The sequence below is a fragment of the Diceros bicornis genome, chromosome 14 (genome assembly GCF_020826845.1).
Source record: "Diceros bicornis minor isolate mBicDic1 chromosome 14, mDicBic1.mat.cur, whole genome shotgun sequence".
In the NCBI taxonomy this organism is placed as follows: domain Eukaryota; kingdom Metazoa; phylum Chordata; class Mammalia; order Perissodactyla; family Rhinocerotidae; genus Diceros; species Diceros bicornis.
The window spans coordinates 40,724,347-40,796,435 of NC_080753.1; the positions used below are offsets into that span (position 1 = coordinate 40,724,347).

The 72,089-nt window shown below is 35.5% G+C and overlaps 2 protein-coding genes, 1 non-coding gene and 1 pseudogene across 3 annotated transcripts; 3 read left to right on the top strand and 1 right to left on the bottom strand.

Moving 5' to 3' along the window:
• Nucleotides 1-6,824: 6,824 nt before the first annotated feature.
• Nucleotides 6,825-9,348, bottom strand: LOC131413351 (olfactory receptor 14C36-like; annotated as a pseudogene).
• Nucleotides 9,349-23,499: 14,151 nt separating this feature from the next.
• Nucleotides 23,500-24,469, top strand: LOC131414018 (olfactory receptor 2M3-like). Its single transcript, XM_058555056.1, has one exon. It carries the CDS (start codon nucleotides 23,507-23,509, stop codon nucleotides 24,461-24,463), a length of 957 nt encoding a protein of 318 aa, XP_058411039.1. The 5' UTR covers nucleotides 23,500-23,506; the 3' UTR covers nucleotides 24,464-24,469.
• A 10,728-nt stretch (nucleotides 24,470-35,197) lies between these two features.
• On the top strand, nucleotides 35,198-35,303 carry LOC131414272 (U6 spliceosomal RNA). Its single transcript, XR_009222165.1, has one exon. It is a non-coding gene; the product is annotated as a U6 spliceosomal RNA (small nuclear RNA).
• A 25,935-nt stretch (nucleotides 35,304-61,238) lies between these two features.
• LOC131414019 (olfactory receptor 2M3-like) lies at nucleotides 61,239-62,226 on the top strand. The gene has a single exon (XM_058555057.1). The coding sequence runs from the start codon at nucleotides 61,288-61,290 to the stop codon at nucleotides 62,224-62,226; it is 939 nt and encodes a 312-aa protein (XP_058411040.1). The 5' UTR covers nucleotides 61,239-61,287.
• Nucleotides 62,227-72,089: the final 9,863 nt, after the last annotated feature.

A 72,089-nucleotide genomic window follows, 5' to 3' on the forward strand; every position in this document is an offset into this window, starting at 1 on the left:
ACTTAAGTCATCATCGTGAGATGTTTGCAGCTGCTTCTTCCATAGAGCTGTTGAGCTATAGACAAAAGAGAGTAAGATATACTCTGCACCAAGTTGTATATCAAATCAATTGCCTGCGCATTGACCTGTAATAAAGCCTCCAGGAAGCAACTAGCTACAAAGTCCACTCACATGAATATGCCTTTTATTGAAAGGTTAAGGAGAGTTCATTATTTCAGTCCTAGTACAATGGCAGTCTGTGAAATCAGCTGTTATCAGAAACCCACAAAATTTGGAATCACAAACATCCCTTCCTGCAGGTGCACAAATAAGAAGTTGGTCAGGTCTTCAAAACAGATCTGCACATACAAAGTACAACTATTAGAGATCTGCAGGAGACAAGGGAGGCCTGTCTGGTTAGTCGGAAGAAACCAACCTCCGTGCTATCCATATCAAACACGTGACAGTAGTGCTGAAGCAGATCCAGCCAGCATGTGCATACGTGTAAAACATGACTAAGATCCACTTTGCTTGGGAACATTCCATACTAAACAAACAAACAAACACCAAAAAACCCTATTTTTTCTGTTACTGGTACTTCTAAACATTACATTATTTTCTCCGAAGAGTCAAACATCATCTAAGTGTATGACTGCAAATGGGAAATTAGGGGCCAGAGTTAGCTTTTGGAAAATTACTTTCTGTATCCATTTGTGTGTGATTTTAAAATACAAACACAGAGACATAAAACATTAATGTAAGTCAAAGTATTTTAGTGGACAAGTTCTGATAATTCAACTCTAAATAACCGTTAAATTTGGGGGATCAATGAAAGTATTTGGATATTTTTAACCTAAATAAATGTCTCACTGACAACTAAATTGTCTTTGTAGCATTTCATCATACAGTAGATTCTATCCATTTACTGCACTTTTCTAACCGAAGTGTTCTTCATGCAAGTACATGTTTTTACATTGTCAGTTTTCTCTGGTGTTTTTATGTTTGCTATTAAAATGCATTAGACAGGGCCAGCCCTGTGGCGCAGTGGTTAAGTTCGCGTGCTCTGCTTCGGCAGCCCAGGGTTCGCATGTTCGGATCCCACATGCGGACTGACGCACCGCTTGTCAAGCCATGCTGTGGTGATATCCCATATAAAGTGGAGGAAAATGGGCATGGATGTTAGCCCAGGGCAAATCTTCCTCAGCAAAAAAGAGGAGGATTGGCATTGGATGTTAGCTCAGGGCTGATCTCCCCCCCCAAAAAAAATGCATTAGACAAGTAAACAAAAATTATGTATGGCCATCTGTAATGGTAAACAAAATGGCTGCTGCAATAGAACACTATAATGAGAATGGGAAAAACAAGGACTATAGGTAAACTCTCTTGTGTAGCTACATGGCTAATACAGGTAAAATTCAGACACAGTTTAATCTTGCTGATTGATTAATTGTTATATAATTTGAAGTCTCACATACACAAAGTGCTATTATTCAAATTTAAGATATTGGTTGACAGAATAGGAATCTAAAAATTGCCTTTTCAATTGGAGACTTTTGGGTATATTCAGAGGAAAGTTAATACTCTGAATCACCAAATGGCACAGGGTCTTTATATCTTTTTTGGTAAGATAAGGGATGGAAATTATTTATTATTTTATTATAATTTATTCATTGTATTGACAACAAAGAGGCCACTGGTAACCTTGGTGAGAGCAACATTTGGACTAAAACATTTTTAATGGTTCTTCACTGCCTACACAGGTACTATCTGAACCTATCTCAAACTCTCTCTTAAGGAAACTGTCTTCCAACCTCCAACTGGCAAACATATGTTAGGTCCTAGGTATTCTCATCTTGACATTTTGGTCAAAAATTTCCTTAAAATCCATACCTATCTTTATACTTACCTTAAATCGCATTTCTGCTGTGAAGCTTTAGGGGACCTCGTCAGTCAAAAGTTCTTGATACTTCCTTTAACCTCAAAAATTATTAATATTTGACACTTGGCATATATCACCATAGCCATGTTCATTCAGCACCTGTGCAGTGGCTTGGAATCTACTTTTTGAACAGACTCTTTCTTGACAGCCGAATATAGATAGACAGCTCATCTCCTGGGTGAATAGTGTGGTTTGCCTTACTTGGAAAACTTGTAATGACCTCTCATAAGCCAGTTAGTTTACAATTGGAAACTACATCCTCTCAAAAACCATCACCACTATACCTCACTGACTCCAGACATATAATTATAGGCAGTTCTCAGCATGTCCCAGAAGGAGAAGTAAAATATCTAGTCCCAGAGAAGATAGCTTATAAACAAAAGGAATTGCAAAATTTTGCTAAACTATAATGGCAAAAATCTGAAGAATATGTGTAAATGGATTCTAAGGATGCTAGGTTATGGAAAAATTGGCAAAACTTCAGCTTGATATGTTATTGATATAGATGCACTTTTCAGAGATTCTAGACTCAAGGCACAAACTTGAATTGTTTGCTCAGTTGGTTGACTGAAATTTGTTCTCAATAACATCCTACAGTAAATGAAGTTTAGATGCCAAAAATTCCTTGCTATGAAGTGAGAAAGTATCCAACATTGTATATAGGAATTTTGAGGTAGATTAATCATGTCTGACTCACTTGTCCTTCCAAATTATGTCTCCAAAGAGAGCCCAGGGGATATTGTCATTATCAGGGCATTGCAAAATCTGTAGTAAGGGAAGTACAGCCATTATCAAAAAGCATTTTATTTGCTACCTGCATGGATAAGGGCTGAGAGTAAACTGTGTTATATGTAAAAGTTAAATAGATTTTAATGGAGGTAATCGTATCCTAGAGTGGCAAAAACTGAGAGGTGGCTTTTAACCATCAGAGACAAAGTGGATGTGGTTATTACTATAATCTTCATGGCTAGTTCTGTAATCAGAAATGTTTTAGTTACAGGGATCTTTGAGAGTAGCAAATTGATCATTGAGACTCATTAAGAATAAATAGAAAGCTTGTCTTCAGTCATCAAAATGGAGAGTTACATCCCGTTACCCAGTTTCGTGACTTGATCCAGTTTGTAAACCCAGAATCCATTAAATGATGGATAGACAAAATACACTTGAGGAAAAACTCACATTGTGTGTTGTACTCTTCTTAATGTAGCCATTTTCCACAGTTCCTGGGGAAAAAACCCACATATTTGGGGGGTTAGTTGATTTTGGCTTTAAGATTGACACCATCTTTGTGAGTCACAGACATTCACTGTGGTTATCAGTCAGAATAGGGGCTTATGGGAATCAAATAATAAATGTTTTGGTCCAATGTTTCTGCAAACACTCCCTGATCACTCTATAGTTGTTACCCCATTTTCTGAATGCATGATATTTCAGATATAAAAGAAGAACAATGGAATTAGTAAATATCTTGATAAATACACTAGATGATTATCCTCATGAGTTCTTTAAAATATGTTTGGCAGTTGAAAGCAAAAAGTATAACATTCTATGATGGTTTTTCAATGTATGTAGATATAATATGTAAGACAAATATAGGACAATAAAAAGAGGATAAGTGGACTCATATGGTGGTAAAGTTCCTACATTCCAATTGAAGCAATAAAATATCTATCCTAAGTATGCTTTGAAAAGTTGTCTGTAATTTATAATCCCTAGAGTAGCCACTTAAAAACTTATAAAAAGGGAAATGAAATACTACAAATTGTTCAAATAACTTAAAAGAAGCTAGTAAAAAGTAAAGAGAGGAATGAAAAACAGAGAAAACAGAAACAAATAAAATTCAAACATATCAACAATTACATTAAATGAAAATGATCTAAACATGTCAATTAAGCAAAAAATGACAGAACTAAAAGGAAATATAGAAAAATCCACAATTATGTTTCGTTTTTCAGCATTAGATAGAATTGACTGATAGAAAATAAGGATTGACGTAGAAGAACAGAACAAGACCATCAGTCAACTGTGTCTAATTGACATTTATAGACCATTTCACCCAACAACAGCATTAATAGACATTCTTTTCAAGTGCACATAGATGAAGACAGACCATATCCTGGGTCATAAAGCAAACTTTAACAAATTTGAAATAATTGAAATCATATAGTGTGTTCTCTGACTATAATAGAATTAAATTAGCAACCAATAATAGAATGATAAATGGAAAATCTCCAAATACTTGGAAATTAAAACACACTTCTAAATGTTCAGTTGGCCAAAGAAGAAGTCCTGGAGCAATTAGAAAATATTTTTAACTGACTGCAACAGAAAATACAACCTATTAAAATTTTTAGGATGCAGCTAAAGTAGCGCTTAGAGGGAATTCTTTTATAGCATTAAATGCTTACATTAGAAAACAAGGATATTAAAAAATAAGTTTGGATTATATTAGAAATAAATAATCTGTTTCCACCTGTTATAAAAACTGGAAAAAGAAGAGCAAAATAAATCCAAATCAAGCAGTAGGAAGTAAATAGTAAAGATAAGAGCAAAAATCAATGAAAATGAAAACAGAAAACACAGAGAATCAATGAAACTCAATGCTGATTTGTTGAAAAGATCAGTAAAATTGATAACTATAACAAGAATGACAGAGAAACAGAAAAGACACAAATGACCAATATCATACATGAAAGAGTGAAAGTAACTCTAGACTCTACAGATTCTAAAACAATAAGGCAATACTATGAACAATTCTATGTGTATAAATTTGACAAGTTAGATGAAATGGATCAATTCTTTAAAAATCTATCCAAACTCACCCAAGATGAAATAATAGCTTGAATAGGCCTATAACTATTAAATAAATTGTATAAATAGTTAAAAACTTGTTGAAAGAGAAATCTCTTGATCCAAATAGATTCATTGGTGAGTTCTACCAAACATTTAAATAGGAATACCAATTCTACACAATCTCCTCTAGAACATAGGAAAACAGGGAACAATTCCTAACTCATTTTACAAGGCCAGAATAACCCTGATACCAAAGCCTGAAAAAGACAGTACAAGATAAGAAAACTATAAAACAATATTTTCATGAATGTAGACACAAAAGTCCTCTACAAAATATCAGCAAATTGAATCCAGTAATATATAAAAAGAATAATACGTACCACAAACAAGTGCAGATTATCCAGAGAATGAAAAGGTGGTTCAATATTTGTAAATCATTCTACATATTTCACCATATTATTAGTCTAAAGAAAAAAATGTAATCTTAACCATTCAAGATAAAACCCTCAGCAAACTAAGAATAGAAGGGAAATAGCCCTAAAAAATATTTTTAAAAAGCCAGAGCTGACATTATATTTAATGGTGAATTCTGAATACTTTCTGCCTAAGCTTAGGAACAAAGCAAGGATCTACACTCTTATCACTCCTATTCACATTGTACTGAAAGTCTTAGGGCTATAACTCAAGAAAAAGAAATAAAACCATACAGGTTAGAAAGAAAGAAAGAAAATGGTTCCTATTTTCAGATGACGTGCTTATCTATGTAGAAAATTCCAAAGAATCTACAAAGTACTCCTAGAAATAATGTGTTCTTAACAAGGTCACAAGATATAAGGTAAACAAACAAAAATCAATCATATATCTGACATTGTACAATTGGAAAGTGAATTTTAACAACAACAGAAGTACCATTTACAGTAGCTTAGGTATAAATCTAATAGAACTGCATGCTGAAAACTACAAAATGCTAATGACAGTCAAAGAAAATCTAAATAAATGGAGAGGTACACCATGAAAGACTCAATATAGTAAAAATGTCAGTTCTCCCCAAAATGATTTATAGATTTAATGCAATCTCAATCAATATTTTTTGTAGAAATGAAGGATCTAATTCTAATATTTATATGGAAGGGCAGAGGAACTAGAACAGCTCAATCAGTTTTGAAAAAGAAGAATAAAATTGGAAGAAGGTCTGTACTTTAAGACTTGCTATAAAGCTATAGTAATCAAGACAGTATACTGTCTTGGGTGTGTCAGGTGGTGTGCATCTTCCAGCTCTGTTCTTATTCAAAATTGTTTTGATTATTCTAGATCTCTTGCATTTTCATATAAATTTTAAGATTGGCTTATCCATTTCTACTAAAAAAAAGGCTGCTGGGATTTTTATTGTTTGAATTAAATTTTAGATTAATTTGGGAAGAATTGAAATTTTAACATTGCCATTAATTTCAGAGTAACATCCTCTTCAAATAACATCATGGTTCGCAATGGCAAGAGTTCTTATTTAAAGACTTCTGCTAAATTATGAAAATCAAGATACGACATTATTGACTCATTGTACTTAGCCCCATCCCATCACTGATTTATGATTCTCTTTGGCAGCACACTCTGTCTCTTCAATGGTGGTTTTATTACCTGTCATCAGCTGTTATTACATTCAAATTCAGAAACAGACCATGAATACTTCTTTCTTTCATAAGAATGTGATCTGAGAAATCTAATTAGTTTACTTTCCCTTCTAGGATTATCTACAACTTGAAGAAGGAAAAATAAAAAATATAATGATTAATACAACCTAATCATTTTTTAAATGATGTTGCAGACATATATACATAAAAGTTTATGTATAGTTTGGAGCGGACTACTATCAAATTAAAAAACATAGTTGTCTTACAATATGCTTATGCTTAATGAATTTATTTATTTATTTATTTATTCAAGCCATCTGTAGTTCTCAGTAGAAAACACTAAGGTAAATGATTTGTTGCATTAATTTATTCTTGACGTATAATCATATCCATTAATATCAGTCCCAGAAAAATGTCTGAGAAAATGAATTCTTAAATTTAAATTTCTTGAGACTTAACAACCTAGAAAAGCCTGGACATACTCTTTATAATCTTCCCAAATAAAGCCTTCTCCTCGTCAGTTTCCTTACAGCATCCTTTATCTGCTTGTTTCCTATAGATGATAGGATTAGAGAGTGGAGGAACCAAGGAATAGAACTTGGAAAGGATCATGTCTTCAATGATTGCAGAGATTGAAGATAGCCTTAGGTACACATAAGAGCCTGAGGTGAGAAAGACTGACGCCATGGTGATATGTGGGACACAGGTAGAAAAGGCCTTGGCCCAGTCTCTTCCCTTTGGTAGTTTTAGCACAGTAGAAAATATGCCAATGTAAGACATGGTGATAAAGGCAAAGCAGCCACCACCAATCATAAGACCAACAGCAATAATTATTAGTTCATTGCTGAAAGTCTCAGTGCAAGAGAGGTTAAGCAGAGAGGGAAAGTCACAGAACTGAGGTGTCACATTGGATTTGCAGAAAGACAACCTGAGTGTGATGGCAGCTTGAAAATTTGCATAGGCAAGACCACTAAAGAGGTCAATGTCATTTGGAAGCAGACCTGAAGGTTCATGACCAGAGGATAGTGGAGTGGCTGGCAGATGGCAACAAAGCAGTCACAGGGTCATAATGGTGAGGACCATCAACTCTACATACACACAGAAGAGCAGAAGGAAGATCTGAGATACACATCCAGGAGATACACATCTTGGATCTGAGATACACATTCAATTGAAATGGCCATGTTGTCCAGCAAGGAGTTGACACATGCTTTGGGGATAGTGACTGAAATGTAGCAAACATCCAAGATGGAGAGATTCCTAAGCAAGATATACACGAGACTGTGAAGCTTGTGGTCTAGGATGGTGACAGGGACAAGGAGAAGATTCCCAATCAGGGTTGCCAGGCACATCAGTAAAAATAGCATTGCATCCAAAATCTGTTATTCCTGCACATCAGAAAAGCTCATGAGGAAGAATCCAGTCACCATGGTGTAGTGTGGTATCTTTGGGAAATACTGTATTGATCTGGAAACAAAAGAAGTAGAATCCTACAGAACTGTGGAGAATCAGATAAGGAAAATAGTTAGTCAATTAATTTAATTTGGACTTTGCCTAATTGTATATGTACTTTTCTTTTGAAGCTGTAATTATCCCACTGCCAGGGGCAAAATAGAAAATACTAATCCATCCCATTAAATGGCATTATAGCAGTTAAATTGTCACCTATAATCACCTTGAGTCAAGCGTAATAGAAGGCAAGACTTTGGGTGACTAAGTACCTGATGTAATAGATTATTATAGTGGGAATAAAGAGTACAAAGACTGTGGGATGATTGGCTCCTTAAAACTGTGCTAAAGAATTTTGAGAAAGAATATGATGAACTCAGAACATTTAATTCCCATCTTAAGGCCCATGGAAGGAACTAGGAAGATTTTCTTATTGCCCTGAAAGAATCCCTTATCTCCTATTGCTCCTTGGTTCTGTAAGGTTGAGATTTTGAAGACTGAACACAAAATCTGATCCTGTGGCTGACTGAATTTAAATGAAAATTGAATTCACATCCTTGAAGTTTCTCTTATTTCAAAGTTTAGACATTAATCAGAAAAGAATGGGAACCTGAAAACTGGGATGAAGCGTTAGGGCTGATACCCAAAATTCCAAAACCCTTGAACTGTAAATTTCTGCAGAGCTTTTCTTGCTAGCCAAAGCTGACTTCCATATCCTGTTTACTCACTCACTCACTTACTTTCACTCAGTTTTACTCTTTCCTTCCTTCTACTATTTTGGTTTGAATTTACTCTTTTTTTTCTATTTTATTAATGTGGAAATAACTGATTTTCAAACTTCCCTTTTTTTAAAATGTAAGCATTTAGAGCTCTATATTTTCCTTTACATATTGCTATAGGTGCATTTTATTTTGTGAATTTTATTATGTTATGTTTCCACTATTGTACAGTTCAAAATATTTTCATTCCCATTGATTTCTTCTTTCACTCATGGGTTATTTTTTTGTTTCTAAATGTTTGTGGATTTTCTTGGTATACATTATTGTTGATTTTTAATTTAATTTTCTGTGAAATTTCCATTTTAAATTTACTGACCTTTATTTGATGGCTCAGCATATGGTCTGTTTTGGTGACTATTTCATTTGCACTTGGCAAGAACGTATATTCTTCATTTGTTGGGTGTAATGTTCTACAAATGTTGGTTATGTCAAGTCCGTAGACAGTATTTTTCAAATGTTCTACATACTTGCTGTCTTTTTTTCTACTTTTTTTATTACTTATTTAAGGAGGTTGTGCTGTCTGGCACCGAATGCCTGAAAGCAGTTGCTTTGTATATTATATTAGTTTCTTATTGCTGCTGTAACAAAATACCACAAACATAGTGGTTTGAAACAACTCAAATTTATTATCTTACAGTTCTAGACGTCAGAAATGCAAAATTAGTTCACTGGGCTAAAATCAAGGAGTCAGCAGGGCTGAGTCCTTCTGAAGTCCAAAGGGGGAAATCGGTTTCCTTGCCTTTTCCTAGCATCTTCTCTCCTCTCTGACCTCAGCTTCCATCCTTGCATATTCTCTTTTACTCTCATCATTCTACTATCTTCTTATAATAACCCTTGTCATTACATTGGTCCCACCTGGGTAATCTAGGCTACTCTCAAGAGCCTTAACTTAATCACACCTGCAAAGACCTCTTACCGTGTACGATAACGTGCTCACAGGTTCCAGGGATTAGGATGTGGACATATTTGAGGAGCCATTATTCAGCCTACCACATATATTTTATCCAGTTTATTACTTTTTATACTGTGAGGCTATGCTTTATCCAATTATTCTATCATGACTGCAAAGAGTTGTATCTTTTTTAAATCTTTACAGAGAACAAATTTTTTTTTACTTTGTCTATTATCTTTTACTGTATGTTTGTTTTCTCAATTCATCCTTTTTTGTCTACCTTGTACTTTCTTTGGGTTTGATTTCCTCACCTTTTCCCACTTTTTTTTTTTTTTTGCTGAGGAAGATTGGCCCTAAGCTAACATCTGTAGCCAATCTTTCTCTTTCTGCATGAGGAAGAATGTCCCTGAGCTAACATCTGTGCCAATCTTCCTCTATTTTATATATGGGCCACTGCCACAGCATGGCTTGATGAGCAGTGTGTAGGTCTGTGCCCAGGACCCGAACCTGCAAACCCTGGGCCGCCAAAGGGGAGCATGCAAACTTAACCACCAGGCCGGCCCATTTTTCTTACTTTTTTGAGATGGAAGTTTAGATTATGTATTTTCAGACATTCTTATATTCTATACTTCATTCACATCTATAAAATTCCCTTTTCCTTTAGATGCATGCACAAGTTTTAATATGGTGTGTCTTTATAATTATTATGTAGTAAAATATTTATATATCCATTGTGATTTCTTCCCAATGTATGTGTTATTTAGAAGTATTTTGCATAATTTCCAAGTAGGTGGACATTATCTGATTACCTTTTATTATCAATTTCTAGTGTAATCCACTGTAATCTAGAACAAACTTTGAATGATTCTAGTCCTTTGAAATGAGGCCTGCATTATGATTCAAGATATTGTCTATTTTAGTCTGTTTTCAAGGAACTCATTTTATTTTAGTTACTGTGTTGTACATTACATCCTCAGCTCTTATGTATCTTATTTTTGACCACCTTTACCCATTCAGCCCACCCCCACCCCCTGAATCTGGCAGCATTGTTTGTTCTCTGTATCTATAAGTTTGCTTTTTGTTGTTTTTTTTTTTCTTTTAGATTCAACATGTAAGTGATATAATACAGTATTTGTCTTTCTTTGTCTGGCTTATTTCACTTAGTCTAATGCCCTCAAGGTACATCTATTTTGTTGCAAATGTCGTGATTTCCTTCTTTTTAATGGCTGAATAATATTTTCTTTATCTATTCATCTGTTATGGACACTTATGTTGTTTCCATGTCTTGGTTATTGTAAATGGTATTGCAATGCGGGTGGAGATATCTCTTTGAAATAGTGATTTTGTTTCCATCAGATAAATACCCAGAAGTGAAATTGCTGGATCATATAGTAGCTCTATTTTTAATTTTTTTCAGGAACCTCCACACTGTTTTCCATAGTGGCTGCACTAATTTACAATCCCACCAACAGTGCACAACAGTTCCCTTTTTTTCCACATCCCCACCAACACTTTTTATTTCTTCTCTTTTTCATAATTGCCATTCTAACAGGTGTGAGGTGATATCTCATTGTGGTTTCAGTTTGCATTTCCCTGATTAGCGATGTTGAGCACCTTTTCATGTGCCTATTGACCATTTGTATGTCTTCTCTGGAAAAATGTCTATTCAGATCCTCTGCACATTTTTAAATCAGATTTTTTGTTTTTGTTTTTGCTGTTGAGTTGTATGAGTTCTTTATATATTTTGGATATTATTTCCTTATCAGATGTATGATTTACAAATATTTTCTCCCATTTGGTAGTCTTTTCATTTTGTTGATGGTTTCCTTTGCTATGTAGAAGCTTTTTAGTTTGATGTAGTCCCACATGTTTATTTTTGCTTTTGTTCCCTTGCTTTTGGCATCAAATCCAAAAAATCATTGCCAAGACAGATGTCAAAGGGCTTACTCCCTAAGTTTTCTGCTAGGAGTTTTATAGTTTCAGGTCTTATGTTCCAGTCTCTAATCCATTTTGAGTTGATTTTTATGTATGGTGTAAGATAGAGGTCCAGTTTCACTCTTTTGCATGTGGCTGTCCAGTTTTCCCAGCACCATTTATTGAAGAAACTATCCTGTATCCATTGTATATTCTTGGCTCCTTTGTCATAAATTAGTTGACAATATATACATGGGTTTATTTGGGGGCTCTCTATTCTGTTCCGTCAATCTATGTATCTATTTTTATGCCAATATCATACTGTTTTGATTACTATATTTTTGTAATATAGTTTGAAATCAGGAAATGTGATGATTCCAGCTTTGTTCTTTTTTCTCCAGATTGCTTTGCCTATTCAGGGTCTTTTGTGGTTCCATACAAATTTCAAGATTGTTTGTTCTATTTCTGTGAAAATCACCATGAGAATTTTAATAGGGATTGCATTGAATTTGTAGATCACTTTGGGTAGTATGAACATTTTAACAATGTTAATTCTTCCAATCCATGAGCACAAAATATCTTTCCATTTATTTGCGTCTTCTTCAATTTTGTTCTTCAATGTCTTATAGTTTTTAGTGTGATCTTTCACTTCCTTGGTTAAATTTATTCCTAAGTATGCTATTCTTTTTTAATGTAATTGTAAATGATATTGTTTTCTTAATTTCTATTTCTGGTAGTTCATTGTTACTGTATAGAAATGCAAATGATTTTTGTACATTAATTTTGTGTTCTGCAACTTTACTAAAATCATTTACATATTCTAACAGGTTTTTGAGGAGTCTTTAGGGTTTTTTATATACAATATCATGTAATTTAAAAACAGAGACAGTGTTACTTCTCCTGTTCCAATTTGGATGGCTTTTATTTCTTTGTTTTTGCTTAATTGCTCTGCCTAGTACATCCAGTACCATGTTGAATAAAAGTGGCGAGAATGGACATCTTTGTCTTGTTCCTGATCTTAGAGGAAAAGCTTTCATCTCTTCACCATTGAGTATGACGTTAGCTGTGGGCTTGTCATACACAGCCTTTATTTTGTTGTAGTATGTTATCTCAAAGATATCATCAAACATGTCAAATATATCATCAAAGTTGATGATACCAGTTTGTTGAGAGTTTTTATCATAAAACAATGTTGAATTTTGTCAAATCTTTTTTTACATCTGTTTATATAATCACATGATTTTTTTTTTAAATTTTTTGTTTATTGCAGTAACATTGGTTTATAACATTGTAAAAATTTCAGGTGTACATCATTATACTTCTATTTCTGCATAGATTACATCATGTTCACCACCAAAAGACTAATTACAACCCATCACCACACACATGTACCGAATTATCCCTTTCACCCTCCTCCCTCCCCCCTTCCCCTCTGGTAACCACCAATCCAATCTCTGTCCCTATGTGTTTGTTTATTGTTGTTATTATCTACTACTTTAATGGAAAACAGTATGGAGATTCCTCAAAAAATCAAGGATAGAACTACCATATGATCCAGCTATTCCACTGTTGGGTATTTTTCCAAAGAACTTGAAAACACCAATTTGTAAAGGTACATGCACCCCTGTGTTTGTTGCAGCGTTATTCACAATAGCCAAGACTTGGAAGCAACCTAAGTGCCCATCAAGGGACGAACGGATAAAGAAGATGTGGTATATATACACAATGGAATACCACTCAGCCATAAGAAACGATGAAATCCAGCCATTTGTGACAATATAGTCACATGATTTTTGTTCTTCATTTTGGTAACGTGCTATATCATATTGACTGATTGCAGATATTGAACCTTCCTTGCATTCCTGGAATAAATCTCACTAGATCATGATGTATGATTCTTTTAATGTATCATTGAATTCTATTCACTAATATTTTGTTGAGGATTTTTGTATCTATATTCATCAGGAATATTGGCTTGTAATTTTATTTTCCTGTACTGTGTTTGTCTGGTTTGGGTATTAGTGTAATGCTGGCCTTGTAAAATGAGTTTGGAAGTGTTCTCTCCTCCTCAATTTTTGGAAAAGTCTAAGAAGGATTGGTAGTAATTCTTCTTTGAACGTTTGATAAAATCCAGCAGTGAAACCATCTGGTCCTGGACTTTTGTTTGTTTGAAAGTTTTTGATCACTGATTTAATCTCCTTACTGGTAATTGGTCTGTTCAGATTTTCAACTTCTTCATGATTCAGTCTTGGTAAGTTTTATGTTTTTATGAATTCATCCATTTCTTCTAGGTTGTTCAGTTTGTTGAATCTATAATTTTTCATAGTTGTCTCTTATGATCCTTTGTATTTCTGTGGTATCTATTGTAAAGCCTTCACTTTCATTTCTGATTTTATTTGCTTGTGCTCTGTCTCTTCTTTTCTTGATGAGTCTGGCTAAAAATGTGTCTATTTTGTTTATTTTTTCACAAAACTATCTTGTAGTTTCATTGATCTTTTCTATTGTCTTTTTATCTCTATTTCATTTATCTCCACTCTTCATTTTTTTCTTTTTTCTTCTAGTTCCTTGAACTGTAAAGTTAGGTTGATTGCTTGAGATGTTTTTGTTTCACTATGACGTTCCCTCTTAGAACTCTGTTCACTGCACCCTATAAGTTTTGGTCTGTTGTATTTCCATTTTTATTTGTCTGAAGATATTTTTAAATTCTCTTTTGATTTCTTCTTTGACCAATTGGTTGTTCAGTCAAGGTACTCTTTAAAAGAATACTACTCTTGTTATTGCTTGTCAATATTTTCTAAATATATAAGTATGTCATGTCTATCAATTATATTATTCATATAATACCCAAACAGCTGTGCTTAAGAAATAGTTACCTACTCTAAATCCTGAGGCTTTTATCCTATGTTTTCTTCTTAAAAATTTATTTCTTTATCTTTCACATTTATATCTTCAATCCTTATGTAATTTCTTTTTGTGTACTGTGAGTTAGTAAGTTAATATTTGTTTATTATTTTCCATATAAATATATACTTGTATCAGCATGATTTTTTGAACACCAAGCTTTCCTCATTGCATGTAATTGTCATCTTTGTCATTAATCAGGGAGTTTTCATTATTAGATATTTTCACTGTGTATAAAATTCTAGCTTAGCAGTTGTTTATACTGAGACTTTCTAAGATATTATTATATTTTCTTCTGGCTTCCATCCTTTCTGTTTACGATCAGGTCTCAAATAAGGTTGCTCTTTTGAAAGCAATATATGCTATCTCCGGCTGATTTTCTTATTGCATTTGTGTTTTTTTAGTAGTTTGACTATGCTGTTCCTAAGTTCTGTCTTTACTCTAGCATGAGCTTTACAGACATCTTCAACTTGTGGATTTGTATCTTTCATCAGTTTTGGAAAATTCTCTACTATTATCTCTTCAAATATTTATTTTTTTCTATTCAGTCTCCTCTCCTTCTGGTATTGCAGTTACATGTATATTGGAAATTTTAACTATGCCCTATAGGTTTCTAACGCTCTTTTATTTCATTGTTTTTTTTCTCTGAACTACAATTTGAATAGTTACTATCAACCTTATTTTCAGTACACTAATCATCTCTTGTGCTATCAAATCCATTTATTGAGATATTAAGATTGGTCATTATATTTTCCATTCTTAGAGTGTTGTTTGATTTTTTTATTATGAATTCCATGTCAGTGGTGAAATGCTACACACTTTCATCTAATTTTTCTGTTCTGTCTCTTTTTTCTTCAACATGTTTAAAATAATTTGATTAATGTCCTTGACTCCTAATTCTATTCTACTGGATTACCAGAAAGTCTATTCCCATTTTCCTTTCATCATCTCTTTGTATTCAATTATTTGATCCTGTCTCTTTCCATGCCTATTTATTTTGATTGAATTGCAGACATTTTGTGTAAAAAATATGGAGCCTCCTATTGATGTTATTCTGCGAGAGAAAGTTCCATCTTTTCTCTGCTAACCCAATAAACTGGTGATATAATACCTTTATCTACTCTGAGACTGAGATGAAACAAGGTAAGCACAATTTTGGTAACACTCCACCTATCCCTCATTTCCCACTTATAAGGAGTAGCCCTCCAGCTCTTTTGACTCATAGAGCTACTGGGACTTCTGAGCACTTACTGGGACTTGTAATCCATGGGTCCTTCTCATGGACATGATAAGACTCCACATTTCCCAGTGATCAGAGGAACTAACACATCATCTCTCAAAACTGTCCAATTGATGATAAGTATCAGGCATTTGAATATGAGCTTTTAAAGACTCCTAACTAGGGTAGGTAGGATTTTGGAGGGGAAGTCACTCAGAGAGAGAACTCAGAACACAATGACTATTGAGTGAAGGCCTGATATTTGAAACACTGATGTCATAAGAAAAAAGAGACTAATAATGACTGGTGATCTCTATTTTAAGACAGTGTGTGACCAACCTTGAACATTGGAAATATTCCCCCAGAAATGGTAAAAAAAAAAAAAATTACAAAAAGAAAAATCCCTCATTATTTCAGTAATCATCTCAGGTTCAACGTTGATGAGGTAGCATATAATTCTGCTTCTTTTCTCAGCCATGGTAAAGTGTCTCTGGTAGCAAGTCTATGCCTTATATGGAAACTGTTTAATGAATAATGAGCATGTTTTGGGCTTATTAGTGGCTTAATCTAAAAGTGTCAACTGAGTGGAACATATAAAGGACAAAAATAGCTTATTGAACAAGTTTTGCCGTGGAACAGAGAATAACAGAATCCAAGGACTAAGATGGCATTCTTAACTTTGGAAAGAATAGAGACTACACAAAAGAATCAACTGGGAAGCTTTTAAAAATAGCAATGCCTGGTCTCTTCCCAAGAGATTCCAATTCAATGGGTCTCAGAAGGGTCTGGTCCTGAAAAACATTTTTTCATCTCTTTAAGAGATTCTAATGTGTATCGAAGTTTGAGAACAGTTGGGATAGGAAGCATGAGAAATTGTTAAGAATTTAAAAGCCAGACATTAGACAGGTGTATATTTCAAGTAGTTTATATTTTAATGATGAAAGAAACAGATCATTCTCTACTATCTGGTATGATAAATAAAGCTTATGCTGGAAACAGGAATAATTACCTTGGTGACCAAGGAAAAAATTAGATGATAACTTCACCACTATAATTAAAGGCAAGAGACTGAATCCCTGTGGACTAAGAAATTTAACTAGAACAAAACCTTAGGAATTTAAACTCTTTTATTTACTCAGTCAGTATTATTGTATCTTCTTGGGAAACACCAGCAGGTAAAATTGGAAAAAGAAGTTTAGATTACAAAATTTCTAGGACTTTCTTGGTTTCAATGAGGCAAAAATAGGTGAAAACCTATACTATTTTAGATACTTCCAAAACAATAGATATATTTTCATCTTAACTTGGTATGGATTAGTTCATCCATATTTAAAACTTGAGTAATGTTAATCTTGTTGAGGTCTTGGGGTTTTTAAAAGGATACTATGTGAATATAAGGCAATATTATGATTTGATTGTTCTCTAACGTATAGTACTTTAAAAATCATTAAGAGAATCTCTTTGTGGATCTCATCCATTAGTTGAAGACTTTTTTTTCCTGGGAAGCATGTGTTCAACTTTGTGTAAAGCATACTTTTGTTGGCTTAAAATAGTGCTTTAAAAATGTAAGCCATATACTTTACCACTCAGGGGACTATACTCGTTGAGAGAATAAGTCGTTGCACAAAATAATAGGTGGTAAGTAAAGACAGAAATCAATATATGTGTTATGGATTGAATTGTGTCCCGCCAAAACTTATATGTTGAAATCCTAACCCCCAAGTACTCAAAATGTGACCTTATTTGGAGATCTGGTCTTTAAAGAGGTAGTCAACTTAAAATGAGGTCATTAAAGTGGGCCCTAATCCAAACGACTAGTGACCATATAAAAAGAGGAAATTTGGAGACAGACACGAACACAGGGAGAATGCCATGTGAAGATGAAGGAAGAGATCAGGGTTATGTTTTTACAACCCAAGGAATACCACGATTGCCAGTAACCCACCAGAAGCTAGGTGAGAGGCATGGAATTCGTTCTTTCTCTCAGCCCTCGGACGGAACCAACCCTGCTGACACCTTGATCTGAGTTTTCTAGCCTCCAGAACTGTGAGACAATAAGTTTCTGTTATTTAGTCCACCCAGTTTGTGGTACCTTTTAATGGCAGCCTAACAAACTAATACAATAGGATTAAATGTAAAAATTGTGATAATGATGATGAAGATGATTGAAGCTCTTATTTTCTCAGTTCATATTTTGGATTAAGCTTTACACTGAGTGATTTGTAAAAGTTATCTTTTGTAATTTTTACGACAATCCTGAGAGATACATATTAGTCTCACTATAGAAGTTAAAAATAAAAGAGGAGGCCCAATGATACCACTGTTTGCAGTGGAGTGGTGATTGAAACCCAGACATGTTTGATCTCAAACTCCGTGTCCCTGTTCAACACTCTGCACCACTTTTTGCGAAGAGCAGTAGAAGAGGCCACATGACTGAGTTTAGTGAATGGGGAGAATATTATCTATTAAAATGAACAGAGCTCATGAGGATGATGAACTTGTTCTAGAGCTTAAAGAAAGGAATGAACTGAAAATATTGGGGTGGCTTGAAGAACACAGTATATTCTTCAGGAGGGAAGTAACCTGAGCCAAGACATCCCATCACAAAAGATGGTGGAGTGTTTGGGATGAAGGAGTAGGATTGTCAGGGTTTGTGTTGAAAAACGATGAGGAGATACTGCTTGAAATGGGTAGTGAAACCTCTTGGGCAGTATCCTGAACCTCAAAATTAGTAGTTTCCATTTGCTTTTCTGACAGTTTGGAACCCGTGGGAGGCTTTTGAGAAGAGTGACATGACTCAGTGACACTAAAAAACATAATCAGGGAATATAGATTATTGTATCTAGACAATAATAAGTAAAAGATTTACTTGGAAATTGAATGAGGTTACCAGGGAAGGCAGTGGAAATTTTTAAAAGTAGCAGTGTGTCTTTCCAAAAGGTACTAGCTTTTCTCTTATGGGATACCGTGAGAAAGTCCTCTTTGAAGGCAGGAAAATGGACTACATCAGTGGTTCTCAGACATTAGCCAGCATCCAAATCACCTGGAAGCTTGTGAAAACATATTTCTGGGCCTGACCTTCACAGTTTCTGATTCAGCAGGTCTGGGGTGGTGCCTGGGAATTCACATTTCCAACAAGTTTCCAGGTGTTGATGTTGCCTGGTTGGAGGATCACACTGTGAGAACCACTGGACTAAATGAGTACTTTCTAACCATCTTAGGAGACATTTTTGTGTGCCACAGTAATCCACCTGACCTGATTCAGGCTTTTTATTGTGTACCACCAGAGGACAGTGTTGCTGAGTTTATACCTGAGGGAGAATGCAAGTTAGGAGGCACTATGACATCCACACATGAATTGACATTTTCATGCTTGATATGCCCTGACCATGTCCAAATTCTTATCTGTCCTCTCCATACGGTCTCTCTTCTATTTATTTTTGCTCTCAAGTCTCTACTTTTCCTCAAAATTTATATTAATTCAGCCATCTTTCTCAGCACAAGTTTTTCTCCTTTCTCCCATTTTCCTTTTACATATATATATTTAATATATATTTGGAATATTCTTCCTTCTTGTAAGTAGGGATAAAACTCAGTATAATCTTGTACTCTAATTAAGTAATTAGGTATAGCTCTACAGTGTTTTATGATTCAGTGTTTGTAATGACCAATGACACTAGGGCCCTTAATTCAGGATTATATAACATTGAAGAATTTTGTGAGAATTTGAACGTAAGTTTTCTTTTGTAAGAAAGAATTTACAATATTTTACAAAATACTGAACAAACACAATTTAAGATTTTGAGTGTATTACTGTATATGAGCACTTTTTATTATTATTTATGTAACTAAAGACAGTCTATGGTGTTTTTGAAAATTATTTGACCATAATCTTATTGGGTACAAATATTCTGTAGGATATAGTTTTGCAGGTGGGATAGGAGTGAGATTTTTTAATCAGTTTTTTCTTTAAACTCTCTAGCAAACTTAAAAGATAAGTTTTTGATCACAAATTCTTAATATAATTGTAAGGGATGAAGAAACACTACTTATTCCCAGAGATAGAGACACAGACACAGACACACACACACATACTCACGCAAACACAGGTACATTCCCTGAACTAAATAATCCTTGGGAGAGTCTGTTAAGCAATGCCCTTGTATGATATTAAAAAGACATGCCTTTTTTTCCGTTATTTCAATGTTTTCAAAATGTTACTTAACATATTCCATGGACAGTAAATATGCTGGCTTGAGTGAGGTGCAAGTTGCCCATGGAAAATTAAACCTTGTTTAGTAAGTAGAGTACATCCTTGAACACTTTGAACATTGAATTGAAGTTTCTGGAGTTTGTGAAGCACAATAATGGTCACTAATGTATGTGTAAGGATGAAGTGGATTTGAGAACTGTCAGAAATCAAGATTAATTATCTGGTATAATAATTATCAGTATATGAGGATTAGGTTGTTTTTATGGAAATAAGAAGATGTGCTTGTATGAATGAGAGAGTTAGTTTTAAGAGCAAATTTGTATGACCAGGTGACTGAGTCTTTGGGAATAATAAAAAGGAGTAAAGAATATAAAGTTGTGATATATGATTACTGAAATGTACAGCTAAAGAATTAAAGAAGACTGTAGTCATAAATATTTTGAAAAGACAGAATAAAGAAATAGATAAGAACACTGGCAACAAAGTAGTTATGTCTCATGAAGGTGAGAGCATATATGTTCATATACCTATGCATAACATATATACATATATAATAATTATTACAGTACAGTTTGACAAGTGCTATGGTAAAGGTATGTTTAGAAAGTTATGGGAGGGTTTCAGGCTCAAGAATGCTGAGGAGTATATGTAGCAATTAACAAGGACAATGACTATGGGGGAAGAGATGATCAGCAAACTAAGTATTACGAGGGATATGTGGAAAGATCAAAACACACAGATATCTGATGAATAAAACAAACCAGAGATTGGTGTAGTCGTGAATTACACAAAGGGCCCATGCAAAAAACATTAACTGAAGATGTGCTAAAATAATGCTGTTCTTATAAGCCCACCACCATTCTCTCTGACCCTCACTCCTCATACAGAGCAATTGGCAGCAAGGTGCATACCTGGAAGCAGAAGAAACAAAACAGAGTACTGCTCTCTAGGGACAGCAATCAGTTTGACTGAGAACATGAAGGTTTATCCTGGAGTGTTGGTCCCCCTACATAAACCTCTTATTTTCACATTCAGTGAGTCCCTAAGAGTTAGCTCTCCACTTAAAACACCCAAATATAAGTCTGTAATTCACAGGCTCTTCCAGTGTTCACAATTCAGCTATCCCTTCAAGGTCAAGGCCTGTAGAGGAATCAGGTTTATCTCTACAAAAACAGAGTGATTTGGGATTGTAATATTTCCATGGTCTTAAAATTACAAAATGGTATTGGCATTAGCAGTATTTAAATTGATAGACAATCATGATATGATCTTCCAAAAAGAAATTTTAAAAAATGTTATCAACATAGACAATACTTGGTTATAGAGGGATGGTGAAGTAACACAGTGAGAGAGATGGGTACTCATATTTCTTTCTTATAAATCCAGTAAAAAGGGCAATGGAGTGTTAAGGATGTTGCATAAATTTAGAGAAATAATAGAAGAAACAGATATCAAAAATACCGTGATTATCAAAATGTTTGAAGAAAATGGGAAAGGAGATGAAAATCTGTTTAAAAGACATGAATTTCTAACTTCCATGTCAGGTGTGGTCAATCATAAAATAGAGTAAAAAACATATTATTATGACTGTGACCAGCAGGTGAAATAATAAATTATGAAAAACTGGTTGCCTCTGGGGAACAAGATATGAGTGATAAGTTCACATTTTAATATGTGCATTTTATTTTAATTGTAGACCTTTTAAAATTTAAATAAATAATATGGGAGAACAGCATAAAACTCTACAAGATTATTGAAATAGCCTGATTAAAAAAACCAAGAATATGAAATTTGTATTCTCACTGATTGTACTAGGGTCAGAAGTTTTTCTATTTTTGTTAACATTCTTCCCATGTAATCTTGCCTATTTCTCTAACCATTTATTTAGAAAATAATTTTTCACAGATATCAGAAAACAAAATTCTTGTTAGCTAATGCTGTCATTAGTAAATAGGGATATTGATTATATATATTATATATATAGTATTCTATAGTAAAATTGAGGTGTTATTAGATGAGAGGTAAATGTATCATTACATTACTATTATGGAGGTTCTGGCTCTAAAACCCAGTGTAGTATGGGAAAAAAAAAAGGCTAAATGTGGATTTGATCAGTCTTCTAAATTAGTTTTGTCTAAATAGACTAGACCAAAGCACATTATTAGTCTTCTCTTGCAAACCACACACCCAAATCACTAATTTCATTAGGACTTTTTGAGGCAAGGGCAATCTAGAGTGGACAAGAAATCTCCAGAGCAGAAAAAATGAGAGTAGGAAAAAACAGGAAAGATACTGTTTGCAAAAAATATCTAGAGTGCAATGATGGGTCACCTGCCACAGCCCACCTTCACAGCAGGAGAAGCAGACAGCCTCTGGAATGATAGAATTGCATAGGCCTTCCACCAAGGGAGGGATGGGAGCTACGGCAGGCCCAATTCTGGTTTGCCTTGAAACTTATACAACTTTGAGGGCCCTGTTTTAGAAAAAAAGAATACACAGTTTTGAATACAGAACTTTTAGGTTTTTGTAATAGACTTAAGCTTCAGGTAAATCCTCCTCTGGGTAGGGATGAAAAAAGATAAAGAGATATGAGAATAAGGAGATTCAAAAATGTGCTACCTCTTTGCCTGAAAAATTTATCTTATTGGGGCTGCAGTATAGAAGCCAAAGACCTTTAGATCAGGAGCAGTGGAAGTGGCTTCAACAGCATTTGAGAGTAAAAGCATGAAACCTGTTCAATCTTTAAACACAGTTGGGTTGAGTCAGTGGTGGGCAGCATGAGAGAACACCCTTTTCTTAATGACAAAATAAATCATGTCATGTGCTCTGCTGGTTTCCTCTTCCTTGATGTTTCAACAACATAAAATGTGTCTGTTCAGTTTGCTTTTGTCTAATCCTTTGTAAAACAATTCCAATTTTCCTGAGCACCAAAAGCTGGCCTTGGCTCATTCTTACACTGATAGATATACCCAGACACTCATTTGTTTGTTTTGCCCCATTTAGTGCTGATTAATGGAATTCAGCAGAGGCACAGGGTATGGAATTTGAGTACCTTCCTCCACCTTCCTTAAGTTTCTTCATTTTTGTGTGTGAGAAAAGAAATCTCAAGATACTGCCCTTCTCAAACTGAAACACAAATGGTAATTTTGATTTTTTACTGCCTAATCCACAATTAAATCACCTTTCATGATGTAGTTATTTTGTGATGTAGTTATGTACCAATTATTTTGAACTGGAGGTTCATTATCTATATTATTGTATAAGTAGTAGCCCTGTTTGTTCTCTAAATTTGGTGCACAAATGAAATTATATAAATACATATGTTAATATCACTTGGAAAAAACAGATTATTAGTTATAGTTGTTTTACTCTACTATGTTGGCAATGACATTCAAAATACTCTAGTCCTTTGTTGTAGAATTGGTTACATACTGGGATATGTTAAATTTATGGATGTACTCCTATCTAATACTAGGTTACATGGTCCCTGAAGAATCAGATGCTCTGTCCAGATGCTGTGGTTTGCATTTGATATCTTGTTTAACAACCACAACAACTCAATTAAAAAGTCATTTCTGCTTTGTAAAGGAAGTAAAATGAAGCACTTAGAAATAACTTGTCAGAGGATGTGCAAGTTTGTAAGTGGTGGAGCTTGAGTGTGATTAATGCTACCTGACTGCAAAGTCTCTGCTCATCCTTTCCACAGTCTTGTCCATATCATGTATGTTGATACCAGAGTACAAACATCAAGTAGATAGGGAATAAATAGCTACCCGTATGTTTAACTTTTATAACTTCTTATGGTTCTAGATAAAGTATGCATCATGGAGAATCAGACATTTAGCTCTGACTTCATCCTGATGGGAATCTTCAGTCACACTCCCACTCATATCTTCCTCTTCTCTCTGGTCCTGGGCATCTTCACAGTGGCACTCTTGGCAAACACTCTCATGGTTCTCCTCATCTACCTGGATACCCGGCTCCACACCCCCATGTACTTCCTCCTCAGCCAACTCTCCCTCATGGACCTCATGCTCATCTGCACCACTGTACCCAAAATGGCCTGCAACTACTTATCTGGAAGGCGGTCCATTTCTGTCGCAGGATGTGAAGCCCAGATTTTCTTCTCTGTGTCCCTCTTTGGTGCCGAATCCTTCCTGTTGGCTGTCATGGCCTATGACCGCTATGTTGCCATTTGCTACCCTCTGCAGTGCCCCAATCTGATGAACTGGAAAATTTCTGGACTTCTGGTTGCCTCTTCATGGATCCTTGGTTCCTTTGATGGGATTGTTGATGTAGCTGCTACTTTGTCCTTCTCCTATTGTGGCTCCCGAGAAATAGCCCAGTTCTTCTGTGATGTGTCTGCACTCCTAAGTCTATCGTGCACTGATAGATCCACATTTGAAACACTTGTTTTTGTCTGTTGTGTATTAATGCTTCTGTTCCCTTTATTACTCATCGTTATCTCCTACACGCGTGTAATTGTGGCTGTCCTTCGCATGAGTTCTGGGGAGGGTCGGCACAAGGCTTTCACGACCTGTACTTCACACCTTCTTGTTGTCGGGATGTATTATGGAGCAGCTATGTTCATATATATGCGGCCCACTTCTAACCGCTCCCCAACCCAAGACAAGATGGTGTCATCCTTCTACACCATTCTCACCCCCATGCTGAATCCCCTTATCTACAGCTTCCGCAACAAAGACGTGGCCAAAGCATTCAGTAAGGTACTAGAGAAGGGGAAATCTAGAGAATAAATTGGATAATGGTCAACAGGGGTTTTTTTTGTATTTTTTTTTCCCATAACTCCTCTCTCTATATGACATGTTCATTTATTAAAATAAAAACAAACATGATTTAGCAGTAAATGTATAGACCATTTTCCCAAGGTATTTATAGACATTAGAATTGACAGACTCTGGGTACACAAGCAGTTGATTGTTATACTTTGCATTCATTTTATATTCATTTGGCTTTAAGCATAAATCAATTAAAGTTCTTGAAAATTGAAAAAGTAAGTTAATAAACAGATACACCTTGGTTTATAGAACTAAATAATAAATAAAACTACGTTAATTACTTTTTCTTATTTTCAAAGCCCAGAGTCTTATTAAACTGCTTATCTTATGACTTATGTTCTGAGTTAAATACTACTCTTGGCTAACTTACTTTGTTATTAGTTCATTATAAATAAACAGCCAAACCAGAGAGTCACAGATATTTTTTCATTTACCAAAAAGCTGATCCTATAATTAATGTGTCTTATATTAGCTGAGGAAGGACTTTTTTTCCTAAATGTTTGGCTTCTTGATACACAGACCATTTGTATATTTGAAGATTGTCTCATGGAGGAACCACTTATATTCCAGAATTTTGTTAGACACTGCACTAGCATCATCCTATATTTTATATTTATTATTTTTTTGGTATTATGCAAATCTGAAGTGGTGTAATGAAACCCTAGTGCTGTGCTTCCTACCTAGAAGTCATTATCTTTATCATATCCATGCAATGAATCATGATGAGAATACTCCTATTGTTCATGTCAAAATAATCCCAGTTGAATGAGCATTGAAAAGTTTTCATGAATTTGGCAGTAAAAGCATAATAATATTGTTATGACAGATGTTGCCTACATTTTCCTGTGTTTTCCTGATGAACATTGGGTGGTAACTGTGTGAGAATGTTCACTGGTCTCCGATGGCTTTTGTGCAAACCCCCATCTCCCATCCAGAGACAAGCTACACAGTCTTCTCAATGGAATACACTCAAATACAGTAGGAATACTTAATCATGCTGTGGGTAGGAGCATGCAAAGTTAAAGCATTTTTGTACCCTTCAATGATCAAATTTCTATAAATTGTCTAGTTCTGTCTGGCAAATTGGGTAAACAGTAAAAGGATTGGGATTAAGTTTGTGGAACTGGCATGTACTTCTTTAATTTGTTTCTGATATTTGGAGTTACTATAAAAGGATATATCTAAAATAGAACATTAAAGGTGGTTTTAATTTATTTAAAATATCCCTTATAAGAAATATTGTTGCCCTGTTTGCAAAAAGGTAGGGGCATGAGATTTGTGATAAGATTTTTGATACTCAATATCTCATTGAGAACCTTAAGACACAGTAACCTAGAAGTAAATGGAAAAGGGGAATGTCGAGTTTTATACGTACGTGATTAAAACCACTGAGGAGATGGATCCTTGCAGAAATCATAGAGACCACATATTATTACATATTTCGTATAGAAATATTATTACATATTTCTAAATTTTGCAAGATAGAAATATTTTACAGTAGTTTTTCTAATTTTTGAGGAGGTGTAGAAGTCTTCTCTGACATATAAAAAAACAGCCAAAATATAATTCTTGACGAGAGAGTTTTCCTAAGTGAGTTTGTAAGTTCACAAAGGATCAAATTAAGTCTTTTAAAACTTTCTTCCTACTTTCTTCTGTTTTTCTATTTTTTTGATTCATCTTTCTGACATATAATATGCTATTAATGAAAAATATAGCATAGTTTTGATTGTTATACTGAGTTCATAGAAGTTTGCTTTGCTTCAGAAAAAAGTATTGTAGAGAATTAATCATGGGCATATCTCGGAGTTACTGTGGTTTCAGTTCCAGACCACCACAACAAAGTGAATATCACAATAAAGCAAATCACATGAATTTATTGATTTACCAGTGCATATAGAAGTTATGTTTACACTATGCTGTAGTCTATTATGTGTGCAATAGCATTATATATAAAAAAATGATGCACGTACTTGAATTAAAAAGCACTTTATTGCTAAAAAATGCTAACCATCACCTGAGCCCTCAGTGAGTCGTAATCTTTTTGCTGGTAGAGGGTCTTGCCTTGATGTGGATGGCTGCTGACTGATCAGGGTGGTGGTTGCTGAAGGCTGTGGAAATGTCCTAAAATAAGACAACAATGAAATTTGCACATTGATTGACTCTTCCTTTCATGAATGATTTATCTGTAGCATGTGATGCTGTTTAATAGCATTTTACCCACAGTAGAACTTCTTTCAGTCTTGAAATCAATCCTCTCAAACTCTGCTGCTGCTTCATCAACTGAGTTTATGCAGTATTCTAAATCCTTTGTTGTTGTTTCAACAATCTTCACAGCATCTTCACCAGGAGTAGATTCCATCTCTAGAAACCATTTTCTTTGCTCATTCATAAGAAGCAACTCCTCATCTGTTCAAGTTTTACCATGAGATTGCAGCAATTCAGTCACATCTTCAGACTCCACTTCTGATTCCAGTTCTCTTGCTATTTCCACCACATGTTCAGTTATTTCCTCCACTGAAGTCTTGAATCACTCAAAGTCATTCATGAGGATTGTTATCTCCAAACTCGTGTTAATGTTGCTATTTTGACCTCTTCTCATGAATCATGAATGTTCTTAATGGCATCTACAATGGTAAATCCTTTACAGAAGGTTCTCAATTTACTTTACCCAGATCCATCAGAGGAATCACACTATCTAGGCAGCTATAGGTTTACGAAAAGTATTTCTTAAATAATAAGACTTGAAAGTTGAAATTACTCCTTGATCCATGGAATGCAGAATGGGTGTTGCATTAGCAAGCGTGAAAACAACATTAATCTTCTTGTACATCTCCATCAGAGCTCTTGGGAGACCAAGTGCATTGTCAATAGGTAGTAACATTTTGAAAGGAATCTTTCTTTCTGAGGAGTAGATCTCAACAGTGGTCTTAAAATGTATGGTAAACCATGTTGTAAACAGATGCACTGTCATCCAGGCTTTGTTGTTACATTTATAGAGTACAGAGTAGATTTAGCATAATTCCTATGGGCCACAGGATTTTCAGAATGGTAAATGAGCATTGGCTTCAACTTAAGGTCATCAGATGCATTAGTCCCTAACAAGAGTGTCAGCCTATCCTTTGAAGCTTTGAAAGCAGGCATTGACTTCTCCTCTCTAGCTGTGAAAGTCCTAGATGTCATCATCTTCCAATATAAGACTGTTTCATCTGCATTGAATGTCTGTTGTTTAGTGTAGCCACCTTCATTAATTATCTTAGCTAGATCTCCTGGATAAGTTGCTGCAGCTTCTACATTTTCTGCTTCACTTTGCAGTTTTATGTTATGGAGATGGCTTCTTTCCTTAAACCTCATGGATCAACCTCTGCTAGCTTCAAACTTTCTTCTGCAGCTTCCTCACCATTATGAGCCTTTATAGAATTAAAGAGGGTTGGGTCAGGGGCCGCCCCGTGGCTTAGTGGTTAAGTGCGCTGCTCCACTGCTGGTGGCCCGGTTCAGATCCGGGCGTGCACCAACGCACCACTTGTCCGGCCATGTTGAGGCGGCATCCCACATACAGCAACTAGCAGGATGTGCAACTACTACGTACAACTATCTACTGGGGCTTTGGGGAAAAAAAAGAGGAGGATTGGCAATAGATGTTAGCACAGGACCGGTCTTCCTCAGCAAAAAGAGGAGGATGGTCATGGATTTTAGCTCAGGGCTGATCTTCCTCACACACACACAAAAAAATTGTTTAACCAGCTCTTGCAAAAAAAAAAAAAAAAAAAAAGAGGGTTAGATCCTTGCTCTGGATTAGGCTATGGTTTAAGATAATGTGGCTGGTTTGATCTTCTTTCCAAACCACTGAAACTTTCTCCAAGTCAGCAACAAGGCTGTTTTGCTTCCTTACCGTTCATGTGTTCACTGGAGTAGCACTTTTAATTTCCTTCAAGAACTTTTCCTTTGCATTCACATCTTGGCCAACTGGTGTAAGGGGCCTAGCTTTTGGGCTATCTCAGATCTTGACATATCTTCCTCACTAAGTTTAATTATTTCTAGCTTTTGATTTAAAGTGAAAGTTCCTTTCACTTGAACACTTAGAGGCCAAGTAAGGTTATTAATTGGCCTAATTTCAATATAGTTGTATCTCATGGAATAGGGAGGCCTAAAGAGAGGGAGAAAGACAGGGGAACTGCCGGCTGGTGGAGCAGTCAGGCCACACATAACATTTATCAATTAAATTCACTGTCTTTTATGGGCGTGGTTCGTTGCACTCCAAAACAGTTACAATAGTAACATCAATGATCACTGATCACCATAACAAATGTAATAATATTGAGAAAGTTTGAAATGTTGAAAGAATTATCAAAATGTGACACAGAGACATGAAGTGAGCAAATGCTGTTAGAAAAATGGCCTTGATAGACTTGCTCGAGGTAGGGCTGCAACAAATCTTCAATTTATAAAACATGCAATATCTGCGAAGCACAATAAAGTGAAGTGCAATAAAATGAGGTATGTCTGACCTGCTTAGATGTTAAGTGGCTATCACAGCCTGCAGATTTTGTTGGTGTGAGCTTGGTGTCATCATATTCTTAGGTTCTGAAGACCATAGGAATATTTGGAACTTTGGATACGTGTAAACAAGGATTTAAATTACTTACTTCTGAAGTGCTGAAGCCGTTAGTTGTGTATGAATGGAAGATGGCATGGCTGCATATGCTGAAGGAACCCAATACTCTAAAAGAGCTATTGAATTCCATTCCTTAAGAAGGATGAGACAAGTGGGGGAAGAAGATGATGGCACTATTCATCTCACATCTAATCTGATATCATAGTAACTCACTATGTTTGAGTGAAACTGTATTTGGTACATATTACGATGGGGAGCGATGAGCTGAATTGTGCAAACTCACTGAGCACACTTCATGATGAGAAAATGCAGTGGGCCTCAGGGAAACTTCATTAAGTGTGTCCTCATCAGTTTCAAGACTTACTGCTTCATCCTTATCAAAGAAATACTCTTAAGGACACTGGATGTCCTAACTGCACATTTTGTTTGTCTTACAACTTGTGGATACTCTGCCAAGTGTGGGCAATGGAACCTAGAAGGAATAATCTGAGGGTCACCATTGTCCACTAATAACCTATGTGGAGTCCAGTACCTTTGCTGATCACAGACACAAATGTTAAACACGTCCAGGTTTACAAGAGAAAGGAAGTAACGTGGGAGAATATTGGCGTCTAGAGTAGCTCAATCTCTGCTCAGCTGTGCTTTTCGCTGTTCCACTCCTTGGGCAGGAGCACTAGTACCAATGGATCAAGAATAAGAACATGAAAAGACTATGGTGAGAGGATAGAAATCTTTAGGTATAAATGAGGAAAGTGTTAAATATCTCCTTTTCAATATAATTAGTGACGGACAATAGGCCATGCCAAGAATAGTTCCTTCTAGAGAAGATGTTAGGTGGACAGGTTAGTCCGGGCATGGCTCTAAATTCTCAGGGAACACTTTCTCTTTCCTCCCATTCTGATTTATCAGGTTTGCTTGCCATGAGAGGTAAATGTATAGGGTTGAGGTTTGTGTGTGAACATAGGCAGGAAAGAGTAGAGAGAGACCCCTCAGCCAACTGTTGTGTTATATGACAGTTATACAATCATAAGAAGTTAGTTTAGCCATCTCTACAAGAATTAAATTGAGATGGGGGAGGTGGCCAGGATTATAAAAATCATAAATGTTTATTTACTGGAGGTTGGCTTGCAAATAATTTCTTCCAGGCCTCTCTGGTCTGAGGAAGAGATGGTGGTAGGCCCTGTTCCACTTATTTGTGATCTTGTGTGTCGGGATGAATACCATTATCCACACTGACATTAAACAAATGTGCAAAACTTTGGGATTCTCAGAATCCATCCAGCTGCCTTCTCATTTTAAAGTGAAAAATTCCACACTGTGACATAGGAAAGCTGAAAAAGACTTTTATACTCCAGCAATAACCCAGAGTAGATATTGAAGTCCAGAGAAATGAAATGATTTTATCAAGGTCACAGGTTTATGATTATTATGCAGACTCATCAAGGCGAACTTGAAAATTTTAGGAAGCAATGCAAGAAATGTTCAAGATTGGAGAGGACCCAAACACACCATAACATGATGAAACGTGTTTGTTTTTACAGAATTCACTTTTTTCTAGTCTAATATAACATTTTTCATAGATTTATGTTTGAACCTATAAAGTTCACCAATCCATTAAAGGAGGTTCTGCATTGTCATCTCTGAATACATCGTTTATAATGAGATTGGTAACATATATGATAAGTCTTTTAGGTTTCAACACGTCTGGAAGTCAAGTTATAAACTAAAATTTGGGATTCTTTGATTCTAATGTTCTCTAACGTCGGTTGGAGTGATCACCATCTCAGACCGGTGATTGCTGGAAACTTGAGACTCTTTGCTCCAAGCTCAGTAGAGAGGTACTATTAGAAAAACAATGTTCAGGAACTCATTAAATGAGGTATCTTGTGGGGGCTGAAAACTTTTAATTAGTGTGGCAAAATTGAAGATCCAGGGAGTCTAGTTAAAAACTACCTAATTGGAAAAATATAAAACTTTATGTGGTTTCTTGGGACCAAGGGGCAAAGCACCAACTAGTGAAAGGTAGAAATTGTCATGATTAGCAAACTCAAAAGGACAAAGCTGTTTGGTGACCTTGGTGACAGCTGACAGAGAAATAATAGTTTACTAGTGGTAAATAGACATCTGTCAAAATGGTGTGGTAAACCAGTTAATGTAGAACCATTTCATGCTAATTAATACAAAGAGTAGAGAGTGTGCTGGACCTATTGTGAAGATATGTTGTCTCCTACAGGCCAAATCTAAATAACTGTTTAAAATTAAAATCATATCACTACAAATTTTCATACATCTGGAATTAAAAACACTTTTTGTAGGGCCGGCCCTGTGGCTTAGTGGTTAAGTGCGCGTGCTCCGCTGCTGGCGAACCGGGTTTAGATCCCGGGCGTGCACTGATGCACTGCTTCTCTGGCCATGCTGAGGCCGTGTCCCACATACAGCAACTAGAAGGATGTGCAACTATGACATACAACTATCTATCTACTGGGGCTTTGGGGGAAAAATAAATAAAATTATAAAAAAAAAAACCACTTTTTGTGATGAATCCAGGATACTTTACATAGAAAGCGATCTAGTAATCAGTCTTATAGTTAGATTATAAGAAATCATTTATTCTATCAATTGATTTTACATTACATTCCACTGTATTTATTGAGTCAGACTAGGATCTTTTTCTTTTTAATGACCACCAAGTAACCAACTCTATATAATTCTCATTTACCAACTGAATCCTCTAATCAAGTTTAATTTAAGCACTAAATAAATAAAATAATAAATAAAAATATATATTATATTATATATAATATATATATAAGTATATACAATAAATAAAATATATTATAAATCTATATCTCCTGGAATTAATTTATTCTTTTTTTTAAAGTGTTTTTGTTTTTATTGTTGTAAAATGTTTTAATGATACAGGGTATAAAATAAATGATATAGTAAATATGAAAATATCTAACACAAAAGTTTATTAAGTCTTTACATTATTACTTTATTTCTTTTCTTGTTTTTAATGAAAATGAATTCCAGCTAGAGTTGATGCCCTCCATGTAACTGTCCACAATCATACTATTTACCTCTTATATTTCTGGCCATAAACAGAGGCTTGAATTTGTGGTTACTCATTCCCAGGAATGGTGTTATATTTTGATGAATATGTATGTATTCATAAAAATTATATAGTGACACTAGGAAGATGTTTATACTTGATATATAAAATATTATAGTCTTCAGATAATTCTTCAGCTTGCATCTTTCACACATTATGTTTTTAAAACTATGTTGATATAAGTCAAGTTCATTCATGTGAACTTTTAAACACTTGTACAATATCCCACTGTATAAATATGACTTCAATTTATTTATCCGTGCCCCTATTGATAGAAGTTTGAGTTGATATATGTTATATATTAATGAGTAAATAAGTATTGAATAAGCAGTGAATACTTATTTACCTATCTCTTATGGCTAACTGTTGTTTTAGTAGTGAGGTTGAACATCTTTTATAAGTTTATTATCCACTTGTGTTTCTCTTTCAGCACATTGTCTTTTATATCTGTGTCATTTTTATCTGATACATCAGAATGCTTTTTACTTTTATGTATAATATTAAGCTCACATTTAGGAACAACACTGATTTTCTGGAGACTTATTATGTTGACAATCAGATTACCTTCAAATAATGTTGATTTGATCTCTTTCTTTTTAATTATTGTGATTTTTAATTTTTTTCATTTTTGTCTCTTTGTATTACCAGGATTTCCAGGACAATGTTTGAACTGTAGTGGTCATTGTGTGTATCCTTGCTCATTCCTGATTTTAATTAGAATATTTTAAATGTTTCACGATTAATTATGAAATTTGTAATAATATCTTTCTGGATGCCTCATTAGGTTAAGGAAATTTTTTTTTATTATCAGATTGCTAAAGGTTTATATCATCATGGAGCGTCAAATTTAGTTGAATTTTTTTTGCAACTATTGTGATGATTGTGTTTTACTCATTGAATTTGATAGTATAGCCCAATATATTTATAGATATTCTCCTATTTATGAGATAAACTCCCTTCAATTATGACATTGGATATACATTGATATGACTATAGTAAATTTGCTAATAAATTTATTTAGGATTTTTTTTCAAATTGATACATAATGTGATCTTCTATACTTTTATTTCTACTATTATATTTGCCCAGGCTTGATATCTCGATTATCCTAAATTATAAATGAGTTGCATAAAAGACTCTAGCTTATTGTTTGTTGGTTAGTTGGTTTCCCATTCTCTGAAACAGTTTGGTGTAAAAGGGATTATTTTTCCCTTAAAGATTTGTAATAACTCACCTATAAAATCTTATATACTTGGAGTGCCTTATACTTGAATACTGGATCATTTAATTTCTGTAATAATCATTTTTTTATTCACGATCTTTTTATTCTCAAGTTGATGTTGTAATTTTTACTTTCCAGAAAATTATACTTTTTTCCCCTAATATTCCAAGGTCATTGGCAACATCTGTTTCCCATTTTTTTTGTCTTTTATGAAATACATTTAAAGCCATTCCAGTATCAGTATAATTGTTTCTCACAAGTGTTGAAATGTACTCACAATTGTTCCCATCTACAATTTTTATTTCTTTAACCGGTGAGTTTTCTTGAAATACGTTCTAAAGTTTCAATACACCTGCAGTTTTATTAGTCGTGTTTACCATTATTATTCAATGTGACTTTAACTGTATGTGTAAGAAAATGGTGTCTGTATTGTATAAATTATTTGCCCCTGGGACACTTGTAAAGTAAATACTCTATCTCTTAGTTTTTCCATAACTTTCCTTTCAAGGCATTCTCATTATTACCTTCTCATTGGGATCAATGTTTATCATTATTACCTCTACTTGGGATCAATATTTGTACCCTGACTTCGCCCATGAAAATACAGTCCATCCCAAATGGCTTTATTCCCTCTTTTGTAACAACGATTGGCAATTGGTTGATTAGATACTGAAAGCCTTGCTGGTGTGTTCTATTTCTCTATCATTTACTTATTTGTTTGTACATTTGTTTTATCAACAAGAACATATTTAACACACTTTCAGGCTAGGGAATAGTCATTCGATGTTCAAGCATTTCACAGAAAGAGGAGATCATAATTCTTGGTGTCAAAGAAAATTATTGGGATAGTGTTTTGTTCAATTACTAATGTATATTGTCCTGATAAAAGAGGCTCATTTTTTCATGAAAATACTCGAGTTGCAATTCAAATAATACAAAGTTTACATCATTTAGGAGAATGTTTGGCTAGGTTTGCTTTTTTGCTTCTTTTTGATTAAATTTTGAGCTTTTATAAAACTTTGCATATTGTTCAATTATAGCACAATTTGTATTAATTCTACCAAAGATTTAAAGAAGAATAGCACCCATTCTACATAAAGTTTGCAAGAAAATAAAACAAGAGAAATCACTTTGCACCCATTTTATGAGGCCAATATTACTCTGATACCAAAACCACACAAACACAGTAAAAAAAAAAGAAAATTAGCATCAGTAATCCACGTGAACATAGATTCAAACATTAACAATTTATTAGCAAATCAAACCCAAATTAAAAAAAGAGAATTGTAGACTACGACCAAGTAGAATATATTCCAGAAATTTAGAGAGTTTCAATAAAAAAAGTAATCAATTATATCCACCACATAACAAGCTAAAGAAAAAATCACATGATTATATCAACTGATGTATAAAAAATATTTTGACAAAATTCAACACTCATTCATGACCATAAAAAAAAAAACACCTCAGCAAACTAGTAATCGAGGTGAACTTACTCAATTGGGTAAAGAGCACCCACAAAACTTCTAACAGCCAACATGATGCTTAATGTGAAAGACCGAATGTTTTCCTCCTAAGATCAGAAACAAAGCTTTTGGAACTACTTGTGTTTTTGAATACATTCAAGTACAACTTTGGTAAAAATATAATTACAATAGGTTAAGAGAATAGAGTACACAACTCAGAAAAAAATAAAAATAAATGGTATTTAATAGACAAAATACGGCATGATTTAGAGAAATCTTTGTGCTTGCTTGGCAGCTCATATACTAAAATTGGAACAACATGGAGAAGACTAGCATGACCCCTGTGCAAAGATGACATGCAAATTCATGAAGCATTCTATAATTTTGTAAAATATATTTAAAAAAAACAACAAGATATAGAGAAATCTTGGATTAATGGCTTTGAGGCAAATCACTGTCTTTTGGAAGAAAAAGTTAGATCCATATATCACACCATATAGTAAATATATTATATATACTTATTATATATATTAATGTATTATATATTAAATATAAGTATAAATGAATAAAATAATTAGCTTAAATATAAAATAAAACTCTAAAGTTTTATTTCTAAAAAGAAATAAATTGATAATATTATGAACTTGTTGCAAAGAGAGATAACCTATGCACTCTCCCAAACCCATAAGCCATTATAAATTGTCAGATTTGACTCTGTGACCTTTTAGAATTTCTGTAGAGTCAAAAGATCCATAAACAAGACTGGATGACAAATACTAATTAGGAGAAATATCTGTAAATATATAATAAAGGTGAAAAATCAATTATATGACAGGAGGTCCTTCAATCAATAAAAAGATAAACCTCCCAAAAGAAACTATGCAGCACTTATGAGTAGGCAATCTCCACAGAACAATAAAGTCCATGTGAACATATAAAAATACATATTTATCTCCCCATTTTTTAAGAAGTGCAATTTAAAACACCTTGTCGATTGCCAAATTGTCAAAAATATGAAAAAAGACATTCTATTCAGTGTTGTTATGGGATAGGGAAATGGGCATTTTAACCTATTGGTAGGAATGTGTAAACCGGGTCAATACCACTGGAGTATTATTAGACAGTATACAACATTTAAAAATATTTTTATGACCTAGCAAAGTTTAGAGTTCTTTTGAATAAAATTATTAGTATAATGACTTAAAGATACATTCATAACTTATACTAGGTTTTTCTTCTAAAAAAATTAAAACAAAACTCACTCTAATCAAAATGACAACATCTAAATAACCTACTGTATTCCCATATAATTAATATCAGTGACACTATTCTAAAGAATAAAAGAGCTCTATATGGTCAATGCCTCTCTAGTTTTTTTTAAAGCCTTATAGCATATATATAGTTTTGGAGAGGAATCCAATTTCCAAAGTCATAGACAGAATTGAGCTCATTTAAAACATTTTTTAGGGCTGACCCCGTGGCTTAGAGGTTAAGTGCACACGCTCCGCTACTTGCAGCCCGGTTTGGATCCCGGCGCGCACCAACGCACCACTTCTCCGGCCATGCTGAGGCCGCGTCCCACATACAGCAACTAGAAAGATGTGCAACTATGACATACAACCATCTACTGGGGCTTTGGGGAGAAAAAGAGAAAAAAAGGAGGAGGATTGGCAATAGATGTTAGCTCAGAGCTGGTCTTCCTCAGCAAAAAGAGGAGGGTTAGCACGGATGTTAGCTCAGGGCTGATCTTCCTCACAAAATAAACAACAACATTTTTTAACTTAGAAACTGTGAACCGATGGAAACATGAGCCTGGTTTTCACCTACCCTGGAAGCCTGGAGAAGAGGTGGGCCATTTAATCACTCACTGTTAATTTTACACCAGAGATTTCCCAAATAGAGACAATGTTTCTCACTTCAGTAACATTCTTCATGTTACAGTAATCTACATGGAATCATAAAACACATCGTGTTCATGAAATTTTTGAAAAGTACAAAAATTAAAAAGAAGAAAAATCTCACTCAAGCCTTACCACACAAGGCAACCACATTTGGTGCACTACCTTGTGTTTCAACAGCATCCTAATTATTGTTGTTAAATGTGTGTTAGCTAGTACAATTCTAATTTTTATTTTCCGTGGACAAGCGACTCCCCAGAGAGATCTTACCTCTGAATCTAGGATCATGAATTTCAAAATTGAGCTCATGACAATTGCTTAAGGAGGCTGTAGCAAACACATGTACTCCTGGAGTTCAAAAGGTATAAATGCACCTCAAGTGCCGGATACAAACTAACCCAGAACCAAGATTTACAACTTTCTACTTGAGTGAGTGAAATAAAACTTAGGATTTGAAAAAAGGGACCAAAAATAAAAATTAATTAAGGCAGCAAAGAATGGTGGTCAAGAACTTTTTAGGAAGCACTGTTTGAGCATTGGAGGGAACCGAGTCAGGAAGTACGAGAACTCGTGAGTGAGAATGAAAACTCGAAGATAATCCACATGTGGGATGATGGCTGAAAGGGAGACTAAGCTTCCTTGAGTGTGACTGCAAACGTTTTTGGTCTCATTTGGTACTGTTTTGGTGCTGCTCCAATAACGCTTGCTCCATTAGGATCTGCTGGGAATGAGCCTTTAAATATGTAAAATCATATGTATGAGTAGGAATTAACAGCGTGGATCTGAAAGCTGACTGCCTGGGTTCAAATCCTGATTCTGTCATCTATTATGAATTTAGATAATTTATTAAACTGACTGTATCTCTGTTTCTTCTTCTATAAAGTTGAAATAATAATCATACCTGCCTTATGGTGTTGTTCTAAGGATTGAATATTTATTATTCAATTTTCCCACTAGCTTCATTATAGTTCTGATGACTTGAGTGAGTTTTTTTTCCTGTTTGTTCTTAAGTGCTATATAAGGAGAAGTCTTTTCTCATCTTCTTTTTTATTTTCTGTCTCAGTATCATCAAAACTGTTTAAATATAGAGACAATAAACCCATATGACTTTTTGGAAAGTCACTCCAAGAACAAGGGGGAGGCTACTTCCCTACTACACGGAAAAACATGAAGCTTACTCTTGAAAAATTGAGCCACTTGAAATTTTTAAAAATCCTGAAAACAACCCATGTTATTTCCTAGCAGGTTGTTACCAATTTCCCCGTTGAGAACTATCTTTCATATTAACTTTTAAAATTTCAGTTGTATTTCTCAATGTAAAATCAATGCATGCTTGTTCCTAAGTTTAGTCAAATGCAAAGTGAATGAATGAATGAATAGAAACAAAAGACAAAAGTACTCATAACTGAACAGATAATATGAAAACCCATTAGTAACATTTTGGTGAATTTTCTTCCTGTCATTTTTGACAGAATTTTGCTGATTTAAAATAACTTAAAAATCCTTTAAAATAAAATAACGTAGGAACAGTTTACATCTTTGTTTTAAAATTATATAAATACCTACGTGTATTTTTCAAACTCTTTAAAAATATCTTTTTTAAATATTCACATACACAAGAGAGAAAATGAAGAGGAAACAGAGGAATGTTGTATGAAAATATGCATTATCACCCATGTGAGGGTATAACTCTTGATGTTATTGCACTTTTCCAAAAATACATGATCATCTAAACACTCTTTTCTCAGACAACCATACCCACACATACACACACAGGAAGTGTACACACATATTATTCTCATTGTACTGCAGGCTAGAGATGAAATCATTTTTATTTTATATTTGCTGGGATAAAGGGCAAAGCACTTGTAGAAAAAGAGGTGAGCTCTCATACACTGCTGGTGGGAGTGCAAACTGGTGCAGCCACTATGGAAAACAGTATGGAGATTCCTCAAAAAATCAAGGATAGAACTACCTTATGATCCAGCTATTCCACTGCTGGGTATTTATCCAAAGAACTTGAAAACACCAATGTGTAAAGATACATGCACCCCTGTGTTCATTGCAGCGTTATTCACAATAGCCAAGACTTGGAAGCAACCTAAGTGCCCATCAAGGGACGAATGGATAAAGAAGATGTGGTATATATACACAATGGAATACTACTCAGCCATAAGAAACGATGAAATCCAGCCATTTGTAACAACATGGATGGACATTGAAGGTATTATGCAAAGTGAAATAAGTCAGAGGGAGCAGGTCAAATATCATATGATTTCCTTCATTAAGTAGTAGATAATAACAACAATAAACAAACACATAGAGACAGAGGTTGGATTGGTGGTTACCAGAGGGGAAGGGGGAAGGGAGGAGGGCAAAAGGGATAATTAGGCACTTGTGTGTGGTGATGGGTTGTAGTTAGTATTTGGGTGGTGAACATGATGTAATCTACGCAGAAATAGAAGTATAATGATGTACACCTGAAATTTATACAATGTTATAAACCAATGTTACTGCAATAAACAAAAAATTAGAAAAAAAAAAAGAACTTTGAGAAGGAAAATGATGAGGTCAGAGCATTCAGTTCTCATTTCAAGACCCAGGGAAGGAACTAGGAAGATTTTCTTGTCACTCTGAAAGAATCCCTTATCTTCTGTAGCTCTTTATTTCTTTCAGGTTGAGATTTTGAAAACTGAACACAAAGTCTACCTGTGGGTGGCTCCATTTAAATAAAAATTGAATTCACAAAGAGCCTTGCATGTTCTTTTAAGTCAAAATTCGGATATTGATCAGAAAAGAATGGGAACCTGAAAATTGAGATGAAACATCAGGACTGATTCCAAGACATCTGAGACTCTTAAACTCTAAAATTCTGCAGAGCCTTTCTTGCCAGTCAAAGCTGACCTCTGCATCGTATTTTAAAAGGTTCACATCTCCTTTCTTGAAAAACCTTTAACGATCTCCCTTGAGGTAGTTTTCTTCCAAGGCAAAGTAGATCTTTCTGCAACATGCCTCTTCATCTCTCAGTTTTCCAAGAGCACAAATAGACTTATCTTCTGGCAAGTTACAGAGGGATGAAAAAAGTTCTAAAAATTCTAATTTCTCAGAAAGTATCATGCACATGAAAGTAATCGCCCAATTTTGCCAATTCATGTTGGCCAAAATCTGGGAAATGGCAACTGTACGTCTTTTCTGTTGCTACCATAATAAACTATCATGAATTTAACAGCTTAAAACAACACAAACTTATTATCTTATAGCTCTATAGATCAGAAGTCCAACTTTGGTTTTAGTAGGTTAAAGTCAAGCATCAGCAGAGCTGCATTGCTTTCTAGAAGCACTGGGGGAGAATTCATTTCCTTGCTCACTCAGGTTGTTGGCAGAATTCATTCATTGTCTTTGTAGATCTTAAGTCCCTGTTTCCTTGCTGACTGTCAGCTGAGGCCCATTCCCAGTTTCTATAGGCTGCCCACATTCTTTGATTCTTTGCCCACTTCCTCCATCTTCAATGTTAGAAATGGCAGGTTGAGTCCCTCACATCTCTGCCTGTAGTTGGGAAATGTTCTCAGCTTTTAAGAGATTAAGAGATGATTGTTATTAAGCCCACCTGGATAATCTCTGCATCTCAATTTTTATAACCTTGCCCATATATTAAAAGTCTCTTTTGCCGTAAATGGTAACATATTTACAGGTTCCAGATATCAGAGCATGGGGGACCATTATTCTGTGTATCACACATCAGATCCTAATGGTGTTAGACCATAATAGAACCAGGACTGTAATATTTGATCATGCCAAAATTACTGATATGGGAATCACTAACCAGAAAGTTTGCATTTGGTGTATAGCTGAAGCAGATGGAATGGTATTATATTTTTCTCAGTAGGTTAACCGAGACCTAGACCCAACAGTACCCTATATTAAAGAATGTTGAAATACTAGAACTTCTTTAGCATACTATAGAGGAAGATAATGAAAAGATCAAGGAAATTGGACTGTTGAAGTGTATTTATCATGTATACGACTCTGCTACCTATCCCCAACTATGTGCCCTGGCAGAGTCCAAAAACTCTCTCTGAACCAGTGCTTTGAGAAAGTCTCTCGTGATAAGACACCAGCATCCTTTGAAGGCTCTCTGGTGTCTGTTCTCTGATGACCAGAAATGACAGTGGGAGATAATTCCATGGATTATAGACTCTACTTCACAGGCCCAATTTTATGGATAGTGTGTTGTATGATACCCAACAGATAAAGGGAGCTCAGGTCATATGGTCATCCTTGGCGTCCCATTGTGCAGCATTAAGTCTCTACAAAGTCCAGTAAAGAGTAAGGAGCTTTTTTTGAAATATTCTTTTCCTGAGAATTGACAGATGTTTTATAGGGCATCTTTGTTTAACACAGACTCTTTAAGCACCATTGGATCTGCTTGTAGTAAAGACCAGCTGTAGAACAGCTTGCTCAACAGCCTATATCAGCTACAAATTGTTATGATGTCCCGGGCATCACACAATACTGTCGGTAAAGTGGTTAGGCAAAGGGATTGATATTTCTAGGGGTCTAGTTGTCTGAAGAAACTAGGTAAATCCTCAGAAAAATTAAAGACAAGTTGCTATACTTTGCACTCCTTAACACTAGAAAAGAAACCTCATAATAGTGAGTGTTTTGAATTTAAAAAATAATACCACATTTCAATATGCATGCCACTGCAATTTTGAACATTTTATTTCCCACAGTCTAGCATGCATATGACTTACAAGGCATATTAGATATTCGCCAATTTTTGTTTACCAGGTCTAACCTGCGTTATGATTACAAATTAGAAAACTAGTGCAAATTGCTGTTGGAATGCATTCAACATTCTTGAGGACTAGATTATGACAGAGAGCATCAGAGTTGATAGCAGGAAATTGTGGAAGTGTATTGTGGTTGCTGTTAAATGAAAGGTGATTGCTTATAATGATCTGTGCTAATCATTAGGGAAAACAAAAAATTCCAGTAAATGCTATAGGAAGACTAGGAGGAAGATTTACTGCATATATTTGTGGCAGTATTGTAAAGTCATTCTTAAAGAGGAGCTGCGGTCTTCTTTAAAGGGGTTCCAACTTTTTGACTAGTCTATGTCTAGGAACCAGGTAAGAGGCCATGACTCTCCAACTTGGTGACCCAAATAAAGTTTCTGTTCACCAGACCCAGAGTTTTTCCAATTATAGAGTTTAAGTAAAACCCTAGGGTTTTGTTATGTTTAATACTAAAGTCGCCATGAGTAATTAGCCACAGCTAAATAACCCTCTGTATCAATACATTATAATTATTACTGCAGATATTATGCCTATTACAGAAATGGCAACCATATGTCCTCCAGTGGATAAGTGCTGCCCCCTTTCTCCACTGTCACTCCACAATCTCATCATCCCTGATTGAAACCAGAGTTCTTTCCAGGAGCAGTATCTCTCCCATCATCCTTGGCCTGCTGACATGAACCACTACAGAGCTTCTCAAACATGCTCATGGTATATCATCCATGCAAGTCTCAATGACTTTGTCGTGGGAAAATTCCTTTAATCCTCCTGAAAGATAAAATGGAGAGTAATTGGGAATTTTCTTCAGGCACCATTTGTAGAAAAGACAAAGAATTATTTGCTATACTTTTCTATTGCCACATAGCTAATTTCCACAAACCTAGTGGCTTAAAACAACACGCATTTCTTATCCCACAGTTCTGAAGATCAGAAGTCCAGTATGGAGTGGCTAGGTTCTCTGCTTCTAGTCTCAAGGCTGAAATCAAGGTATCAGAGGGGCCAAGTTCTCATCTGGAGGTCCTGTGGAAAAAATCCACTTCAAGCCTCACTCTTGTTGTTGGCATAATTCAGTTTTTTGTGGTTATAAGACTTGAGTCCATGTTTCCTTGCTGACTGTCAGTCAATGGCTGCTCTTAGATCCTCAAGGCAACCCACAGCCCTTACCAAAAGGCCCACTCCATCTTCCAGCCAACAGTGGTATGTCAAATCCTTACCTTGCTTTAAATCTCTGACTTTCTCTTCTAGGACCCTAGGTTAAGGTCTCTGGTCTTAAAGGGCTCATGTGATTCGGTCAGGCCTACCTGGAAAATTTTCCTATCTATCTCAAACTCAATGCATTTGTAACTTTAATTACATTGAAATTCCTTGACAGCAACACCTAGATTAGTATCTGATTGAACAACTGGGAGTTATTCCATATATAATCAGATTAGTGTCTGATTGACTCAACTGATTGAATAAGGGAGAAGGTGTTTGTAACCCAGGGCCAGGAATCTTGGTGACCATTTTAGAATTCTGCCTACCACACACTTAAATTGCCTTGATGCCATATACATTGGATGAATTTCTGGGCTCTCTGTCTGTAACATTGATTTGTTTGTTTTTCTTTTGATGCCACTCTCCTGATTTATAGTGATTCTTTAAATCAAATAATGTAGTTCCTTCAGCATTGTGCTTCCATCCATGCAAATCTTAGAATCAGCTTCTCAATATTTGTTAAGAGAGTCGTATAGGATTTTCATTGGAATTGCATTGGATCAGTATGGAGAGAACCGACATTATGATAACATCATTTATTCAATACAGGGACATGGCATATCTCTGTATTTGTGTATGGCCTTTTAAAATTCTATCAGTGATGGTGTGTACATTTTTAAAAAAATTATCCTTATGTATTTTGTGGCTTTTTATATTATTTTACAGGGATATATTTTTTTAAATTTCATTTTCCAAGTGTTTTTGTTAGTATATATAAATCAATTGACTTTTGTGTATATTTTTTGTAGATTCCCTAGTATTTTCCAAGAATTAAATTATGTCATCTTGGAATAAAGAATTTTTTTCCCCTTTTATAAACTTTACATCCATTGCTACACTTTCTAATTCATTATTTTGTCTAAAACGTCCAGTATAATGTTGAATAGAGTGGCATGAGAAAAAACCCCTGACTATTTTCTAATATTAGTGGAAAGGCATTTAATATTTCCTCATTTAATGTGGTGGTAGTAGATTTTTATTGTACATGTCCTTGGTAAAATTGGAGAAATTCCTTCTATCCTTAGTGTTCTGAGAGCTTTTATTCATGAACGCATGTTGGATTTTAACAGATGCTGTTTAAGCATACATAGAAAAAGCTCTAAGTATGTCTCCTTTTTTCTTTTAATATGGTGAATTACGTTCATTGATTTTACCAAGGTAAATTAAGTTGGTTTGCATTCCTGAGATTAATCCCACTGAGTCACAATTTATTACCCTCTTTCTATATGGCTCAATTCAATTCTCTCATATTATGTTTAAGAATTTGCAGGATGTGCTGAGTAAAAAGCATGGAGAAGCAAAGTCAGCATCACGGCAGAGTGAGTTGTTCCCTTTGTCTCTCTGCTGTAAGTTACAATGAAACAGACATCCATTAACCAACAGAGGATTCCCTACACTGCATGACAGGATGCCTGAGAGATCCATGCAGCTATACATATGAAGGTGGGTGCACTGGATCCCTGGGAAGCAGTGTAACTAAGGGAGTGGTCCCCTCCCCCTCCTTGATAGCAGCAATCCAGGACGTGGATCCTCACTCAACAGCCAGTGTGACTGTGAGTGGAGGCAGGAGCAGCCCAACCAGCATGTGAATACTTGCAGAGTGGTGGAAGCCCAGCTTGCGGGAGTGCCCACGGTGCCACAGCAGCCCCACCTGATTGAACACTCTCTGCCCAATGGTGGCGGCTCAGCCTATTCAAATGTTCCCTGCAGAGTGTGGCTCAGCCCATGCAAAGGCACCCCACTAGGCAGTGGCCCCACCCACTGAGGGCAGCACAAAGGTGCCCCACCCAAGTGGCTAGGGCCTGGCTCGAGCAAGCACAGGGTGGCCGACCTGCACAACTACAGGAGGGGCAGCAATGGAAAAAACAGCCCCTGCCCCACCCCAAATGACGGCAAGGGGAATCTGTGAGCTGAAGCAACAGGAACCACAGCAGAACTGGTGCCACAGCTCCAGTGGTGCCAACCCTAACACCAGCTCCACCAGCAGCAGGGGCTGTATACAAGTCCCTGGGTTCTTAGGCACCCACCAGCAATAGTCACACCTGTGAACCCAGCACCCCTGCCAGTGGTGTAACCAGGACCCCAAGAAAACCCAGGAACAGCAGCACAGGTAATGAATGGGACAGCAGCATCTGATCCCACAGAGAGCCAGTGGAGGAACATGAGACCCAGGTGACCAGAACCAAAGTAACCAAAGCTGTACCCAAATAAGAAAAGGTGATTACTACCACAAATGTGCCAGTAGAGGATCAATTCATCAAATGCCATGATGAACTACAGTAACACTGCAGAACAGAAGGAAAATGACAACTCTCCATAAACCAAACCTGAAGTCACAGAAGGCTACAATCTAACTGACAGAGAATTCAAAATACCTATCATAAAGAAACTCAAGAAAACTAATAAGGACAGTTCAATGAGCTCAGTAATATAATTAATGAACAGAAGGAATTCTTCACTAAAGAGACTGAAGCTCTAAAAGAAAACCAAACCAAAATGCTGGATATAAATAACACAATTTTTGAGGTAAAAAATAATGCAGAAAGCATAAGAAATAGAGCAGACTTTATGTAGGAGAGGGTTAGTGACCTCGAAGATAGAAACCTACAATGCTTCAGGTGGAGTAGGAGAGAGAACTAAGATTTTTAAAAACTGAAGAAATTCTTCAAGGAATATATGACTCAATTAGGAAAAGTAAGGTAAGGATTATAGGTATCCTAGAGGGAGAAAAGCAGGAGAAAGGAGCAGAGAGCTTGTTCAAAGAGCTAATAGCTGTGAACTTCCCAAACCTGAGGTAAGAACTAGACATACAACTACATGAATCCAGTAGAACTGTTAATTATATCAATGCAAAAAGAGCTTCTCCAAGGCATGTATTAAAACTGTCAAAAGTCAATGACAGAGCCAGCCTGGTGGCTTAGTGGTAGAGTTCACGTGCTCCACTGGGGTTCACAGGTTTATATCATGGGCACGGACCTACACACCACTCATCAAGCCATGCTGTGGTGGTGTCCCATACACAAAATAGCAGAAGATTGGCACAGACGTTAGATCAGGGACAATCTTCCTCAAGCAAAACGAGGAAGAGTGGCAGCAGATGATAGCTCAGGTCCAATCTTCCTCACTAAAAAAAAAAAAAAGTCAATGCCAAAAAACACTTTTAAGGGCAACAAGACAGAATAAAATAACATACAAAGGGACTGTCATCAGGCTTTCAGTAGATTTCTCAGCAGAAACCTTACAAATTAGGGGAGAATGGAATGAAATATTCAAATTACTGAAGGACAAAAATTATCAGCCAAGAAAACTCTATCCAATGATATTATCCTTCAGATGTGATGGATAAATAAAAGCTTTCCCAGATAAACAAAAGCTGAGGGAGTTCATCACCACTAGACCTGACTACTAGAAATGATGAAAGGAGCCCTCCTACCTGAAACAAAAAGGCAAAAGTTTACAAGGCTTTGAGCAAGGAAATAAATAGACAGACAAAATTAGAAAATGGCATCTCTCTACCAGAATATGTTAGCAAATACTTAATTGTAACATAAAAGATAAAGGGAAACAAAGCATCAAAAATATCTATAACACTTCAATTTATTCACAAACTCACAACACAAAAAAGCATTATTTGTGACAACAAAAACATAGAAGGGGAAGAGAAAAGGAATGGAACCTGCTTAGGCTAATGGAGATAAGAGGCTATCAGAAAATGGACTATCTCATCTATCAGATCTTTTATACAAACCTCATGGTAACCACGGAACAAAAAATCAGAGCAGAGTCACAAATCATAAATAAAGATAAAAATGAGAAAATCATCACAGAACACCACCAAACTGAAATAGCAGTCAGAAATACAAAGGAAAAGAAACAATTGAAATATAGAACAACTGGAAAACAAGAGATAAAATGGCAACATTAACCCTTGGTATATCAATAATCACTATAAATGTAAATGGATTGAATTCACCAATCAAAAGACACAGAGTGGCTGGATGGATTAAAAAACAAGATCCAACAATATGCTGCCTCCAGGAAACACATCTCAGCTCTAAAGACAAACATAGGCTCAGAGGGAAGGAATGGAAGATGATATTCCAAGCAAATGGTAAGCAAAAGAAAGTGGGTATAGCCATACTTATACCAGACAAAGCAGACTTCAAGATAAAAAAGATAATGAGAGACAAAGATGCACATTATATAGTGATAACTGGGACATCCCACCAAGAATACATAGCATTTATGCACATATATGCATGTAGCACAGGAGCACCAAAGTATATAGTAACTATTAACAGACCTAAATGGAGAAACTGACAGCAATGCAATAATAGTAGGGGCCTCAGTACCACACTTACATCAGTGGATAGATCATTCAAACAGAAAGTCAACAAGGAAACAGTGGTCTTAAATGAAATACTAGACAAGGTAGAATTAATAGATATATGTAGAACATTCCATTCTAAAACAGCAGAATACACATTCTTCCCAAGCACAGGTGGAATATTCTCAAAAACAGACCATATGTTAGGAAACAAGGCAAGCCTCAATAAACTTAGGAAGATTGAAATCATATCAAACATCTCTTTTTTGTGTGTGTGTGAGGAAGATCAGCCCTGAGCTAACATCCACGCTAATCCTCCTCTTTTTGCTGAGGAAGACCGGCTCTGAGCTAACATCTATTGCCAATCCTCCTCCCTTTTTTTTTTTTTTTCCCCAAAGCCCCAGTAGATATTTTTATGTCATAGTTGCACATCCTTCTAGTTGCTGTATGTGGGACGTGGCCTTAGCGTGGCTGGAGAAGCAGTGCGTCGGTGCGCGCCCGGGATCCGAACCCAGGCCGACAATAGCGTAGCGTGCGCACTTAACCACTAAGCCACGGGGCGGGCCCCATCAAACATCTTTTCTAACCACAACAGTATGAAACTAGAAATCAACTTCAAGAAAAAAGTTGGGACGGTAACAAATTTGTGGACACTAAAAAACATGCTACTGAACAACCATTGGATCAATGAAGAAATCAAAGGAGAAATCAAAAAATACCTGGAGAAAAATGAAAATGAAAACACAGTATACCAACTCTTATGGGATGCAGCAATTTCAATACTAACAGGGAAACTTATAGCAATACAGGCCTACCTCAACAAACAAGATAAATCTCAAATAAGTAATCTTAAACTACATCTAAAAGAACTAGAAAAAGTTGAACAAACAAAGCCCAAAGTCAGTAGAAGGAGAGAAATAATAAAAATTAGAGCAGAAATAAATGAAATAGAGACTAAAATGATAATAAAAAGGATCAATGAAACTAAGTGCTTGTTCTTTGGAAGATAAACAAAATTGACAAACTCTTAGCCAGAATCATGAAGAAAATAAGAGAGAAGATTCAAATAAATAAAATTAGAAATGAAAGAGGAGAAATTACAAAGGATACCAAAGAAACACAAAGGATTATAAGAGAACACTGTGAAAAGCTATATGCCAACAAATTGGATAACCTAGAAGAAATGGATAAATTCTTAGAATCATACAACCTCCCAAAACTGAAACAAGAAGAAATAGAGAATCTGAATAGACCAATCACAAGAAAAGAGATTGAAACAGTAATCAAAAACTTCCCCCAAAACAAAAGTCCAGGACCAGATAGCTTTTCTGGTGAATTCTACCAAACATTCAAAGAAGATTTAATACCTATCCTTCTAGAGCTATACTGAAAAATTGAAGAACGCAGAACACTTCCTAACTCATTCCATGATAGCAAAACGAGACAAGGACAACGCAAAAAAGGAAAATTATAGGCCAATATCACTGATAAACATAAATGCAAAAATCCTCAACAAAATATTAGCAAATCAAATACAACAGTATGTTAAAAGGATCATACACCATGATCAAATGAGATTTATTGCTGGGATGCAGGGATGGTTCAACATCCATAAATCAATCAATGTGATACACCACATTAACAAAATGAGGAATAAAAATCACGTAATCATCTCAATAGATGCAGAGAAATCATTTGACAAGACCTAACATCAATTTATGATAAAAACTCTCAATAAAATAGGTATAGAAGGAAAGTATCTCAACATAATAAAGGCCATATATGACACACCCACAGCCAACATAATACTGAATGGTGAAAAACTGAAAGCCATTTCTCTAAAAACAGGAACAAGACATTGGTGCCCACTCTTGCCACTCTTATTCCATATAGTACTGGAGGTTTTGGCCAGAGCAATTAGGTAAGAAAAAGAAATAAAAGGTTTCCAAATTGGAAATGAAGACATAAAACTCTCACTGTTTGTGGATGACATGATTCGATATATAGAAAACCCTAAAGAATCCACCAAAAAACTATTGGAAATAATGAACAGCCACAGTAAAATTGCAGGTTTTACTGTAAAAAGTGGTTGCATTTCTATACATTAATAATTAACTAGCAGAAAGAGAAGTCAAGAATAAAATCCCATTTACAATTGCAACAAATAGAATAAAATATCTAGGAATAAATTTAAGCAAGGAAGTGAAAGACCTGTACACTCAAAACTATAAGACGTTATTGAAAGAAATTGAAGGAGACATGAAGAAATGGAAAGTTATTCCATGCCCATGGACTGGAAGAATAAACATAGTTAAAATGTCCATATTACCTAAAGCATCCTACAGATTCAATGCAATCCCCATCAGAATGCCAATGACATTCTTCACAGAAATGGAACAAAGAATCCTAAAATTTATGTGAAACAACAAAAGACTTGGAATACCCAAAGCAATCTAGAGAAAAAAGAACAAACTTTGAGGTATCACAATCCCTGATTTCAAAATATACTATAAAGTTATAGTAATCAAAACAGAATTGTACTGGTACAAAAACAGACACACAGATCAATGGAACAGAACTGAAAGCCCAGAAATAAAACCACATATCTGTGGACAGCTATTCTTCAACAAAGGAGCCAAGAACATACAATGAAGAAAAGAAAGTCTCTTCATGAATGGTTTGGGAAAACTGGACAGCCATGTGCAAAAGGATGAACGTAGACCATTATCTTACACCACACACAAAAAGTAACTCAAAATGAATGTAAGACCTGAAACCATAAAACTCCTAGAAGAAAATATAGGTGGTAGGCTTTTTTTTTTTTTTTTGGCTGAGGAAAATTCACCTGGAGCTAACATCCATTGCCAATCTTCCTCTTTTTTTGCTTGAGGAAGTTTAGCCCTGAACTAACATCTTTGCCAGTCTTCCTCTACTTTATATGTGGGTTGCCACCACAGCATTGCTGACGAGTGGTGTAGGTCCACATCTGGGATCCAGACCCATGAGTCAGGCCACTGAATCGGAGCATGCAGAACTTAACCACTAGGCCACGGGGCTGGCCCCAGCAGTACACTTTTTGACATCAGTCTTAGCATTATCTTTTCAAATACCATGTCTACTCAGACAAGGGAAACAAAAGAAAAAATAAACAAATGGGACTACATCAGACTAAAAACCTTCTGCAAGGCAAAAGAAACCATGAACAAAATGAAAAGACAACCCACCAACTGGGAGAAAATATTTGCAAGTCATATATCTGACAAAGGGTTAATTTCCAAAATATATAAAGAACACATACAACTCAACAACAAAAAAACAACTAACCCGATCCAAAAATGGGCAAAGGATATGAACAGACATTTTTCCAAAGAAGATATACAGATGGCCAACAGGCACATGAAAAGATGTTCAACAGCACTAATTATTAGGGAAATTCAAATCAAAACTACAATGAGACATCACCTTACACCCGTCAGAATGGCTATAACTAACAAGACAAGAAATAGCGAATGTTGGAGAGGATGTGGAGGAAAAGGAACACTCATACACTGCTGGTGGGAGTGCAAACTGGTGCAGCCAGTTTGAAAAACAGTATGGAGGATTCTCAAAAAATTGGAAATAGAAATACCATATAATCCAGCTATTGCACTAGTGGATATTTATCCAAAGAACATGAAATCAACAATTCAAAGAGATTTATGCATCCTTATGTTCATTGCAGCATTATTCACAAGAGCCAAATGTGGTAGCAAGCCAAGTGCCCATCAATGGATGAATGGATGAAGAATATATGGTATATACATACAACAGAATACTACTCAGCCATAAAAAAAGACAAAATCGTTCCATTTGTGAAAACTTGGATGAACTTTGAGGGCATTATGCCAAGAAAAATAAGTCACAGAGAAAGACAAAGACCCTATGATTTCACTGATATGTGGAAGATAAGCAAACACATGGATAAGGAGATGAGATAAGTGGTTACCAGAGGGGAAGGGAGTGGCTGGAGGGTGAAAGGGGTAAAGGGGCACGTATGTATGGTAATGGATAAAAACTAGGCTATTGGTAGTGCACACGATGCAGTCTATACAGAAACAGATATATAATAGTATACATCTGAAATTTACACAATGTTAAAAGCCAATATGACCCCAATAAAATAATTTTAAAAAAAGAATTTGCATCTGTTCATGAAGGATGTGGTTTTCTTGTGATTTATTTGACAACTTCTGGGAAAAAACTCATGTTGGTCTCATGAAATGAAGGTAGAAGTGTACCGTTTTCCTTTATGTTCTGACAAATTTTGACTAGAATTTGTATTACTCATACCTTAAGTATTTGATACAATGTACCAGTGACACTACCTGGAAGTGGGTTTTTCGTTAATGGAAGGTTTCTGATTATGAATTCAGTTTCCTTAGTAGGTGTATGACTATCCTGAATTCAAGCTCTTATTGTGTCAATTTTGGTAATTTGTGGTCTCAATTTATTGTTGCTGTTTTGAAAGCACTATATCTTACCTCTAGCTGATTTTAAGATTTTCTTATTGTAGTTGTGTTTTTTAGCAGTAACTATGCTGTTCCTTAGTTTAATTTACCTCTAGCTTGAGGTTTTTAGAATAACTTCAGTCTGTGGATTTGCATCTTTCATCAGTTTTGGAAAATTCTCTACTCTTCTCTCTTCAATATTTCTTTTTCTCTTTGTTCTAATCTCATTCTGGTATTCCAATTACACGTATATTAGAATTTTTAACTGTGCCCTATGACATTGTTTTTTTTCTCTGAGCTTTGGTTTATATAGTTACTATTAACCTGACTTCCAATACACTAATCATCTCTTGTGCTGTGTCTAGTGTACTATCAAACCATCTATTGGGTTCTTAAGTTTGGTTACTACATTTTTATTCCTGGATATTTGTTTGATTTTTCTATTATAGACTGCAATCATTGATGAATACTACAGACTTTCATCAAATTTTTCCATCATATGTTTCTTTTCTTTAAAATGTTTAAAATAATTTTATTAAAATCTTTGAATCCTCATCCTATTCTACTGGATTATCCATAAGTCTATTCCTATGGTCCTTTCTTCTTCTCTTTGTATTCAGTTATATAATCCTGTCTCTTTCCATGCCTATTTATTTTGATTGAATGGCAGACATTTTGTATAAAAAAGATGTGGGCTCCCATTGATGTTATTCCACCAGAGAAGGTTCCATCTTTCCTCTGTTAACCCCATGAAGTGATGATGTAACATCTTAATTCACTCAAAAACTGAGATGAAGCAAGGTAAGTAGAATTTTGTTGAGGCTCCATCTATCCCTCATTTGCCACGTATTCAAAATGGCCTTCTAGCTCTCTAACTCATTGAGTTACCGGAGCTTCTGAGTGTTTACCTGGGCTCCTCCCCACACCAGTCCAACTCATGGACATGAGAAGACTCCACAATTAACAGTGATCATAGAAACTAACACATCATCTCCTCAAACTGTGTAATTGATCATAAGTATCAGGCATTTGAATCTGACCTTTTAAAGGGTCCAAACTTGGGCTGGGCTTGAAATGTTTTGGGGCATCGTTCTGAGAGAGAACTAAGAAAGTAAGGACTGTGAGTAAAGGCCCAATATTTGAGCCACTACTGTCATAAGGAAAAAGAGACTAATAGTGACTGGTGATTTCTGTTGAAGACAATGTATGACCATTCTTGAATGCTGGAAATATTCCCCCCAAAATATTTTTAAAATGTGGTACAAAAATAAAAATCTTTCATTATGTCAGTAATCACCTCTGGCCCTATGCTGATGAGGTAGCATACAATTCTGCTTCTTTTCACAGTCATGGTAAAGTGTCTCTGACAGCAAGCCTATGCATTATATGAAAGCTATTTAATGATTAATGGGATGGTTTGGGCTTATAGTAGCTTAATGTACAAGTACCAACTGACAAAGAAAATAGGAGGGATAAAAACAAAAAGCTTATTTAGGGGCCAGACCAGTAGTTTAGCATTGGCATACTCACTTGGGCAGCCCAGAGTTTGCCGGTTCGGATCCTGGGCGAGAACAGAAGCACTACTCATCAAACCATGCTGAGGCAGGGTCCCATATAGAGCAAATAGAAGGATGTACAACTAGGACATACAACTATCTACTGGGGCCTTGGGGAGAACAAAGGGAAAAAGGGGGAATATTGGCAAGCGATGTTAGCTCAGGGCCAATCTTCCTCAAAAAAAAAAAAAAGCTTATTTATCAGGTTTCACCACAGAACAGAGAACAAGAATCCAAGGACCAAGATGGCATTGTTAACTTTGGAAAGAATAGAATCAACAGCAGAATCAACTGGGAAGATTTAAAAACAGCAATGCCTGGCCTCTTTCCAAAATATTCTCATTCAATGATCTCAGAAGGGTCTGGTCCTGGAAAATATTTTTGATGCTTCTTAAAAGATTGTAATGAGTATCTAAGTTTGAGAACCATTGGGACAGGAGGCATGAGAAATTATTTAGATTTTTAAACACCAGGATTAGAGACGTTAATATTTCAGGCAATGTATATTATTAATGAACGAAAGAAATAGATCATCTGTACTATCTGGTATAAAAATAAATGGTGGTTATGGCGGAAATACAAACAATTACCTTGGTGACTTAGGAAAAAAATTGGAAGATAGTTTCATCATTGTAGTTAAAGGCAAGGGACAGAATCCCTGTGGACTAAGAAATTTAAGTAGGAAAAAAAAACCCTATGAATTGAAGCCTTTTTAATTTAATCAGTCAGTATTATTGTATCTTCTTGGAAAGCAACAGAAGGTAAGATTGGAAAAGGAAATTTCAACTACAAAAATTCCAAGATTTTCTTGGTTTTAATGAGGCAGAAACGACTGAAAATCTATTCTATTTTAGATCCTTCCAAAGCAATGGATATATTTTTATCTTAACTTGGCATGCATTAGTTCATTCCATATTTAAAACTTGAGTTATATTAGTCTTTAATAGGTCCTGGGGTTTTTAAAAAGATACTGTGTGAATGTAAGGCATTATTGTGACTGGTTTGTTCTATAATGTATGCTTCTTGAAAAATCATTCTGAGAATCTCTTCACGGATCTAGCCCTATAGTTTAAAACATATTTTTCCCTGTGAACCACATCTTCAAATCTGTGTAAAGTATAGTTTTGTTTGATTAAAATATTATTTTAAGAATGTAAGCCATGTCCTTTACCTTTCAGGGGCCTATACCCTAGTTGAGAGAGTGAGTCATTACATAAAATAATAGGTGATAATGAAAGATGGAAATCAATATATGTGTTATGGGTTGTATTGTGTCCCCAAAATTTGTATGGTGAAATCCTAAACTCCAGTGCCTCAGAATGTGATTTTTATGGGAATATGGTCCTTACAGAGGTAATCAACTTAAAATGAGGTCATTAGGGTGGGCCCTAATCCAAATGACTAGCTTCTGGATTAAAAGAGGAAATTTGGAGACACAAAAACACAGGGAGATTGCCACGTGAAGATGAAGAAAGAGATCAGGGTTATGTTTTTACAAACCAAGGAATACCTAGATTGCCAGAAAACCACCAGAATCTAGGTGAGAGGCATGGAATTGATTCTTTCTTGCAGCCCTCAGAAAGAATCAACCCTGCTGACACCTTGATCTGAGTCTTCTAGCCTTCAGAACTGTGAGAAAAAAGTTTCTGTTGTTTAGTCCACCCTGTTTGTGGTAGCTTTTTTTTTTTATTTGGTGAGGAAGATCAGCCTTGAGCTAACATCTTTTGCCAATCCTCCATTTTTGCTGAGGAAGATTGGCTCTGGGCTAACATCCGTGCCCATCTTCCTCTATTTTATGTGTGAGACACCTGCCACAGCATGGTTTGATACGTGGTGCATAGGTCCATGCCTGGGATCTGAACCTGTGAACCCCGGGTCACCAAAGCAGAGCCCACAAACTTAACACTACACCACTGGGCAGGCCCCTGTGGTACCTTTTTATGGCAGTCTGACAAACTAATACAATAGGATTAAATGTAAAAATTATGATAATGATAATGATTAAGATGGTCGAAGCTTATATATTCTGAGCTCATATTTTGGATTAAGCTTCATACTGAGTTATTTATAAGGGTTATATTTGGTAATCTTAACAACAATCCTGAGATGTACATATTAGTCTCACTATAGAAATTACAAATAAAAGAGGAGGCTTGATGATACCACTGTTGGCTGTACAGTGATGATTGAAACCCAGACATGTCTCATCCCAAAACCCATGTCCCTGTTCAACACTCTGCACCACTTTTGGTATAGAGCAGTAGAAGAGGCCACATGACTGAGTTTAGTGAATAGGGAGAATATTACCTATTAAAATGAAACTGAGCTTCTGAGGATGATGACCTTGTTCTAGAGCTTGAATGAAGGAATGAACTGAAAATATTGACGTGGCTTGAAGAGCAAAGTATATTCTTCCTGAGGGAAGTAACCTGAGCCAAGACCTCCCATCAGAAAACATGATGGAGTGTTTGGGATGAAAGACTAGGATTGTTAGGGTTTGTGTTGGAAAACAACGTGGAGAAACCTCATGAGGCAGTGGGTGTAATCTCTTGTTCGGTATCCTGAGCCCCAAACTAAGTAGTTGCCATGTGCTTTTCTGACAGTTTGGAATCTGTGGAGGCTTTTGAGGAGAGTGAAATAAATCAATGGTACTAAAAAAAAAGTAATCAGAGAATATTGTATCCAGAGGATGGGAAGTACAGGATTTACTTTACTGGAAATTGGATGAGGTTACCAGAAAAGGCAGACAGAACATTCAGAAGTAGCAGTGTGTCTTTCCAATGTGTACTAGCTTTTCTCTATTTGGGTTACTGTGAGGAGGTCTTCTTTGAAGGCTGGAAGATAGACTATATCAGTAGTTCTCAAACATTAGCCAGCATCCAAATCACTTGGAGGCTTGTGAAAACATATTTCTGGGCCCAACCTCCAGGGTTTCTGATTCAGCGAGTCTGGAGTGGTGCCTGGGAATACACATTTCCAACAAGTTCCTAGGTGATGTTGATGTTGCCTGGTTGGGAGATCACACTGTGAGAACCACTGGACTAAATGAGTACTTTTAACCATCTTAGGGTCATGCTTGTGTGCCTTAACAATCCACCTTACCTGCTGCAGATTTTTTACTCTGTTCTGCAGGAGGACAGTGTTACTAGCTTTATAACTGAGGGAGAATGCATTTAGGAGGTACTATGGCATCCACACATAAATTGACCTTTTCGTGCTTGACATGACCAACCATGTCCAAATTTTTATCTATCATCCCCTCATGTTTTATCCTCTATTTTATTCCTCTCAAGTGTCTATTTTTCTTAAAATTTATACTAATTTAGTCATTTTCCTATGCACATGTCCCTCTTTTCCTCCTTTCTCCCCTTTTCCTTTTACATGTATATATATATTTGTAATAATCCTTCTTGTAAGTAGGAATAAAGGTAAACTCAGTATAATTCTGTAATCTAAGTAATTAGGTATAGCTGTATAGTGTTTTATGATGCAGTGTTCGTAATAACCAATGATACTAGAGCCCTTTATTCAGGACTATGTAGCAGGAAACATTTTGTGAGAATTTAGATGTGGATTTTCTTTTGTGAGAAAGAATTTACAATACTTTACAAAGACTGAACTAAGGCAATTTAAGATTTTGAGTGTATTACTATATTTAAGCCCTTTGTATTATCACTGTATAACTAAAGACAGTCTAAGGTGTTTTCAAAAATTGTTTAACCACAATCTTATTGGCCACTAATATTCTGCAAGATATGGTTTTGGAGATGTGATAGCACAGAATTTTTAACCTGTTATTTCTTTAAACTCTCTGACAAATTTAAAAGATAAGTTTTTGATCACAATTTCTTATTATAATTGTAAGGGATGAAGACACAATACTTGTTCTCAGGGATAGTGACACACACTCACATGCACACACACGCTCAGGTACATTACCTGAATTAATCCTTTGGAGAATCTGTTTAACAATGCCCTTGTATGATCTTGAAATGACATGTCAACTGCCTTATTGCCTATTTCTGTGTTTTCAATACTGTTACTTAATAACCTATTTCAAGGTCAGTACATATGCTGGCTCGAGGTACAAGTTTTCTGTGGATGATTAAACTATATTTACTAAGTAGAGTACATCCTTAAACATGTGAAATATTAAGTTGGAGTTTCGGAGGTTTCAAAGTACCATGATGGATCAGTAATACTGATGTGTAGGATGAGCTGAAAATTTAAAAACCTTTATAAGTAAAGCTTAATTAGTTGGCATAACAAGTATCAATATACGAGGATTAGGTTGCTCTTATGGAAATAAGAACAGATATATTTGTATGAATGAGAGATTTAGTTTTAAAAACAAATTGGTATGACTGTGTGACTGGGTCTTTGGGAATAAAAGAAGGAAATGAAGTGTCCAAAGTTGTGATTTATGATTCCTGAAATGTACAGCTAAAGACTGAGGAAGATTATGGTTATAAATATTTTGGGAATACAGAATAAACAAATGGGTGAGGACATTCTCAACAAAGTCTTTATTTTGTCATGGAGATGGGAGCACATAAACCTATGCCTAACATATATACATATACAATAATTATTACAATACAATTTGATAAGTTCTACTGTAAAGGTATGTTTAGAAAGTTATGGGAGGGTTTTGAGCTGAAGAATGATGAATGTATATGTAGCATATGTAGCAATTAACAAGAACAATGATTATGAGAGAAGAGATAATCAGCAAACTAAATATCCAAGGGATACATGGAAGGATAAAAACACGTGGATATTCGATGAATTAAACAAACCAGAGTTTGGTGCAGTCATGAATTACACACAAAGGTCCCATGCAAAGAAACATTAACTGAAGATCTGTTCAAAGAATACTCTTCCAATAAGCCCACCACCATTCTCTCTGGCCCTCACTCCCAATACAGAGCAATTAGCAGCAAGGTGCGTACCTGGATGCAAAACAAACAAAAGTGAGCACTGCTCTCCACGGACAGCAATCAAACTAACTGAGAGGATGAAGGCTTCTCCTGGGGTGTTGCTCCCCCTACATGAACCTCTCTTTTTGGTATTCAGTGAGGACCATTTTAGGAGTTAGCTCTCCACTAATACACCCAAATCGAAGTCTCTCCTTCACAGGCTCTGCTTAAGTACCCAGTGTTCACAATTCAGCTATCCCTTCAGGGTCGAGGCCTGTAGAGGAATCAGTCCTGTCTCTACAAAAACAGAGTAATCTGTGCTCCTAACATTTGCATGGTCTTAAAATTACAAAATTGTGTTGGTGTTACAATATGTAAATCAACAGATAATCATGATATGATCTTTCAAAAAGACATTTTGATAGATGTTACCAACATGGACGATATTTGGTTACGGAAGGGATGGTGAAGTAACACAGTGAGAGATGTGGGTACTTATTTTTCTCCCTTATGAATCCAATAAAAAGAGCAATGGAGTTATAATGATGTTTTACAAAATTAGAAAGAGACATAATAGAAGAAACAGATATGAAAAATACTATAATTATTAAAATGCGTGAAGAAAATGGGAAAAGCAATGAAAGGCTGGTTAGAAAAAACATAAATTCTGAACTTTCCTGTCAGGTATAGTCAATCATTAAATAGAGGAAAAACATTATTATGACTGTAACCAGCAGGCAAAATAATAAGTTGTTAAAAACTAATTGCCTCTGGGGAACAAGATATCAGTGAGGAGTTCACATTTTAACTTTTGAGTATTAATTATTTGAATTATACACTTTAAAAATTAAAATTAAAGCAAATAATATGGAGGAAAGCAAAAATGACTATAAGATAGTTGAAAAAGCCTGATTAAAAAACCAAGAATTTCAAATTTGCATTCTAGCTCATTGTTTTAAGATGAGAAGTCCTTATATGTCTGGTAACACTCTTGCCATGTAAACTTGCAAATTTCTCAAGCCGTTTATTTAGAACACAATTTTGCATAGATATATAAAAGTAAAAGTCATATCAGCCAATGCTACCATTAGTAAATGGGGATATAGACTCTTTGCTGTTTCCAAAATAATCTCCAGAACCTTGAAAAAGTTTTATTTAAGTATTGGCTGAAAGAATTAATTTAATTGAGTGTTCTTAATTTGTATATCTTATCGCAATTATCTGCACAGTTGGTTTCATTTGAATTTTATTAAACATAAAATACTTTAGTAAAGTTGAGGTGTTATTAAGCTACAGGTAAATGTATTGTTATATTATTATTTTAGAGGCTCTGGCTCTAAAACCCAATGTATTCCAGAAAAAACAAAAGGCTAAATGTGGATTTGAACAGTCTTCTACATTGGGTTTGTCAAAATAGACTAGACCAAAGCACATTATAGGCTTCCTTATCTGCTCATGCAGTTTACACACGCAAATCTCTAATATCACCACAAAATTTTGAGGGAAGAGCAATTTAGAATGGACAATTCCAGAAGGGGAAATGAGAGTAGGAGAAAACAGGAAAGATACTGTTTGCAAACAACACCTAGAGTGCAATGATGGGTCACCTGCCACAGCCCATCTTCACAGCAGGAGAAACAGATGTCGCTGGAATGACAGAATTGCACAGGCCTTCCACCAAGTGAGGTATGGGAGCAAGGGCAGGCCCATTTCTGGTTGGACTTCAAACTTAAACAACTGTGAGGACCCTCTTTAAGAAAAAAAAAAAGAATATACAATTATGAATACAAAACTGCTAGGTCCTTATAATGGACGTAAGCTTCAGGTAAATCCTCCTCTGGGTAGGGATGAAAAAAACATAAAGATATGTGAAAATAAAGGGCTTTAAAAATGTACTACCTCTTTCCCAGAAAAATTTGTCATAATGGGGCCACAGTATATAATGCAGAGACCTTTAAACCAGGAGCAGTGAAAGCTGGCTTCCACAGCATTTGAGAGTAAAAGCATGAACCCTGTTCAATCTTGAAGAACACTTGGGTTGAGTCAGCGGTGGGCAGCATGAGAGAACACCCTTCTTTTGGTGATAAAATAAATCGTGTTATCAGGTTGGCTGGTTTCCTCTTCACTGGTGTCTCAACAACATAAAAGGTGTCTTTGTCCAGTTTGCTTTTCTCTAATCCTTTGTATAACAATTCCATTTTTCCCTAGGATTCCATTCCCTAAAGGATGGCCTTGGCTCACTCTTACACTGATAGAGACATACCAATATATTTGTTTTTTTGCTGATTTTTTTGCCCCATTTGGTGCTGATTTAGGCAATTGAGCTGAAGCACAGGGTTTGGAATTTGGATACCTTCCTATACCTTCTTCAAGTTTCTTCCTTTTTGAGTGTATAAAAAGAAATCTCAAGATACTGCCCTCCTCAAACTGAAACATAAATGATAATTTTGTTTTTTCACTTCTTCATCCACAATTAAATCACCTATTCATGATGTATTAATTAATTGCAATTATTTACCAATTATTATGAACTGGATTTTCATCATCTATAATATTGTATAGCTAGTAGTCCTATTTGGTCTCTAAGTTTGGTGTACAAATGAAATTATATAAATTCATATGTTAACATCTCTTGGAAACAACAGATTATTAGTTATAGTTGTTTTACTTTACTATGTAGGCAGTGACATTCAAAATGCTCTATTCATCTGTTATAGAATTTGTTACATACTGACATACAATAAATTTATGGATATACTTCTATCTAATACTAGGTCATATGGTCCTTGAGGAATCAGATGCTCTGTCCAGATGCTGTGGTTTGCATTTGATATCCTGTTTAGTAATCACAGCAACTCAATTAAAAAGTTATTTCTGCTTTGTAAAGGAAGTAAAATGAAACACTTAGAAATAACTTGTCAGAGGATATGCAAGTCTGTAGAGGTGGAGCTTGATTGTGATTAATGCTACCCGACTGCAAAGCCTCTGCTCATCCTTTACACTGTCCTGGGCATATCATATATGTTGGTACTGGAGTACCATTCATCAAGTAGATGTTGAATAAATAACTATCCAAATGTTTAACTTTTATAACTTCTTATGGGTCTAGATAAAGAAACTATTCATCATGGAATGGGAGAATCAGACATTTAGCCCTGACTTCATCCTGATGGGAATCTTCAGTCACACTCCCACTCACAGCTTCCTCTTCTCTCTGGTCCTGGGCATCTTCACAGTGGCACTCTTGGCAAACACTCTCATGGTTCTCCTCATCTACCTGGATACCCGGCTCCACACCCCCATGTACTTTCTCCTCAGTCAACTCTCCCTCATGGACCTCATGCTCATCTGCACCACTGTACCCAAAATGGCCTGCAACTACTTGTCTGGCAGGAAGTCCATTTCTGTAGCAGGATGTGAAGCACAGATCTTCTTCTACGCATCCCTCTTTGGTGCTGAATGCTTCCTATTGGCTGTCATGGCCTATGACCGCTATGTTGCCATTTGCTACCCTCTTCAGTACCCCAGTCTGATGAACCAGAAAATTTGTGGACTTCTGGTTGCCTCTTCGTGGATTCTTGGTTGCCTGGATGGGATTGTTGATGTAGCTGCTACTTTGTCCTTTTCCTATTGTGGCTCCCGAGAAATAGCCCAGTTCTTCTGTGATGTGTCTGCAGTCCTAAGTCTATCGTGCACTGATAGATCCACATTTGAAACACTTGTTTTTGTCTGTTGTGTATTAATGCTTCTGTTCCCTTTATTACTCATCATTATCTCCTACACTCGTGTAATTGTGGCTGTCCTTCGCATGAGTTCTGGGGAGGGTCGGCACAAGGCTTTCACGACCTGTACTTCACACCTTCTTGTTGTCGGGATGTATTATGGAGCAGCTATGTTCATATATATGCGGCCCACTTCTAACCGCTCCCCAACCCAAGACAAGATGGTATCATCCTTCTACACCATTCTCACTCCCATGCTGAATCCCCTTATCTACAGCTTCCGCAACAAAGACGCGGCCAAAGCATTCAGTAAGGTACTCGAGAAGGGGAAATCTAGAGAATAAATGGGATAATGGTCAACAAGAGTTTTTTTCCTCTTATGTATCTTCTCTCTCAATCTGACCTGCATTCATTTATTTAAAAACATGATTTAGCTGCAAGTGTATAGACCATTTTCCTGAGATGTTTATAGGCATCAGAGTTAACAGACTCTGGATAAACATGGAGTCAATTGATATATTTTGAATTTATTGTATTTATTTTTTTTAGGTATAAACCAATTAAAGTTCTTGAAAAGTTAAAAATTAAGTTAGTCAACATATATACCTTAGTTGTAGAACTAAATAATAAAACTACATTAAATGCTTTCTCTTATTTTGAGAACCACATTCTTATTGAACTACTTATATTGTGTCTTATGTACTGAGTTAAACACCACACCTGCCTAATTCATGTTGTAATTAGTTAATTCAAAGTAAATAGCCAAAGAAAGTCACAGATATTTTCTCATTTACAAAAAGCTTGTCCTATAATAAATGCTACTCATATCAGCAGAGAAAGGATTTTTTGTTGTTGTTTTTTTGTTTGCTGAGTGTTTGACTTTCTTGATGTGCTGAGCATTTGTATATTTGCAGATTGTCTTTTGGTGTCAAATCCAAAAACTCATCACTAAGATCAATGTCAAGGAGTTTACCACATATGTTTTCTTCTAGGATTTTTATGGTTTCAGGCCTTACATTCAAGTCTTTAATCTGAATCAAGTCATCCAGTTTGAGCAAATTTTTGTGTGGTGGTCCAGTTTCATTCCTTTGCATGTGGCTATCCAGTCTTCCCAGCATCATTTTTTGAACAGACTGTCCTTTCTCCTTTGTACCTTCTTGGTTCCTTCGTCATAAGTTAATTGACCATATATGCATGGGTTTATTTCTTGGCTCTCTATTCTGTTCCATTGATCTATGTGCCTGTTTTGATGTCATACTCTACTGTTTTGATTACCATAGCTTTGCAATATGGTTTGAAATCAGGGAGTGTGATGCCTCCAGCTTTGTTTTTCTTTCTCAACTTTGCTTTGACTATTCAGGGTCTTTTGTGGTTCCATACAGATTTTATGATTGTTTTTTATATTTCTGTGAAAAATACTATTTGGAATTTTGATATAGATTGCATTGAAACTGTAGATCATTTTGGATAGTGTGGACATTTAAACAATATTAATTCTTCCAATCCCTGAGCACAGAATATCTTTATACCTATTTGTGTCTATTTCAATTTCTTTCATCAATGTCTTACAGTTTTCAGACTACAGATCTTTCACCTTGGTTGAATTTATTTCTTGTTATTTTATTCTTTTTGATGCAATTGTAAATAGGATTGTTTTGTAATTTATATTTCTGATAGTTTGTTATTAGTCCATAGAAATGCAACAGCTTTCTGTATATTGATCTTGTTTCCTGCAAATTTGTTGAATTCATTTACTAGTTCTAATAGTTTTTTGGTGGAGTCTTTATAATTTTCTATATATAATGTCATGTCATCTGCAAATAGTGACAGCTTCTTCCTTTCCAACTTGGATGACTTTTTTTTCTCTCTTGCCTAATTGCTCTGGCTCGGACTTCCAATAGCATGTTGAATAAAAGTGACAACAGTGAGCATCCTGGTCTCCTTCCTGATCTTAGAGGAAAAGCTTTCAGCTTTTTACCTTTGAGAATGATGTTAGCTGTGGGCTTATTGTATATGGCCTTTTATTATGTTGAGATGTTTCCTCAATACCGACTTTGTTGAGAGTTTTTATCATAAATAGATGTTGAATTTTGTCAAATGCCTTTTCTGCATCTATTGAGATGATCTTACAATTTTTATCCTTCATTTTGTTAATGTGGTATATCACTTTGATTTATTTGAGGGTGTAGAACCATCCTTTCATCCCTGAATAAACCTCACTTGGTCATGGTATATGATCTTTTTCATGTGTTGCTGAATTTGGATGGCAAATATTTTGTTGACCAAAATATAATTCTTGACAGCAGACTTTTTCTAATTGAGTTTTTAAGTTCAGAAGTACTGTAGGTTCACCGCTGGGAACCAAACATGGGTCGCTGAAGCGGAGCTCTCCCAACTTAACTACTAGGCCATAAGAATGGCCCCTATTCTGTGTTTTTTGATTCTAGTGTTCTCTGACATCGGTTGAAGTGGTCACCATTTCAGAGCAGTGATTGCTAGAAACTTTGGTGTCTTTGCTCCAAGCTCAATAGAGAGGTACTATTACTTAGAAAAACAGTGTTCAGGGACTCACTAAAGGAGGTATCTTGTGGGAGCTGAAAACTTTTAATGAGCATGACAAAGTTGAAGATCAAGGGAGTCTAGTTAAAAACTACATAATTAGAAAAGTAACTGTATTTAGTTTTTGGGACATAGGGGCAAAGTACCAACTAGTGAAAGGTGGAAATTGTCATGATTAGGAAACTCAAAAGGACAAAGCTATTTGGTTACCTTGATGACAGCTGAAAATAAGTCTAATAGTGGTAAATAGACATCCGTCAAAATGATGTGACAAACCAGTTAACATATACCCATTTCATGCTAATTCATACAATTAGTAGAGCATGTGCTGGGCCTGTTGTGAGATAAATGTCTCCTTCAGGCCAACTATAGCTGTTTAAAGTTAAAATCTTATCAAACAAATTTACACACATTAGAAATAATAAACAAATACAGTAAAGTTTCAGGGTACAAAATAAACACAAGAAAATCCATTGTGTTTCTATATGCTAACAACAAAATAGCAAAAAGAGAATTCAGAGGTACAGTCCTGGGTCTGGCCTGGTGGTGTAGTGGTTAAGTTCGTGTGCTCTGATTTGGCGGCCCGGGGTTTGAAGGTTCAGATCCCAGGCATGGACCTATGCACCGCTTATCAAGCCATGCTATAGTGGCATCCCATATAAAGTAGAGGATGATGGGCATGGATGGTAGCCCAGGGCCAATCTTCCTCAGCAAAAACGGAAGACTGGCAATGGTTGTTAGCTCAAGGCTAATATTGCTCACACACACACACACACACACACACACACACACACAATATAGTCCCATTTACAATCTCAACAAAAGGATTAAAATACCTAAGAATAATTTTAACCAAAGAGGTGAAAGACTTGAACACTGAAAACTATAATACATTGTTGAAAGGAATTAAAGAACACACAAAGAAATGGAAAGATAATCCCTGGTCATGGACTGGGGGAATTAACATCCTTAAAATGTCCATACTTCCTAAAGAAATCTACAGATTCAATGCAATCCCTATGAAAGTGTTAAGACATTTTTCATAGTAATAGAACAAAGAATCCTAAAATTTATCTGGAACAACAAAAGACCCTAAATAGCCAAAGCGATCCTGAGAAAAAAGAACAAAGCTGGAGGTATCACACTCCCTGATTTCCAAATATACTACAAAGCTATAGCAACCAAAGCAGCATAGTACTGGCACAAAAACAGATGCATGGATCAATGGAGCAGAATCAAGTATCTGGAAGCAAACTCACACATTTACAACAGCTAATTTTTGACAGAGGAGTCAAGAACATACAATGGAGAAAGGAAAATCTCTTCAATAAATGGTATGGGGAAAATTGGACAGCCACATGCAAAAGAATGAAAGTAGACCATTATCTTACACCATACACAAAAATTAACTCAAAATGGATTAAAACTTAAAGATAAGACCTGAAACCATAAAACTCCTAGAAGAAAATATAGGCACTATGCTCTTCGACACTGGTCTTAGCAATATCTTTTTGAGTATCATGTCTGTGCAGGCAGGGGAAACAAAAGAAAAAATAAACAAATGGGACTACATTAAACTAAAATGTTTCTGCACAGCAAAGGAAACCATCAACGAAAAGAAAAGACAAGCTAAGAGTTGGGATAAGATATTTGCAAATCATATACCTGATAAGAGATTCATATCCAAAATATATAAAGAACTCATACAACTCAACAACAGGAAAACAAACAACCCAATTAAAAAATGGGCAAAGCATCTAAACAGACATTTTTCCAAAGAAGATATGCAGATGGCCAGCAGGCACATGAAAAGATGTTCAAAATCACTAATTATTAGGGAAATGCAAATCAAAACTACAAAGAGGTATTACATCATGCCTGTCAGAATGGCTATTGTTAAAAAGACAAGAAATAACAAGTGTTGGAGAATGTGGAGAAAAGGGAACCCTCATACACCCTCTCGTGGGAATGTAAACTGGTGCAGCCGCTATGGAAACAGTATGGAGATTCTTCAAAAAATTAAGAATAGAACTACCATATGATCCAGCTATCCCGCTTCTGGGTTTTTATCCAAAGAACAAGAAAACACAAATGCAAAAATATATTTGTACCCTTATGTTCATTACAGCATTATTCACAACAGCCAAGACTTGGAGACAGCCTAAGTTCCCATCAATGTATGAATGGATATAGAAGATGTGGTACATATATGCAATGGGATACTACTCAGACATAAGAAAAGGATGACATCTTGCCATTTACAACAACATGGATGGACCTTGAAGGTATTATGCTAAGTGAAATAAGTCAGACAGAGAAAGCTAAATACTGTGTGATTTCACTCATTTGTGGAAGATAAACAACACATGGATAAGGAGAACAGATTAATGGTTACCAGAGAGGAAAGGGGTGGGGGAAGGGTGAAAGGGAATAATGGGTACATATGTATGGTGATGGATTAAAAACTAGACTATTGGTGGTGAACAAGAGGCAGTTTATACAGAAACTGATATATGATAATGTACACCTGAAATTAACACAATGTTATAAGCCAATACGACCTCAATAAAATAATTTTTAAAAAGGACTTCAAAAAAATGTCTTCAAACAAAAACGAAAACATGAAATACCAAAATGTATGAGATACAGCAAAAGTAGTACTAAGAAGGAAATTTATAGTGATAAATGCCTACATTAGGAAAAAGAAAGATCTCCAATGAACAACCTAACTTTGCACCTCATGGAATTAGAAAAAGAAAAGCAAACTAAGCCAAAGTTATCAGGAAAAAGGAAATAACAAAAAAGATTAGTAAAAATAAATTAGAGATTCAAAAAACAATAGAAAACATCACCGAAACTCAGAGTTAGTATTTTGAAAATACAAAGAATATTGACAAACCTTTAGCTAGACTAAGAAAAAAAGAAAAGACTCAAATAAGTAAAATAATAAATTAGAGAGGAGACATTACAACTGATACCACAGAAATACAAAGGACCGTAAGAGAATACTATGAAAAATTATATGCCAATGAATTAGATAAACTATGGTGTGCTTCTGCACAGCAAAGTAACAACGAACAGAGTGAAAAGACAACCTATGGAATGAGAGAGCATATTTGCAAGCCATACATTAGATAAGAGGTTAATATCCAAAATATATAAGGGACTCAAACAACTCAATAGCAAAAAACGAAAACAAAAAGCCAAACAAATAACCTCATTAAAAAATGGGCAGTGGATCTGAACAGACATTTCTCCAAAGAAGACATACAAATGGACAACAAGTTTATGAAAAGATGCTCAATATCACTAATCATGAGGGAAATGCAAATGAAAACCACAATGGCAACGGTTAATAACACTCTGTTGCGTACTTGAAATTTATTAAGATAGATGATCTTAAGCATTCCCACCACAAAAAGAGATAAATACTGTACGTGAGGCGATGGATATGTTAATTAGCTTTACTATGATAATCATTTCACATGTATTTAGTGTATGTATTTAAGGTCAGTGATTGCAGTGTAGCAAACATCCAAGATAGAAGTATTCCTAAGCAAGAAATACATGGGGGTGTGAAAATTTCAGTCTATGATGGTGACAGTAACAATGAGAACATGCCCTATCAGGATTACCAGGTACATAGGGAAAAACAGCATTTTTTTCAAGACCTATAATTCCTGAGCATCAGAAAAGCCCATGAGGAGGAATCCAGCCACCATGGTGGAGTTGGGCATCTTTGGGAGGTACAATATTGATCTAGAAAGAAAAGACATAGAATCCTACAAAATTATGGAGAATCAAATAAGGAAAAAAGTTAGCCTAATAATTTAATGTGGACTCTGTCTATTTGTTTATGTATTTTCACACTTGTTATATCAGAATTAAACAAATTTATCATATAGGCCACTCTTAGCCTCCTACTTGCTCAAACCTCCTACCTGCTCAGTTTACTTGAACGCCTACATTTAAATTCCAACTCTGCTCCTCAGCGACTGCTTGACTTGGTCAAGTTAACTCAACTATCCATTCCTCTCTTTTTTAAAACCTGTGAAATGAAGATAATAATAGAACCTTTCTCATGCCTTTTAAAATTATTATTGAATGGTTTTATATATGTAAAATGCTCAGCACAGCGCCTGGTACATGATGAATACTTAAGAAAGTCTCAGTATCTTTCCTGGGAGTTGAGCATAAATAGAACCTGGATGTTTGACTACAGATGTCTACATGTCTTTAACCCATGTTGAGATTTATATAGAGAGAAGATTTATATTTAATCATGTGAGGCATAATGCACATCTCACTATACTTGCATCATACCATTTCATATAGGTATAAAGCTGAAAAGTTGAAATTAACAATTAAATGTACAGATGAAGAAATGAAATCTCAGAAATGTCAAGTCAATTTTTAGGTCACACATTTAAGAGTAGAACTGCTTTTAAGATGAAAGCTCTTGTTAAATAAGTCATAGGGATGTAATGTGCAGCATAGGGAATATGGTAGATAATATGGCAATAACTTTGTATGATGACAGATGGTTACTAGACTTATTGCGGTGGTCATTTTATAATGTATATAAGTATCAAATCGCTATGTTGTACATCTTAAACTAACATAATATTGTATGTCAAGTATACTTCACAAAAAAAAAAAGATGAAGTTATTCTAACCTAGGTCTTCCTCAATCAAAATTCCAGGCTTACTCACCTATTGTACCACTTCCTTTATTCTGATTTCCGCTAGCGCCAATGATTTTTCTCTGTACTTAACAAGCCCATGTTGACTCTGGGTCTCTGTGACTATTCCCTTCTCTTATTCATTTACCCTGATGTGAAATATGAAAAACCCCTCTTTTGATTCAATCTTTTTTTTATTCACTCTTTAGTTATATTTTCAAAAGTGAATTTACTTCCACTTTCAGTGATCCGTTCATCATTGAATCTTTCAATGATCTCAAAATTGCTGCATATTTTTGCTTTTGGAGACTGTTATCTCTCCCACACATTTCAGAACATCAGTTCTTTCACTACTTCATGCAAACTGGAAAATACAATTCTAGGACTAGATTTTTTGTTAAATTTGTATTTGTATTAAATTCCCTCTACTTTGACCTTCCTGTATAGATTGTTTAAAAGTCTAAGTGTTTAAAAATATATTTTAGCTAATAATTAGTTTATCTTTCTCTTCTTCTTTTAGTAATATCTCAGGGAAAGGTGTACTTTTTCTAAGACAAACACTTCTTAGGTTAATTTTTATTCTTTTCATCAATCTATCAGATCTTTTCTTCCATGTATACATAATCTCAGGTTCCTCTTATTAGAACTTTTTTTTACTTCATAGAGCTGATCTCATATTTTGATAACACGTATTTCTCCTATCTAAATCTTTTTAAAAGAGTGGTCTGCACTTTCTATTTCAATTTCTGCAGTACAAACTTAACTTTTGACATTCCCTACATCTATAGAAACTCTCACCAATAACATCTTATTAAGTGCGTTATATGGTTTTTCCATCAATCCCACTTACCCCACCCTAGCTGGTATATCTGGGTTCCGTAGTTGGGCTCTTCCTGGTCTTCCCAATTGTATTTCACTTAGCTGCATTCTTGAAATATGTGGGGATATGATATTTAAATCTTTTGGATTACTTAGTGATTTAGGTAGAGTTTATTATATATTATTGATAATTTTCTAGAGATGAAAAAGGTTGTGTTCAGAGAGGCACTGTGATTTTCCCACACACATAGTAGAAAGAGTAGGAGTAGACATATTAGTAATAATAGCAGTAGTAACAGAAGTAATTGTAGTAGTAACACTAGCAGTAATCATATACCATATGTAGTTATTATAGTATTTAAAGAGAATAAATATAATATGATGAATAACAATTTATATTTTCAATTATTTAAATATTCTAATACCATTAAGAAGTTATTCTTCTGTTTCATAGGCTCTAGAACACAAGCGTGAAGGTGAGATAGAGCCTCACTGTAAAAATATAGCAAGAAAATATTTTAAACATATACCAAGCCCAATGGTAACTATATATACATGGATAGATACTTCCAAGCCAGACAGATATCATGATGATAGGGGGAATTTTGGAAAAGTTCTTTGCTTGTAACTTCTTGGGACATCACTAAATAGAGAAAAAATTAATAAGTAGTGTGATTAAGGTAGTGTGGTCCTACAATTACAGCAACATAAACAGTCCTAATTGTCTTAGGGCTGATTTTTCTCTAAATAAAGTAGTTGTGCTGGATTTTGGTTGTCAACTTTACACTGCTGGCACTCCCTTATAAGGTTTCCTCTGCATTCAAACAGCTATTTGAGCAGGATTCCTTTACTAGGTAGTTATGAGGTAGGGTTTCCACTGATAGGGATTTGAATAATATTTGGAAGGCAAAGAGGCGGGAAGGCTATTATTCTTAAGAGATCATTAAAAGTTCATACTCATGATAGTCTGCCATGATGATTTCTCAGACATCTTTTCTAGTTCCTATTTTGTGGTGTGGATGACCAGACATGGTGACTTTATAGACTTCTCTTCAAGCTTCCACTGTGATCCTTGGTGGCTATTTGTGGAGTCATCTCAGACTATTCCACGAGCTCCTGCTTCAAAGAACTGATAGGCAAGCACAGTCGTTTCTCTGACTTCCCTGTGCCTTAGCTTCTCTTCTTACATCTGTGCATTATCCATGTTCATGCAAGCTTCATCCGTATTCATGCAAGCTATTCCAGATTCATTCATATTCCTTAGTTATACCCCTTCATGCAGCTTGATCCATATTCATGTAAACTATTCCAGATAAATTCGTAGTCCTTAAATATACCCCTTCATTTCTGTAATATTTCTTGTGGCTCTGCTCTTCTTCTTGAACCTAGAATAATGGCATTTTTGGTACCAGAAGTGGTTCCATTGGAATAGACACAAACAGATGATAATTTGGAATCAGTTCTCTGAGCTTTACAGACTGTGAAGCTCTAATTACCCACTGACAGAGACAAAATAAAATATTAATCTGTTCCAATAAATGGCATTACAGCAGTTGTCACCTAGAATCACCATAAGTCAAGTGTAATAGAAGGCAAGACTTTGGGTGACTAAACACCTGAAACAATAGATTATTAGAGTGTAAAAAAACAGTACAAAGACTGTGGGATGTTGGTTTCTTAAAACTGTTCTAAATAACTTTGGGAAAGAAAATGGTGAGCTCAAAGCATTCAGTTCCCATTCAAGATCCAGATAAGGAACTAGGAAGATTTTCTTATCACCCTGAAAGAATCCTTTACCCTCTCTAGCTCCTTGTTTCTTTAAGGTTAAGATTTTGAAAACTAAACACATGGTCTCAGCCTGTGGATGACTGCATTTAAATGAAAATTGATTTAATATCCGTACAGATTCCTTTAAGTCAGTCAAAGTTTGGACATTGATTAGAAAAGAATGATAACCTGAAAATTAGGATGAAAGATTAGGTCTGATTCCAAAAAATCTGAGACCCTCGGACTCTAAAATTCTGCAGAGTCTTTCTTTCCAGTCAAAATTGACCTCCATATCCTATTTAAAAAGCTTCACATCTCCTTTCTTCATATACCTTTAATGATCTCTCTTGAGGTAATCATCTTCCAAGGCAAAATAGATC

What these genes read in the sequence shown, in the direction of transcription:
- LOC131414018 (XM_058555056.1), top strand. Translation starts at nt 23,507, where the DNA reads ATGGTTCTAGATAAAGTATGCATCATGGAGAATCAGACATTTAGCTCT.
- LOC131414019 (XM_058555057.1), top strand. Translation starts at nt 61,288, where the DNA reads ATGGAATGGGAGAATCAGACATTTAGCCCTGACTTCATCCTGATGGGA.